The 72,089-nt window shown below is 34.4% G+C and overlaps 2 protein-coding genes and 1 long non-coding RNA gene across 4 annotated transcripts; 2 read left to right on the top strand and 1 right to left on the bottom strand.

Moving 5' to 3' along the window:
* The first annotated feature begins 34,872 nt into the window (after nt 1-34,872).
* LOC131640343 (non-specific lipid-transfer protein 6-like) lies at nt 34,873-35,551 on the top strand. The gene is made up of 2 exons (XM_058910751.1): nt 34,873-35,276; nt 35,378-35,551. The coding sequence occupies exons 1-2, from the start codon at nt 34,933-34,935 to the stop codon at nt 35,388-35,390; spliced, it is 357 nt and encodes a 118-aa protein (XP_058766734.1). The 5' UTR covers nt 34,873-34,932; the 3' UTR covers nt 35,391-35,551.
* Nucleotides 35,552-50,894: 15,343 nt separating this feature from the next.
* LOC131640340 (MACPF domain-containing protein CAD1-like) lies at nt 50,895-55,577 on the bottom strand. Its single transcript, XM_058910747.1, has 7 exons — nt 54,839-55,577; nt 53,653-53,891; nt 53,203-53,398; nt 53,015-53,092; nt 52,754-52,937; nt 51,904-52,067; nt 50,895-51,763 (listed from the first exon to the last, which is right to left on the bottom strand). Exons 1-7 carry the CDS (start codon nt 55,094-55,096, stop codon nt 51,119-51,121), a joined length of 1,764 nt encoding a protein of 587 aa, XP_058766730.1. The 5' UTR covers nt 55,097-55,577; the 3' UTR covers nt 50,895-51,118.
* Nucleotides 55,578-69,056: 13,479 nt separating this feature from the next.
* Nucleotides 69,057-71,706, top strand: LOC131640345 (uncharacterized). 2 transcript variants are annotated; one of them, XR_009295225.1, is made up of 4 exons: nt 69,057-69,225; nt 69,618-69,661; nt 69,844-69,907; nt 70,028-71,706. It is a non-coding gene; the product is annotated as an uncharacterized LOC131640345 (long non-coding RNA). The 2 variants fall into 2 exon arrangements; XR_009295224.1 differs by having other exon boundaries at nt 69,844-71,705.
* Nucleotides 71,707-72,089: the final 383 nt, after the last annotated feature.

Genomic DNA, 72,089 nt, shown 5'->3' with positions numbered 1-72,089 from the left:
CATAATCACTGCATTAAAAACTAAATAAACAAAATCAATTACATCAATGCCCAGAAAAAATAAAATATTTACACTGTACATATATCCCCGCCATGTTATTGAATGAATGTCTCACAATTTTTGTGTAGAAACTCTTGAATGTTACTCACTGTCAATTTTTGTGGCCAATCATTCATTTAAAAATGAGTGAAAATGTATATGTTATTCAAAGTAAATGATATTGCAGTTATAAAGGGCAGGAGTTATTAACTTTTAAATTTTTCCCATGAATACTTGTGGAAGTTATTGACAACACTATTATTTTTAAATTGTATTTTTTATGTATTAAAAAAAGAAGATAAAGGGATTTTAGAAAGTAAATTAGGTCAGCCCAAAAAGATGCATCCCCTTTATATATTGTTATAGAAGAACATTAATTTAATATTTAACATAAGAATACTTTTGTCTTTTTCAAAATTAAATACACTTCTCTCTCTTCTATTTCTCTTCTTTTTTTCTCGAATCAAACAATATTATAAATCTACTCTATTTCTCACTTTACATCTCTCTTCTCACAGTCTTTCTCATCTTATTCTCTCTTCTCAATTTCTTTCGGAACCAAACATACTCTAAAAAAAAATTGTTTTTGAGACCAATTTAACAATGCAAAAGGCTAATTTTATTATATATATATATATATATATATATATATATATATATATATATATATATATATATATATATATATATATATATATATATATATATATCAGCAACATGGTGATGTATTGGTATAAGCATCAATGTCGTACATGACCTACCTTCAAATGGAAGAAAAAATAAAATAAAAAGTACCTTCAAATAAAAGAAAGTAAAAAATAAAAAACTTGTTAGGCTGGAAGAAAAAACATATTTTTGCTGATTACTATCGTGAAAAGAAAAACCATTCATTCAGACACATGCTTTGTATAATAATTGGTAGTCGATGTGCAGTGATGAGTTAAAACATTGCTGAGATATGAATCAATATATTGAATATATATTTATATCTTTTCATTAATTGAAGAAGAAACTCCAAAGATTATAATATCATATATGTTTCAAACATTTCTTTACAGTGTTGAAGATCTAGTAACACATTCACTGTAGCACTAACGTTATTTATGACCATTTCTTTAGTATTTATTTCATAAATGTTTTGAGCAGGAAGTGAAATAGAGAGATAACTATGAATATAATTTTGAGATTTTGTATATGCAAATAAATGTGTCTTTCCTCTGCATTTGAGTAAACTGAAAATTTAATTTCGTGAATTTAATTTCATATGTTCCTCAAAACTTAAATAACATCTTCTTAGTGCATAAGCATGTTCAGAAAATGACAAACTGTAAATTGTTACGCCGCATAATTTGATAGAGTATTGCGTATGAGAAAAAATATATAATAAGAAAGTCAAAATAACAATGTTTACAGTTTAAGAAGAGAACGAAGAATTATTGCAGTGTTGATGAGAAGGTTGCGTCCACATACTCACATTAAAGTTGAAACTTGAAACCTCCTTCACATAATACATATTTTAAGAAACAAAACTATAATTAGGATTTTATATTTTTTTCTTCTTAACCTGAGGATGAGAAAGAATGAAATCCAATAGAGAATTGATTGTTTCTAACCAAGTATTTGAGAACAACTTCTTCAAATTGGTGTGACTATGTATCAATCGTTTTTTTCATCCAAATTTCTTTTACAAAATATTGTTTTATAGACGACGATGGTTGTCGAAAAAACTGCACATTAGAGTTAATGGCGTTCAAATTTTCCAAAGGGTGAATTGTATTTGATATTTAACAAAAGACAGTTGGAGTTGTACAGTTAGCATTTAATGGTATGTGGTGGTTACATCAATCCATAACCACTCAAGTTTTTAACTTGTATTTTGTTATTTATTAAAGAAAAAAAGAAAATAGAGGGTATTTTTGGAAAAAATAAAGGTCAGCCCAAAAACCCCTATCCTCTTTATATATAGTTATAGATCTTAAAAAGTTGTATGTGTTACATGTCCTATGATATGAGCATATTTTTGTTGAAAATGTGACATCCTAATTGTGTGAATGTTTTAAATTAATCTAATTTTATTTATAATTACGCTGGGAAAAATAAGGGTGTTACACTTTAGGTCACTAGATAACAAAGATAGGAATCTAGCTTTTCGAAAAAGAAGAGCGCAAACTAGTCGACCAACTCAGAAGTATTGTCGAATTGTTTGCTTGGGACCCCTACAACATCCTAGGCATAGATACCATAATGGTGGGTCATCACCTCTCTGTCGACCACACTGTGAGACCAGTGTCTCAAAGAAAGCAAAAATTTATAGAGGAGAAGAAAGACTCATTCGACAGAGATGTGAATAAGTCAACAAGCATTGGCTTCATCATTGAAATAAAATACCCAACCTGGCTGGTAAACATTGTCTTGGTAAAGAAATCATCAAACAAGTGGTGTGTAACACCCTAAATCTACCTCACAATTTAATAAGAAATCAAGGTGCAAAATCTCAAAGACAACAACACATTTGAGGTGCACATTTTCAACTTAAACAAAATCTCATGCAAGCTCATTAATAAAGATACATAACACAATCAACGGAGGAATCATAATCCAATAGTCATTCAAAATCAAAACAACTGTTAAACATCGCAGCCGAATTCACAAAACTTATAGACTTCAAGTTATAACATCATGGCCAACATGCAAAAAACAAATCTCCATAAAACAACATCAATTCAAATCATGACATATCAACATAAGAAAAGACAAGCAAACATCCCCCGAGTGTTACGTATCAAAGCATAAACACCGACTCGATCTACTAAATGTGACGGCTACTCCTCGTCGTTACCTACACGTTACCAACAAAGGGTAACATTCAAACAGAAGGGGTGAGATATCAAACAGTATAAAAGAATGTATGATAATATTCATAGCAAGGAAAAGACCATACACCGTTCATTACTTCTCATCACAAAACCACTTTTAAACGACAACAAGGTTATTAACCAATTATGACAAAATAATTGAATTCACAAGTATGTTATCAACACGTCAAAACAAACATCTCATCATCTCAACAATTCAAATGCAATTCATATGCGACTCAAATTATGTAAATGCATGTGGTACCATTTGGAGTAAAACTCCCATCGTCTCAAAAGTTGTCATTGGGCACATCGTTGCTTTTTGCCATTTTCAGGTCATCGTCGCTTTTTGCCAATCTCAGATCATTGTCTCTTTATGCAATGATGTGACTCAATGATGCAACATCCACACAAATACAACATTCACAGCATGTCATAACAACTAAACATCATCAATTTAATATTGAAATTCAACGACAACAACACAATCATCACTATTCATAGTAATGCATCATTTCGCTATCATGTCGCTATGTTATATCACCATTCAACAATATCTCGCTTCACAACATCAATCACAATATCAAACGATACATTTCAAGAAAAAATTTCAAAAGGTTTTCAAAGGTTTTTCAAACCATTTTCATTAGATAGATATTGATAAAAACTTCACGGAGGTTCAAACCGAACTTGAAAAGGAGTTACGGATCAAAAGATACATCAAATAGAAGTTTTAAAAAGTTTTCAACAGCAAGATTCGCTTAGCAGACTCAAGCGCTCTTTGCAGAACTAAAAACATAAGCAAACCATTTTTCGCGTCTCCGCTTAGCGGACCAGCTCAGCTTAGCGAGCTCGGGAATTTTCAAATTTGTTCTCAGGTGTTGCTTAGCGTTCCAAGGTCCGCTTAGCAGACGCGCAATTATGCAGAAAAACAACAGCGATAACAGATATGCATAACCACCCTTCCATCACCCAAAACCATTCTCCAACAGCAATTAAAGACACATACAATCAATATCTAACATGATTCATTAACAATCTTCATCAAAAACATGATTTCAAGCACAATTTCATGAAAATCCAACATAAACCCTAAGATTCTAAAACATAAAACTAAGCCTACTACTCATACAATCAAAACCCACCATAAACATCATCATACACTACCTTATCATGAAAGAATCTCACCCTTACCTTGAGTTTGGATTGAAGACAACTCTATCTTCAATTGGGAACCTTAACCTAGCTTCTCCTCTTCTCTTCTCTTTTTCTCTTCTTTCTCCAAATGAGGTTCTAACTTTCTATTCTCTAAATTCTCTTGTTTTACTAAACCTTACTAACTTGTCATATTGCTAATGGGCTCTAATTAGCACCTCTCAATTACTAATTCTATCTTAGGCTCAATAACTAATAGACTTACTAACTCATGTTACTTACTAATAATTCCTAATAAAATAACACAAAACCAAGTAATCACATAATCAACACGTAAATAGCACAATCATCAATTAATTCACATAGCACACTATAACATAAAATACTTAAAACAAAAATGGTCGTTACATGGTGAATCTGCATGGATTTCACCGATCTCTCATACATCCTATCCTAAGGACCTTATACCATTCGAGATATTAATCTCCTGATTGGTGGGTCATCGGGCTACATGACCCTAAGTTTCTTGGATACCTACTCGCGATACAACCATATTAAGATGGATCCACTTGATGCACCCAAGATTGCATTCATGTCAAACCATAACAACTACTATTATAACTCCATGTTGTTTGGCCTAAAACATGTAGGTTCCACCTACCAGTGATTCATGAATGCACTATTCTCCTAACAGATATGGTGAAACTTGGAAATCTATGTTGATGTCATGATAGTAAAAAACCTTAGAAGCACATAGTCATGTAGTTGATTTAAAAGACATCATTGGATTGGTTAGGAAATATAACATGTGCCTCGCCCCAACAAGTGCTCCTTTAGGTGAAGGCAGGAAAGTTCCTGGCTTCATGTTAACCAACATAGGCATTAAAGAAAACTCGAATAAGTATCAATCCTTCATCGACATGAAAGTGCTCATCAACTTCAAAGGGGTCAAGCATTTAACGTGGAATGCGAAGAGGAATTATCAAGAATTAAAACCTTTCTCTCATCATCGTTTATCACGACTCGCCCAAGAGTTGGGTTTCAATTGCTCCTCTATTTTTCAGTCACAGGTCAGGTGATGATTTTAGTACTCATCCAAGAGGAATACAAAGCATATGTCCCATGTATTTCATAAGCAAATTGTATAAAGGAATTGACGCCTCATTATTAGAAGATCAAGAAATTAGCTTTTATCGTTATAACTACAACGAGGAAGCTCCTACCCTATTTCTAAGGCCATAAAGTATTTATAAAAACCAACTACCTTGTCAGGCATGTCCTAAAGCAACTAGAAATAGATGGAAGAATGGTGTCTTAGGATGTATAATTTGTCACAGAATGGCATCCAAAATGTTCCTAGAGGAAGCATCAAATCATAAGTCTTGGAATATTTTTATGTAGAGTTCAACCATCCAGTGTAGAAGAAGGTGCTCCTAGATAGTATTAGAAGGATCGTGAAACTTATTGATGAAGCATTCCTTAAAATTTGAATTCAGGGCTAGCAACAACCAAGCCAAGTATGAGATCCTCATAGTCGGTGTGGTCTTCGCCTTAGAAATGGGTTCATCAAGATTAAAGGTGAAGAGTGATTCCTAACTTGTAGTTGATCAAGTCGTAGAAGAGTACCATACAATTGAGCCTTAACTCATAAAATATCTCCCTATGGTGGAGGATTTATCAATATGTTTTGAGTCCATAAAAAAAAAGTATATACCCAGGGAGCGAAATTCCAAAGCAGGCCACAAAATACACCCTTTTGACAGGAAAAATCAATAAGATGGTAAAAGATTCTCGTATGCTATGATGCCTAGGGGAGCACAAAACCTCTTTAGACCTTGCCGATGTTCATCAAGGAGCACACACTAGCCACATAAGTGGTCGGGTCCTCGCCCACAAACTACTGAGAATCATCTAGTAATTTCCTCACATAATGAAAGAAAATATGATTTTCATTACGATATTTGACATATTCCAAAGAAATGGCGATGTGCACAACTCTACGACCGAGCTCCTTCACTTAATGACATGCTCATGACGATACTCTCAATTTAACCGTGAAGTGAACGAGATAGGGTTGAGGTGCATTGTCGATCTAATCGACAAAAATAAAAGATGTCTCCCTAATCACGGAGTTTGCCATCGCGTAGAGGAGGGCTAGAAGATACAACTCTAAGGTAATGCTGTAACACCCCATTTCTACCCGGCAATTATAATGCAGAAAATATCAGAGTTTCAAAATTTCTCAACAAACAAATGAGGCGTCACATATTTACTTTAAAAAAATCACATAATCGCATTTAGCGGATACATAGCACTTTATTTAATCAATCAAACAATTACTCAACATATAATACCATACAAAATAGAATAACTTCTTTTATTAGAACATGGTGGGATCATAGTTCTAAATCTTTAAATCAATAACATCATATTCAGCTAAGATAAAAAATTAAGCAACAACATCATACACATCATAAATCACCCCCCCCCCCCGAGTGCTACGTATCAGAGCGACAACCGACTCGATTAACGGCAACTAAATCTTCATACTCGAACACATGCATGTTACCAATATAAAGGCCACGGCGAACAAGAGAAAAGGGTGAGATATCAAATCATATAAGTGAGCGCATGATAAATTGTATATTAGGATCCATGCATATATAGTTATCACATCGCAAGTATTAATATTGCTATACACTTCATGCTTTCACTAATTCACAAATCTCACATACTTTACATCTCACAACAAGTCACCACAATTCATATTCACATCAATTACATATAAATCCCATTCATTTACTTTGAAAGCTAATTCATGATGCATCACCAGTATAAGTATCAATTATAGTCCCAAAACATCACCGAATATAAATCATACATTTGGTTACGAAACACCACATATAATTCACACACCTAGTCACCAAATATCTCATACGAGGTAATTCACGTCACCATAATATTTCATCTTCACTTAGTCACAAAATCATCCTCACAAATATATACAACGTCACGTGTTCACCAAAATTGTAACAAATATACAATTCGCATAACATTAAGATCATTATAATTATTATCACGTTTTGGCACATCGGCACAATTACTCAATTTCACATATTAACCAAATCATCACAACAATCATCATATTTCGGCATATCACGAAAACTATATAACTTCACATATTAATCAAATCATCGCATCAATCATCATATTTCGGCATATCACGGCAAACATATAATTTCACATATTAACCAAATCATCATATAAACAACGGAGCAATCCCAATAATTCACATAATCAACCGTCGATGTCAATAATAAATGATCAAAAGATATCCACAACAATTCATAAGATATAATCACAACTCGATACATGTTAATTAGACACAATTCAATTACTTATCGTTTATCCAATTCATTCGGTTAAATACCCAAGATATCGTAATTCATCGATAAACCGAATAGTTAATCTAAGTTCACATTTATCCCAATTAAATAGGTTTATTGAAAATTAATTCAACCATAAATTTAATCGACCGATCAATATCACAATTTCGACAAAATAACACCACCACGGTAATGTACTAATTATACTTAGCTACCACGTCAATTTTCATCAAATTCCGGACAACTATTATACCGCTTAATTCGGCTATTTCGATCAAACGGGACTATTTTGCATTTCATTAGTCCTATTCTACTATTTCTAATATATACTATTTCATTTTTACTTTATTAAACTATTATATTTGTTCCTTAAAAACCAACATAAAACACATGGAAACAGCATAGGCAATATCATGGAACAGTAAGAAAAGTAAGAAAACAGTATACAGTATAAAAAATTGCAACGAAACATACAAAAAGGATAATATCTATAAACATGTTTATTTACATCCAAGATAGTGACAACTGTCAGTTAGGCATCGCAGTTCCGTTCGCCGTCCGTCTCAAGTGGCAATGTGTCGTCCGTCAATTCAATTCCACAAGCGTATCAGATTTATTCAAACTCAAACAGCAACGTTAAAATTACAAAATTCATAGGTTTTCCTTTCCAGCATTAATTTATCACAGCAACATAAATTCATATATTTTAGTAGCAACATCTCAACTTTCAGCAAGAATTAACACAAACAATCATAATAACTTAAATCCCAAATTCCCACATCAAGGTTTCATAGGCCCCATTATAGGAAGAGAACCCCACCGTTACCTTAATCAATTTGAAGCAACTTGTTGGGTCTCCGATTTGGCACCATGGATGGAAGTTTCTAAGCTTTATTCATCTTCTCCAAGACTTGTCTCCTTCTCTTCACAACTTGATTTCCCCAAAATGACAACACTACTCTTCTATCTCTAAAACCCTAATTTTATTATTTCAATTGGGCTTAGTTAACAATTCCTCTTCACAACTAATTTTAGGCCCAATTAGTCTAATAACTCAAAATGACCAATATATCACTTTTAATAATAGTCCAACAATATAATAAATTCCGACTTGTAAATAATATTATTCTTCGACCATCCGATTAAAATCTGACTTTTACTTAATAATAAATTCAAATACACTTCTTAAAAAAACACTGACAATCCAAGTTCGACCATATCCAATCCTTAAACCCTTCGATAATTTAATTAACCAATTTAATTAAATTCGGGGCGTTACAACTCTTCCCCACTTAGAATATTTTCGTCCTCGAAAATTCGCCCAACACAACCATCCTTAACATCATATCCTCATCCAACTTTCTCTTTCTCAAGTTGCACTTGACAACACTCCGACTATCACTCTTCCGATATATCCGTGCCTCAACACAACTTGAATCCAAAACTCATACGTCAAACTCTCAATTATCCTTGCAACATAATCGTTACTAACTTGCCGACCATTTCATTAAAAATGTACCAACAACTTTTTTCGTCATTACTACCAACAATTTGAGGTAATACAACACCACGAATATTCCGGTAACTTCGCACAAACAACGAAACAATTGCGATAATCACTCAGTCACAAAAATCCAATAATGGTTCCATAACGGCACTTTCATATTACTATTCTTACATGATTCGCAATAATCTACGACCCAATGCAGAATCCTGGCTCATCGCACTTATTCCAACAGTCTATCAATTCAAACATCAAGATAATTCCACTTCACAGACTTCTGACATATAGTCCTTCACCTCTTACAGGTCGTATAATCAACAGTGTCACATAATACTTCTGCTGCAAAACTCTGATAATTTTTCTTTAAGTCACTGTCCTTGTTAAAATTCCGTCAACTATATGGTTCACAAATTTTCAGTCCAACGTAGACTTTCCTTAATACTCATCCTCACATCGTTGTTTCACTGGTTACTTCAAAATCTTTCACCTAGCGATATTCGCTTGCACCAAAACTCACTACTTCGAGCTGTTCATTTCGTACAACTCTTACTCAACCACTCCTCTCATCAAGTTATACAAACTGGTGAGCGACTACGTTCGAGATACAAAATCAATACTCTTTCCCCACTATTAAGATAGCAAGAAAAAGCTATAACATCCAATACGATTTTCGCCTACCATTAACAATGGATTAAGGGTGATCAGTTCCCCAATTTGTCAATTAGTATTCGACAACCATAGTGGAGTATAAACCGTTGTTACTTCATAATAGCGTCATTTCTGAATTTTCATTCAAATCCATTAAAACGTCATAATCCAATAATTCACTTTGGGTTTTTACAACTCCCACGACTTCCTACTCATTATATGTCATCGATGGGACACTGACGTCCAAACATATTACAAAATCCGCTTCATGGTCACTTAACATCACACATTCGTCAAACGTCTTTCCATCTCCAAAATTAATTCTATACTCGTACATCATAATTCATCTCATTATCTTTCCGACGCTTCAAACGGAGCTCAAATCGGTTATCCGGACCTCAAGTTATGAATTCTTAAAGTTTCACAATGATTCTGAAATTCCTGCGACTCATTTACGGAGATCCCACTCCAAAACTCACCTTCCTTCGACTTACGCATGTTCCAAACATCCCCTAGCATAATTCACCATCTTTAAATTCTTTATAACTTGAGAGGTGCATTCTTTAATCGAAATTACAGTCTTGATATCACCGACACAATAATTCTTTTCACAAGCTACGCGCATCCTTGAGTTTCAAACTCGGACTCGCGATTCACATCACTTCACGCGTCGACTACATCCGACAATCACTTATGCAAGTCCAACATAAAATCCACTGCAACTTCATTACTCTATCACTTTTCAAACATCAGCAACTCACGCAAAGGTTACTCACACCGACAACTTCACAATCCTCAACCGTGCTGAACATTGCAACTCTCTAAATGCTGATTCCCAAACTCATTCTTAACTTCACGTCACCTTCGAATCCGGGTAACATCCAAAACGCTCATCAACACTTGCATCATCACTTATCGACGGCATACCAGACTATCTCTTATAACAAAAACTCTTCAAGAAGCAAGGCTTCTCCCCCGCTTAACATCAAACCAATTCCTGAAATCAAAACAAACAAGTACCGACAATGTTCACACACTCGTCGCATACCCAGGGATAGACAACAATTAGACAACATTGGCCAGACAGACCGACTAGCTCTGATACCACTAATGTAACACCCCATTTCTACCCAGCAATTATAATGCGGAAAATATCAGAGTTTCAAAATTTCTCCACAAACAAATGAGGCATCACATATTCACTTAAAAATAAATCACATAATCGCATTTAGCGGATACATAGCACTTTCTTTAATCAATCAAACAATTACTCAACATATAATACCAAACAAAATAGAATAACTTCTTTTATTAGAACATGGCGGGATCATAGTTCTAAATCTTTAAATCAATAACATCATATTCAGCTAAGATAAAACAATAAGCAACAACATCATACACATCATAACTCACCCCCCGAGTGCTATGTATCAGAGCGACAACCGACTCGATTAACGGCAACTAAATCTTCATACTCGAACACATGCGCGTTACCAATATAAAGGCCACTGCGAACAAGAGAAAAGGGTGAGATATCAAATCATATAAGTGAGCGCATGATAAATTGTATATTAGGATCCATGCATATATAGTTATCACATCGCAAGTATTAATATTGCTATACACTTCATGCTTTCACTAATTCACAAATCTCACATACTTTACATCTCACAACAAGTCACCACAATTCATATTCACATTAGTTACACATAAATTCCATTCATTTACTTTGCAAGCTAATTCATGATACATCACCAGTATAAGTCTCAATTATAGTCCTAAAACATCACCGAATATAAATCATACATTTAGTCGCAAAACACCACATATAATTCACACACCTAGTCACCAATATCTCATATAAGTCACATAAGACATGTTCAGTTTACCGCATTCATAAGTATTGATATCCTCATATTATTCACAAAATCATCAATTCACATTTTCGCATACATCCATCATTTAACAAGTCACGAAATACAACCATGTTATAGTCACAAAACGTCACAAATATGAATGACATAAGACACATGGGACATGACTCATGTATATGCATGTGGTACCAATCTAAGCTTCATCCCCCGTCACCAATTTCCCGAAACAGAGGCACAAGGCATAAGCCTTTCGTCATTAGTTTTCCAGTCCAGGCCGTCACAGAGTATGCATATGAAATGTGACTCGACAAACAAAACAACACAACTTACTCATCACAATCACATATCGTCACGAGGCATAAGCCTATGTCACAATCAATTACCTTGTATACGAGGTAATTCACGTCACCATAATATTTCATCTTCACTTAGTCACAAAATCATCCTCACAAATATATACAACGTCACGTATTCACCAAAATTGTAACAAATATACAATTCGCATAACATTAAGATCATTACAATTATTATCACGTTTTGGCACATCGGCACAATAACTCAATTTCACATACTAACCAAATCATCACAACAATCATCATATTTCGGCATATCACGACAACTATATAACTTCACATATTAATCAAATCATCGCATCAATCATCATATTTCGGCATATCACGGCAAACATATAATTTCACATATTAACCAAATCATCATATAAACAACGGAGCAATCCCAATAATTCACATAATCAACAGTCGATGTCATTAATAAATGATCACAAAGATATCCATAACAATTCATAAGATATAATCACAATTCGATACCGGTTAATTAGACACAATTTAATTACTTATCGATTATCCAATTCATTCGGTTAAATTCCCAAGATATCGTAATTCACCGATAAACTGAATAGTTAATCTAAGTTCACATTTATCCCAATTAAATAGGTTTATTGAAAATTAATTCAACCATAAATTTAATCAACCGATTAATATCACAATTTCGACAAAATAACACCACCACGGTAATGTACTAATTATACTTAGCTATCACGTATTAACCAAATCATATAATTTCACATATTAACCAAATCATCATATAAACAACGGAGCAATCCCAATAATTCACATAATCAACAGTCGATGTCATTAATAAATGATCACAAAGATATCCATAACAATTCATAAGATATAATCACAATTCGATACCGGTTAATTAGACACAATTCAATTACTTATCGATTATCCAATTCATTCGGTTAAATTCCCAAGATATCGTAATTCACCGATAAACTGAATAGTTAATCTAAGTTCACATTTATCCCAAATAAATAGGTTTATTGAAAATTAATTCAACCATAAATTTAATCAACCGATTAATATCACAATTTCGACAAAATAACACCACCACGGTAATGTACTAATTATACTTAGCTATCACGTCAATTTTCATCAAATTCCGGACAACTAATTATACCGCTTAATTCGGCTATTTCGATCAAACGGGACTATTTTGCATTTCATTAGTCCTATTCTACTATTTCTAATATATACTATTTCTTTTTCACTTTATTAAACTATTATATTTGTTCCTTAAAAACCAACATAAAACACATGGAAACAACATAGGAGATATCATGGAACAGTAAGGAAAGTAAGAAAGCAGTATGCAGTATAGAAAATTGCAACGAAACATACAAAAAGGATAATATCTATAAACATGTTTATATACATCCAAGGTACTGACAACTGTCACTTAGGCATGGCATTGCCGTTCTCCGTCCGTCTCCAGTGGCAATGTGTCGTCCCTCAATTCAATTCCACAAGAGTATCAGATTTATTCAAACTCAAACAACAACGGAGAAATTACAAAATTCATAGGTTTTCACTTTCCAGCATTGGTTTAACACAGCAACATAAATTCATATATTTCAGTAGCAACATCTCAACTTTCAGCAAGAATTAACACAAACCATTGTAATAACTTAAATCCCGAATGCCCACATACAAGGTTTCATAGGCCCCATTATAGGAAGAGAACCCCACCCTTACCTTAATCAATTTGAAGCAACTTGTTGGGTCTCTGATTTGGCACCATGGATGGAAGTTTCTAAGCTTTGTTCATCTTTTCCAAGACTTGTCTCCTTCTCTTCACAACTTGATTTCCCCAAAATGACACTACTCTTCTCTCTCTAAAACCCTATTTAATTATTTCAATTGGGCTTTGTTAACAATTCCTCTTCACAACCAAATTTAGGCCCAATAAGTCTAATAACTCAAAATGACCAATATATCCCTTTTAATAATATTCCAACAATATAATAAATTCCGACTTGTAAATAATATTATTCTTCGACCATCTGATTAAAATCTGACTTTTACTTAATAAATTCAAATACGCTTCTTAAAATAACACTGACAATCCAAGTTCGACCATATCCAATCCTTAAACCCTTCGATAATTTAATTAACCAATTTAATTGAATTCGGGGTGTTACAAATGCCAAGGGGAATGCAGAAAGGAAACTTGTTGTTAAGACAAATTGTTGTGCTTTCTCAGTAGGGAAAATTGAGGCACAGTTGGGAAAAGACGTATCACATATTCCAAAAGCTACCATATGGAGCATATAAGCTGGAGGAATTGGATGGACGACTCATCTCCAAGACTTAGAATTCCACCTTAAATTTCTTATTTAATTTAGTTATTTTCAAGTAGTTAGAAAGGCGTGTTTCCTATTTATGTATGAATTTATGAATATTTATGACTAAGAGGAATATTTTGGTTTTGCTGTTAAGTATGCTGGATTTCCATAGGAAGATCGTTGCCACGTCTTAAGGCAATACATGAATGTTGGACTTCCAAAGGAAGATCCTTGTCGCCTCCTAAGGAAATATATGAATACTATACTTCCATAGAAGGATACTTGTCGCCTCCTAAAGCAATACATGAATGTTGGACTTCCATAGAGAGATCATTAATGCCTTCTATGGAAAAATATGAATTCTAGACTTCCGCATGAAGATTATTGACACCTCCTAAAGAAATACATGAATGTAGGAAATCCATAGGAAGATCCTTGGTGCCTCTTAAGACATTACACAAATTTTGGACTTCCACCTGAATATCTTAGTCACTCTCATGGGAAATACGAAAGGGTTATATGTGGGGGGATCACCTCATCTAAGAACCTTTCCTGAGGGATTTGACTTAGAGTCTCTTCAGACATGCTCATCTAAACCCTTCACCTAAGGGTCTCGACTAAGAGTCTAATTAGACAATTTTGTCTTAGCGCCTCACCTGGGAGCTAAGAGTCTCATTAAAGAGTCTGATCTAAATGCCTCATTGGAGGGACTCGACTACGAATTTCATCAGATAGGCTCGTATAAACGCCTAACATTAGGGACTAAGAATTTCATCAGATAGGCTCATTTAAATCCCTAACATGAGGGACTAAGAATATCACTGGATAGGCTAATCCAAGCACCTCTCTTAAGGGAATTGACTCAGAATCTCATCAGACAATATCATATGAGTGCATTGTGAAGGATAGAAAAACACTTAGAAAGGGGGGGGGGGGGGTTGAATAAGTGTGACTTTAAAAACTCTTAAGATAAAAACAATTGCACAATGATTTTTATCCTGGTTCGTTGTTAACGAAACTACTCCAGTCCACCCCCTTCGAGTGATTTACCTCACCTGAGGATTTAATACACTAATCAACCTTGATTACAATGGTTTTCCACTTAGATACCTTCTAAGTCTTCTAGAGTATTCTGATCACACCTTGATCACTCTAGGAACCTTTTACAAATTAATGTAAACAAATTCTTACAAGAGTATTACAATGCTTCTTAATAAGCTATAATCACAACTGTGATATTTATCTTAAGTTTTAAGCTTAAATCTCACTAAGATATTACAACAGTAATGAAGTGAGGTTGGAGATGAAGTTTGAGAGCTTTTGAATTTGACAGCGTTTCTGTATTTTTGCGCAAGAGTTTTGTATTCAGCTTCTCATCAGAACTTCCATTTATAGGCGTTTTAAGAAGATGACCGTTGGGAGCATTTAATGTGTTGCGTGATCTGTACAGCATTGCATTTTATGTTTCACTCTTTTGTCAACTACCTCGAGCCTTGCTTTTCCTGCATTAACTGACTTTGCCTTTAATAGCTTCTAACGTTCCTTTTGTCAGTCAGCGTAGCCTTCCATCTTGTACTTGCTTCTGATCTGATCTTTGTAGATACAACGTTTGAATTAATCAGAGTCAAACAGCTTGGTGCAGAGCATCTTCTTGTTTCTGACTTTGAAGTGCTTCTAGCGTGATACCATAAGAACTTCAGTGCTTCTGCTTCTAATCTCAAGTTCTTCTGATGCTTCAATAGACCATGTTCTGATTCTGCTTGATCATCTTCTGATGTCTTGCGAGAGCATGTTCTGATGTTGCATATTGAACCTTCTGAGTCAGTGCTTCTTAGAGCTGAATTGTGCATACTTATCATATATTTCCTGAAATGGAAAATGCATAGGATTAAAGTACCACATTGTCTTATACAAAATTCATATACATTGTTATCATCAAAACTAAGAATATTGATCAAACAATTCTTGTTCTAACAATTTCCCCCTTTTTGATGATGACAAAAACATATATAATTGATATGAATTTGCAATCAGAATATCAGATGACCAAAGACAATTACATAGTTATAGCATAAGCATATAAACATAGTGTGTGAATATGTCTCCCCCTGAGATTAACAATCTCCCCTTGAGATTAACAATCTCCCCCTGAAATAAATACTGGAAGAATTTATAAATAAAAGACTTCCTTGAGTATTTTCCATTTCAGTTGAGACGTTCACATTTGCCTAGAACTTCAGAACATTCAGAGCTTCTGCTTCTTGCTTCCATAGGACAGCTTCAGAGCTTTGAATTTCTTCTTGAATCATTGCATGCTTGATTGTATCAGAACATTCTTGAATGTACCAGAGCATCATCAGAGCATCTTTACATCCTGAAATGTTTCAGAACAAACTAGACGAAAAAAGTCAGAGCATGAATGAATCAGAACATTCTTTTAAGAAAGAACATATATCAGAGCAATGCTAAACAATATCAGAGCACACTTTGATAAGTTCTTAAAAGAAATATGTATCAGAACATATAAGGAATAAGAATGTGTTAGAGCATATTCTGCCACGAGAATATCAGAACATTCTTCCTTCTTGCTTCTGATCTTGAAGCTTCACAACACTAAGCTTGCTTCAATTCCAAGAACATGTTTCTTTATAGAATTGCTTTTCCCATGTATTTGCTTCTCATGTTGAGCTTTTTCAGAATATCTTCAGTCCTGCAAAAATCTCAAAGACATAGAACTTGCAAATATTGTTAGGAATGTTGAGACTTACTCCCAACAACTGATATAATAAATCAAATCAATTATCACATTTTCTCCCCCTTTTTGTCATAACATCAAAAAGCATTTAAAAGATTCAGATGAAAAACAAACAATATGAGAGAAGATAATATTTCATTTGATTCAGCAAAATATCAGAAGACTACGACTAGCCTAGCCTAGAGACTATCTTGGCCAGAAGGTTTTGAATCTCAGAAGTGCTTGCAGACTGCGTCTTCATGAATGAACGAAACTCATTGTGAGTATCTTCATGCTTCTCCAACCGAGAAGCTAGAGCATCTTGATTCTTTTGAAGAGCCTTCATGGTGTTCACCAGGAGAGAGGATTCAGCAGAAGAAGATTCACAACCATCATTCAGAGGAATAGCATGCTCAACAGCAGCATCTAACATGAGAACATCATCTTGATTTTCCTGAACAGGAAGTTTCTCAGCCGGATGATTCTCAGCACTTTGTTTCTCAGCATCAGCTTCTGACATAGAAGCATCTTCTGCATATTCTGGAGCAGGGATATCAGAATCTCTATTCTCAAGAGCCTGGATGATTGCAGCCAGATTCCTTGGAGGTGTAGGAGCAACAACTTCTGATGGATATTCAACAGTAGGATATACCATATCTGGTGCTTTCTTGGAGGGATTCTCCCTTAGCCAGTTGAATAAAGACTGAAAGTCTCCAGTCAAAATAAGAAATTGAGGCTTCCATACAACCATTGTTAGGCATGGTTCATCTTCCAGCTCATCTACAAACTTCTTCTCCTCAAGAGATCTCCAATTTTTTATTGGATGATAGTACTTACCATCGTCAAGCTCCAAGCAGTAACCAGAAGACCCAGATGCCTCAGCAACACATCTCTTCTGGATGTTCATAACATCAAGCTGAAAATCCTTCTTAAAGATTCTCCAAAAGTTTCGAATAGCAGCTATCGCACGCTCGCGAAAAATGAACAGAGTCGCCACCAATATATTTATCCCATAAGGGAAAGGAATATCAGAAAACCTAACAAAGAATAAGAACGGGGTCTTGCGACCAGAGAATCAAGGTACGGGAGTCAATTACGCAAGGGGAAGGTATTAGCACCCCTCGCGCCCATCGTACTCGATGGTATCCATCTATGTTTGTTTCTATCTAAAGGGTGTGTACAATGTCTATGTCTATATGCGAATGAATGCAAAATGTAGGGAAAAGAAAGAATTATACTCGCACGGGCCCTACCCCGCTGCCTACGTATCCTTTTCAGGAATCAGAGTTACCGTAGCTCGGCTCACGATTTTCCGTTTTTTTTAGTTGGGCGGAGTTAACGCTCGCGCTCTTGCATAAGGGGACAGCCTAGGATGCAATAGAGCGGAGATAACAATGCCCTTAAGAAAGGAGAGAAGAGAGAGAGAGAGTTTGAGTGTTTCGAGGAAATCCCTAAGGCAAGGGGAACTCGAGTTACTCTTTGGTTTGTGTCTTTTAGAATTTGGGAACTTACGCCCGAATGGTTCCCTAAAGCAAGGGAGATCCAAGCACTCGAATGATTCTCTAAAGCAAGGGGGATTCAAGCTTCCATTCCCTTTTTAATGATTTTCACTTTTTTATTAATGTTTTTTAAGTGTTTTCTTTGTATTTTTTAAAGGGATTTTATTTTGATATTTTTAGATGTTTTATGTTGTAAAAGAAAAAGAAAAAGAGAAAGTGGGGGACTAGCCTAATCTCTAAGCCTAATTATTGTTGTTTATGCAAAGGGAGTCTAAATCTAAAGTTATGATGGGATAGACTAAATTCTAAAAGGAGCATTAAATGATATTACCAAAATAGGCCAAAAATGTGGCCAAAATTAAGCAACAAAAACCATATGACAATTACGCAAAAATGACATAGAAGTGGTACGAAACAATTCAAGCATTAATGCAAAATTAAACTAAAACTACTATCTTTATGGGTTTTTAATGTCAACAATTACCTAAAAATCTAACAAATTTTAATGGTGACTATTTATTCTTTTATAAAAAAAACTAACAAAGAAAATTGATTTTTATATGTCATTTTTACTCCCTAAAATCTAACAAAAGTAAGTGATTTTTATCATGTTTTTATTATCTAAAAAATAGAACAAAACTATGTCAAAAATACTAAATTCTAAGAAGAAAAATATGGGCTTAGGGGGGTGTAAATGGAATATGGTGGCATGATTCAGTAAACTGGCGCAGGGCCCATGACAGAACTTGGCCCATCAGAGTGTTTTTTGTTCAGTTTTTCAGCCAAAAATAGCATGCAGCATGGGCCATGGAGGGGTAGATACAACAACTTCGTGATAAGGCCCAAAAGCTTGTTTATCTAGATTTTTCTGTAATTCTATTATCAGTTTTTTTTTTATCATTTCAGATTTAATTAGAAATAAGAAAATTTAAGAAGAACAAGCAAAAGGGATTTAGGGTTTCGTTTTTGGCCATGGGAGTTACTCGAATTCTCCTTCTCCCTCTTTCTGCCTCAACGCAAACGGCGCCGGAGAAGTCACGCGCCGCCGCCGCCGTGATTCCCATAACCGGCCACCTCCATCCCCTCTCTCGATTCCAATTCTCCGAACTCATTCCTCTATCTCTGTCTCAGACCCTCTCATCTCTCCGATTCAATCAATTCTCGTTCCGATGTTGACGCAGGCAGATTCACACAAAATTAAACACAAGGAAGGAACAAATATAGACAGAGTTTGAGGCTTACTTGGTCAAAGAAGCTTCGATGGCGATTCGAAGACGTCGGTGGCGAGAAAATACGCGCTAATGGAGAGAAAATACCAGAGGCAATCAACTCCGCTTCAGGTGACTTTCCTTCGCGATCCTTCTTCTCCTTCTTCTTTTATCTTCTTTTTGTGTTTGCGTGTTGTTATTTGCTGTGCGTTGAGAGCTGTTGTGTGAGTTACACTGAGGTGGTAGGGACGAACAAGAGTGGTTTAGCACACCTTCATTCAGAGTTCAATGGAGGAACTCTGAAGGAGGCTTGTGGTTGTGCTCTAATGGTGGTGAGGGTGGAAGACGAGTGTGAATGTGATGGTTATGGAGAAAATGGCGTGAAGAGATGAAGGGGAAGTTAGAATGAGAGAGTGAAGGTTCTGAATTCAGAGGAGAGAAATGGTGGAGTGAAGTGTGTATGTGATTATGGCGTGAAGTTTGAATTATGGAGGGAGGTTGATTTATATAGAGTTCATGAGAGGATGTGAGCCATTGGATTGGAGGGCAGTTTGTTAGGGATTGGAGGGTGAAGATTGAGAGTTGGTTTAGAGGGAGAGGAAGTTAGTTATGAATTCTGTTTTGGTTGTTAGAAATCTGTTACAACTATGGTTAGTTGGTTATGATAGTTAATTGGAAGTTAGAAGTAGTTATAGGTTTAGTTAGGTTTTTGTGAAGTCAGTTATATGGATAACTGATTCAGTTTTGGTTGTTAGGAGCTGTTATGACAGTTTGAGAGTTAGGAACTGGTAAATGTAGGGCTGTTAGCAAAAGAAGTTATAGTTTGTTATTTCAGTTATGTTAGTTTGGTGATTAGAGATTGGAAAAGGTTAGTTATAAAAGTTGGTTAGTTAGTTATGTAATGGGTGAAAGCTGTTAGGGATTGTTTAAAGGCTGTTATGCTAGTTAGCTACATGTCGGGTGGAGGTTATGTCAGTTTAGAAAACAGTTGGGAATTTGGTTTTCTGTTGGGAATTAGTTGAGAGTGGTTATGAAATTCTGAAACTGATAGTTTAGAGACAGTTAGTAGGTTATGGAATCGGTTAGGACAGTTGGAACTGAATTAGTTATAGAGGTTTAGAAAATAGGTTGAAAAGAGGTTATGGTTAGAAACTGTTAGAAAAGAGTTAGGAGGTTTGGTGGCAGTTAGCAGTTTGTTAGAAGTCTGTTAGGTTTAAAAGTTTGTTATGAATTGATTTTGGTTGTTTGTTAAAGGGATTAGTTTGGAATGGTAGTTATGGGGTTTGTTAAACTATATTGGCTTTTAATATGTAACTGTGGGTTTGTGCAGATTATGGAATGAAGATAATAGGCTGCAGGGGCTGTTAACTTGGTGAAACTGTTGTTGCTTTCATCTCTGGTCTGAACTGCAAGGCACGAACCGAAACAGGGGCCAATCCCTCTTGAATAAACTGCCTCTTGTTTGAAACTGATGCATTGTTTCAATTCTCTTTTCTTTTTCCCTTTTGTTGAATTCTGAATAGCATGAACATGAGTGTGTTGATTTGGTTTATGTGGTTATGAAGTTTTGGTTTGGAAACAGTAGGTAACTTAAAGATTGACAACAATTTAGAATTGAATGGCTGTATGTATGCTGAACCGTATGTGTATTGTAATGAATGATTCTTTGTTGTTATGGCTCTGTTTTGTGAGTTTGTTTGGAACTTATTTTGGTATGAATGTATGTAGTGCTGCAAATAGAAGTGGATATGAATATGTGTGTGGATTGCATTTGGTTTTAGATTGATATGGATTGTATTGTTGCAGGTCTGGTGCAGTTGGTTCAATAGCCATCAAAACGTAAGTTTGCTTGATTAAGTGGTAACACAATGGAGGTGAAGTGGAATTGGCTTGAAGGATGAAGAAGGAAGTTTAGGCTTACGGTCTAGCTAGGAAGTATATATTTTTTGATGTAATTTTTTGTAATGAATTATGACTCATGTAGTAGAATAGGACCTTTGGATATGGTGTGGAAAACAAATATTGTAATGGGGTATGGATTGGATATTTTTGTAATGGATATTGAATTTTTTATGTAAGTTTGTAATGAATAATGATGTTGAATGAAACTTGAAAGGGTGTTGATGCTCTTGTAACTCTTGTGACCTCGATGATCCCTTTTCAATACGCAAAGCATTTCCCCTCTTTTGCTAGCCTTTGACCGATACCTTGCATCTTAAGAAAGTTTGGTTCACTCTTCTGTTGTTGCATTTGTAATTCGATCCCCCCCATAACAATAAAGCTTTGAAGGAATCCTTGAAGAAGATAATAATTGAGCATAGGAGAATGCCTTAACACGAAGTCCAGTGAACTCAAAATGAAACAACAATCTCAGACACCAAGCATAAGTAACTCTAATCTCTTGATACCCACGGGAATATAGACCTTAATCCTTCGAACTTGGTACATCTTGAGACATAGTACCTCTGTATCCTTTGAATGAATGCGAGAGCCTCAAAGCAATATAGGAACCCTAATTCTTCAAGATCCTTGATCCCAATACCAGATTTATTTATTAATGATGCATGATGTGTTAAATGACCTAGTGGAGGTATGCAGATGAAATGCGAAGCTAAAGCCAGTTAGAAATTAAAGGGTAGGACAAATTTGGGGTATGACAGCAGCATGATCCAACTTGGAGTCATGAGCAACTCTCAAAGTTTCCATCCTTGTTCTTAACTTAAGCATGAAAAGGTCAAAACAGACATCAATAGATGGTTCAGGAGGGTTAAAGGTGAATCGATAATCAGGGTACAGAAGGCAGTAGGGTTTGGATTTTCTGGAAGGTAAAGAATGGGTTAAAGAAGGTGTAGAATTTGTGGTGAAGGAGGATGAAGATGAAATTTCAGAAGGTGTTGGGGGAATGGCATTTAGTGGTTCAGGGTTCAGAATATGTGTAGAAGGAGGTGGTTAAAAACTGTTTGGAATGGTGAAAGAATTTTGAGGTTCAGAAGGAGGAGGCTTTTTCTGAGAGGAACAAGCAGCAGTATCTGCACGAAAAGCTTTCTTGATGCGCTTCTCACGGTATTCATCAGATTGTACTTTGAGAGGATCATAGGGTAGCTTTGGCTTCTTAGCTGGCTTAGGTCCTACTTCTGAGGCCTTTCTCTTTAATCTCTTTTCTTTCTTCTTCTGTTCTTTCTTCTTCAACTCAGCCAGAGATGGAAGAGTTCTTCCTCTTATCCACGCAGGATCAACAAAAGATTGAGCTTTGACACAAGACTTCAAATAACGCTTCACTGATTTTTCAAGCTCTTCTTTGAACAATTGAGAGAAGCTCTCAACAGGGGTTCTTCTAGTCAGAATATCTGGAAATATTCTTGGAATAGAAGTTACCTTCTCAATCAGAAGCATCCTTTGTAAATCAAAAGCATTCAGAATGTGTCCTTGAATGACAGTTAAGAACTTGGGCGTACCAACAGCTCTCAGAAGATCCAACAAGTCACTTTCTATCAGAATATCTGAAATAATTCTAGCAAGAGGAATGGTGTTCTTCTTGAAATCTGGATACTTCTTGCGTTCTTCATCTCTTGATTCTTCAATATTTGTCTTCAAATGTTGAAAAAGAATGTTTGAGAGATTAACCTTAGTACCTTTTCCAATGCAGAAAAGTACATACTTCTGATCCTGATTTACATACGTAGAGGCAAGAGATGGCTTTCTATGATAAAGAGATCCCAGAATAATCTCATCCCAAACTCTGTAGGAAGGCTTCAACGAAGTAGTTTGATGAGATGCAGATCCAAAAGAAGTAGACAATTCTTTATCAACTTTTTCCCAATCAACTCTACCAGGAAGAGCACCTGTGATTCCTTCAGAGTCATCAAGACTATAAAGCTTCCTTATCATCTTCTCAGTCACAACAACTTCATGCCCTAATACGAAGGAGATGATATCAGTTGGAGTAACTGTTGCATGAGTCCAGAAATCCATCACCAAGAGGGGATAAACTGGTCCAACCAATCTTTCAAAGTAGTTTGACCACCCTTGTACCAGCATTACAGCCTTGGTTTTGAAATCATGTTCCAACAGATTTTCAAAATCCACCATAGTTTCGCAAAGAACTTCCAGTTCCTCATTAGGAATAAAACAAGTCTTCAGGGAATGATAACCATATTTGTGTTGAACAAGATGTGCTGAAGAAATTTTTTGTTGTGTACTTGAGGAAGAAAGCATGAATTCACTCTGAGATTCGGTTTAGAAATTAGGGTTTATGCAACAATGAGAAGGAGAGATGAATGAAAGAGACAATGAATGAAGAAAGATAATGTAAAGAGATGAATTGTTATGGAGATGAGTTTATATAGAGACGGATTTGAAATGAAATGCAATATGCGTTTGAATGAACATGATTATAGAAAAACATAGAATCAAATGCATTTAATGAGAAATGACGTTAGGAGAGATAATGTAATATTTGAAATGATTTGCACAGTTACCTAGGGCGACGTCTCCTCAACTGTACGCGTGCTTGTCCAAATATAGTGAACACGTGTTCAACATCTGGAAAGCTGGTGACAGCTGTTTTGCTTTAAAAGAGATTCTGAATCAACTTAGATAATGAAACGTTAGTAATAACAAAATCAGAATTTCTAATTGATCAACATCAGAACTTCTTATAAGAAGATAAAACAAAAACATTTCAGAACTAATCCATACGTCAGAACTTCTCATCTTCTCATTCTGGGCATAAATCCATACTGATATTCTTCAGAATGAACTTAAACCTATCTTCAGCAAGGGGTTTTGTAAAGATATCAGCCCATTGATGGTCTGTATCAACAAAGTTCAAAGATAGAACACCCTTCTGAATATAGTCCCTAATGAAATGATGTTTGATCTCAATATGTTTAGCTTTGGAATGTAAGATTGGATTCTTAGATAAACATATAGCAGAATTATTATCACAGAAGATGGGATTGTTACTCTCATATATATGATAATCTTCTAGCTGATTTTTCATCCAGAGCATGTGTGTACTACAACCAGCAGCAGCAACATATTTTGCTTCTGTAGTAGAGAGGGCAATGTTAGCTTGCTTCCTACTGTACCAGGAGATCAGATGACTTCCAAGGAATTGAGAACTTCTAGAAGTACTCTTTCTTTCAATTCTATCTCCAGCGTAATCAGCATCACAGTATCCTACTAAGTTGTACTCTTTAGATCTTCTGTAGACTAAACCAACATTATTAGTACCTTTCAGATACCTCAGAATTCTCTTAACAGCTGTTAAGTGAGATTCTCTAGGATCTGATTGGAATCTTGCGCACAGACAAACACTGAATAAAATATCAGGTCTAGAAGCAGTGAGATATAGAAGAGATCCAATCATACCTCTGTACAACTTCTGATCTACCTTCTTACTTACCTCATCCTTACCTAAGATACACGTTGGATGCATAGGAGTTTTTGCTTCTTTGCTTTCAGAAAGATTAAACTTCTTCAGAAGTTCTTTCACATACTTGGTTTGGTGAACATACGTTCCTTCTGATGTTTGATTGATCTGGATCCCAAGGAAATACTTGAGTTCTCCCATCATGCTCATTTCAAACTCAGCCTGCATAGACTTAGCAAACTCCTTTCCAAGTGTAGCATTAGATGTTCCAAATATAATATCATCAACATAAATTTGGCAAATTATAAGATCCTTTTTAAAGGTTTTACAAAAGAGAGTAGTATCCACTTTTCCTCTAGTGAAACCGTTATCCAGAAGGAAAGAACTTAATCTTTCATACCAAGCTCTAGGAGCTTGCTTCAAACCGTATAATGATTTCTTTAGTTTTAAAACATGATTTGGAGACTTAGAGTCTTCAAAACCAGGAGGTTGGTGGACATAGACTTCCTCATCTATATAACAATTTAAGAAGGAACTCTTAACATCCATCTGATACAGAGTGATGTTATGCTGAGTGGCAAATGAAATTAATAAGCGAATAGATTCTAACCTGACCACTGGTGCAAAGGTTTCTATATAGTCAATACCTTCTTGCTGACTATAGCCCTGAGCCACCAGTCTGGCTTTGTTTCTTACAACTTCTCCTTTTTCGCTTAGCTTGTTTCTGAAGACCCACTTTGTACCAATGATGTTAAATCCTTTTGGTCTAGGAACAAGATCCCACACATCATTCCTTGTAAACTGATTTAGTTCTTCTTGCATCGAAATTATCCAGTCTGCATCTTCTAGAGCTTGATCAACTGAAATTGGCTCGATCAGAGAAATAAGACCTAATTGACACTCTGCATTGTTCTTAAGGAATGCTCCTGTTCTGATAGGATCATCATTCTTTCCGAGAATGACATCTTCTGAGTGAGCAGAATTGAGTCTATAAGATCTTCTGACAGTCGGCTCTTTAGAAATTTTGAGATTCTCTAAAGAAGCAGCAACTTGATCTTCTGATCCTTTGCTTCTGGTTTCTCCAGCTTCTGATACTTTGCTTCTTGGTTCCTCACTTACTGAAATTGAGATATCTATATCTGCAAAATTCTCAAACTGCTTTGGCTTTTCAAGACCAAGCTTATCATCAAATCTGATATTGATTGATTCTTCAACAATCAATGTTTTAGTGTTATATACTTTGTAGCCTTTAGTGCGTTCAGAATATCCAAGAAGGAAACACTTATGTGCCTTAGAATCAAACTTACCTAGATGATCTTTAGTATTCAGAATAAAACAAACACATCCAAAAGGATGAAAGTATGAAATGTTGGGATTTCTCTTCTTCCACAATTCATAAGGAGTCTTATTAAGAATAGGTCTAATAGAGATTCTATTCTGAATATAGCATGCAGTGTTTATTGCTTCTGCCCAGAAATGCTTAGCCATATTGGTTTCGTTGATCATGGTTTTTGCCATTTCTTGTAGAGTCCTATTCTTTCGCTCTACAACTCCATTTTTCTATGGAGTTATAGGGCAAGAGAAATCATGGGCAATACCATTTTCTTTGAAGTACTCCTCAAAGAATCTGTTCTCAAATTCGCCACCATGATCACTTCTGACCTTTATGATTTTACACTCTTTCTCAGATTGAATCTGAGTGCAGAATTCAAAGAACACTAAATGGGACGCATCCTTGTGTTTTAAGAACTTTACCCATGTCCAGCGACTATAATCATCTACGATGACTAATCCATATTTCTTCCCTCTAACAGATGCTGTTTTGACTTGGCCAAACAGATCAATGTGCAGAAGTTCTAGCGGCCTAGAGGAAGAAACAACATTCTTAGACTTAAATGCAGGTTTGGAGAACTTTCCCTTCTGACATGCTTCGCAAAGAGCATCTGATTTGTATTTCAGATTTGGGAGACCTCTGACCAGATTTAGTTTGTTAATCTGAGAAATATTTCTCAATCTAGCATGGCCTAATCTTCTGTGCCAGAGCCATTGCTCTTCGCTAACAGACATAAGACAAGTTACCTTCTGATTCTTAAGATCTTGAAGATCAATCTTATAAATGTTGTTCTTTCTCTTGCCTGTAAATAGGATTGAGACATCCTTCTGATTTACAACCTTACAAGACTTTTGATCAAAGATTATGTCATAACCATTGTCACTTAATTGACTTATGAACAACAAGTTATGAGCTAATCCATCTACCAGAAGAACATTAGTTATAGAAGGAGAGTTACCAGTACTAATGGTTCCTGAGCCAATTATCTTGCCCTTTGATCTCCTCCAAACTTAACTTCTCCAACAGATTTAAGCACCAGGTCTTGGAACAAAGACCTTCTTCCCGTCATGTGTCGAGAGCACCCAGAGTCCAGGTACCATGACATGCTTTCCTTTGTCTTCTCTGCAGCAAAGGATATATGCAACGGGAATAATCTTTTCCTTAGGTACCCACATTTTCTTGGGTCCTTTCTTGTTAGTTCTCCTCAAGTTCTGATTGAACTTGGGTTTAGCATTATAATTAACAGGAGGTACAGCATGATATTCCTTAGGTTGAGCCACATGATATTTTCTAGGTTGTGTCACATGCTTCTTAGTGTGTGTAATGTGAAAGCTTTTAGCATGTGATGTGAGCCTAATATCATGGGAGTGGCCATACTTGAACTGGTCATACAATGGCTTGTATGTGATTTTCATATCATCTACAGGTTCAAGTTTGTATGGGGTGCCACCCTCATATCCTATGCCAACTCTCTTGTTTCCACTAACATCATATATCATAGAGGCAAGTTGACTTCTTCCAATACCTCTAGATAAGAACTTCCTAAAGCTCAAGTCATATTCTTTAAGAATATGGTTCATACTAGGAATAGAATTTTCTGAGTCAGAAGGAGATCCAACATTTTTGGATAATTTTAAAACTTTTTCCTTCAGTTCAGAATTTTCTACTTCCAGCTTCTTAGTTTCAGAATCAAATAGCTTTTTCAGCTTTTTGTATTTGATACTAAGATGAGCCTTGAGTTCTAGAAGTTCTGTTAAACTGGAAACTAACTCTTCTCTAGATAGTTCAGAAAATACCTCTTCAGAATTTGATTCCGATGCAGATTCTGATCCATCATCAACTGTGGCCATCAACGCAATGTTTGCCTGCTCACCTTTAGAGTCTAATTCTGATGAATCTGAATCATCCCAAGTTGCCATAAGACCTTTCTTCTTATGAAACTTCTTCTTGGGCTTCTCCTTCTGAAGTTTTGGACACTCATTCTTGTAGTGACCAGGCTCATTGCATTCATAGCATGTGACCTTTATCTTGTCATATCTTCTGCTTCCAGAAGATTCTCCTTTTTCAAGCTTCTTAGAACTTTTGAAGTTCTTGAACTTCCTATGCTTGCTCTTCCAGAGTTGGTTTACCCTTCTGGAGATCATGGACAGTTCATCTTCTTCTTCTGATTCTGATTCCTCAGAATCTTCTTCTTCAGCCTGAAAAGCGTTAGTGCATTTTTTATAATTAGATTTTAATGCAATAGACTTACCTTTCTTCTGAGGTTCATTAGCATCTAGCTCAATTTCATGAATCCTCAGAGCACTGATCAACTCTTCAAGAGAGACTTCATTCAGGTTCTTGGCAATTTTAAATGCAGTCACCATTGGACCCCATCTTCTTGGCAAGCTTCTGAAGATCTTCTTGACGTGATCAGCCTTTGTGTATCCCTTGTCAAGAACTCTTAATCCAGCAGTTAGAGTTTGAAATCTTGAGAACATTTTTTCAATGTTTTCATCATCCTCCATCTTGAAGGCTTCATATTTCTAGATTAAAGCAAGAGCCTTGGTCTCCTTGACTTGGGCATTTCCTTCATGAGTCATTTTCAATGATTCATATATGTCATAGGCAGTTTCTCTGTTTGATATCTTCTCATATTCAGCACGAGAAATAGCATTCAGCAGAATAGTCCTACACTTGTGATGATTTTTGAATTCTTTCTTTTGATCATCACTCATTTCTTGTCTTGTCAGCTTTACTCCTCTAGCTTTCACTGGATGTTTGTAACCATCCACCAGAAGATCCAATAAGTCAACATCTAATCCAAGAAAGTAACTTTCGAGTTTATCTTTCCAATATTCAAAGTTTTCACCATCGAATACTGGTGGTCTAGTGTAGCCATTGTTACCATTTCCATTGTGTTGCTCAGCAGAGCCAGATGTAGATGTAGGTGATGGAGTTTCAACCATCTTGACTTAGCGTTTTTCTCTTCCTGAATCTTTTCTGAACACGGTTATGTGCTTGCACCTTAGAACCGGCGCTCTAATGCCAATTGAAGGATAGAAAAACACTTAGAAAGTGGGGGGGGGTGGGGGTTTGAATAAGTGAGACTTTAAAAACTCTTAAGATAAAAACAATTGCAAAATGATTTTTATCCTGGTTCGTTGTTAACGAAACTACTCCAGTCCACCCCCTTAGAGTGATTTACCTCACCTGAGGATTTAATCCACTAATCAACCTTGATTACAATGGTTTTCCACTTAGATACCTTCTAAGTCTTCTAGAGTATTCTGATCACACCTTGATCACTCTAGGAACCTTTTAAAAATTAATGTAAGCAAATTCTTACAAGAGTATTACAATGCTTCTTAATAAGCTATAATCACAACTGTGATATTTCTCTTAAGTTCTAAGCTTAAATCTCACTAAGATATTACAACAGTAATGAAGTGAGGTTGGAGATGAAGTTTGAGAGCTTTTGAATTTGACAGCGTTTCTGTATTTTTGCGCAAGAGTGTTGTATTCAACTTCTCATCAGAACTTCTATTTACAGGCGTTTTGAGAAGATGACCGTTGGGAGCATTTAATGTGTTGCGTGATCCGTACAGCATTGCATTTAATGTTTCACTCTTTTGTCAACTACCTCGAGCCTTGCTTTTCCTGCTTTAACTGACTTTGCCTTTAATAGCTTCTAACGTTCCTTTTGTCAGTCAGCGTAGCCTGCCATCTTGTACTTGCTTCTGATCTGATCTTTGTAGATACAACGTTTGAATTAATCAGAGTCAAACAGCTTGGTGCAGAGCATCTTCTTGTCTTCTGACTTTGAAGTACTTCTAGCGTGATACCATAAGAACTTCAGTGCTTCTGCTTCTGATCTCAAGTTCTTTTGATGCTTCAATAGACCATGTTCTGATTCTGCTTGATCATCTTCTGATGTCTTGCGAAAGCATGTTCTGATGTTGCATACTGAACCTTCTGAATCAGTGTTTCTTAGCGCTGAATTGTGCATACTTATCATATATTTCCTGAAATGGAAAATGCATAGGATTAGAGTACCACATTGTCTTACACAAAATTCATATACATTGTTATCATCAAGACTAAGAATATTGATCAGAACAATTCTTGTTCTAACACATTGCCTATAGGCCTAGGCTCCCCCTACATAAAGTCAATTTAACCATTTGTCCTTTACCAAGCCCTTGTGCTTCAAGGACTGTGTAAGTATATATTTGTAAAGATTAATAAGGAGCGACATGATGGTTTTGCCTGCATCTTGGAGAGTCTAGGAAATAGTCTCCCTAGGAAATAGGCGTGTCAATAGTCCACTCCCCATTAGTTTCTATTTTTGAGAAATCCTGACCCATAAGCCTCGATAAATACTATGATTAGAGGGTGGAAAAAGGACACTTATATTCACAGAGAATACCCCTAAAAACAAAGCTTTTCACACTCATGAGTATGTTCTAACCTCTCAAAATATTAAAGCCTCTGCAATCCCTGCCAGCTTAGGGTTGATACGCATATGTACTTTGTTTAAGAAGTACAAAACTATAATCCATATCAAATATCGAAAACACTTGTGAGTATGTTAATGTTACACTGTGTAATTAAATAGACCAATTGATGGTTGTCTCATCTACCGATATACAATAATGGTGGCTAGTGCTAAATATTATTGTATATTAATCCGCAGATGAATGTGTTCATGTCAACAACATGCCACTTCAAAACAAAGATTATGTGAAAACCATATTATCTATATTTAATCTGTAGCTACCGCAAGATCGGTCAAGTTTGGCGTTATTATAATCATATTTGTGCATGCAATATGATCAGATTTGATTTGTCTAAGAATATTTGATAAAATTGCTATAGACATGGTTGAACCCAATAAAAAAACTACTAAATCTTTTCTATAATCATATATGTGTTTAATTGATGTTTTAAAATTATATTGATGAATTATTGTTCTTGTTAAGTTTAATTTAAGAGAATAGTTATGTTGAATATTTATTTGCTAAGTTCACACTACCTTTAGATTCTAACATAAAAAATATACTTCAAATCATTGAATTTGAACAATATATTTTGCAATTTGAGGGATGTTTGAGGGTTCTTTTTATTTTTGAAACAGCAAAAATATATTACCAATACCCAAAGGCATGAGACATGCCAATATTCCATACAGTATAATAGGTAGGATATCATGCAGAAAATGCAGCCACAAACCAGCTGATCAGAACAGACATCACAACCATAAAACACCATGTAACAGCATTAAATCACAGCAGTTATGTAACACCCTGGATTTCCGCTTACCCCGAAGGGCTTCCGGCCTACCAAGCATGTCACCAGCTTAATCAATAATCCCCCCTAGGTCCGCTTATCGGCTGCCTAGGAAATATTGTTTTTGCCTCCCGCAGGAATCGAACCATGTACCTAGGGGTTAAGTACATATTCATAGCAATTCCTGCTACCACTTGAGCTAGTAGCTCAATTGGTAGTAGGAATTGCTATGAATACGTACTTAACCCCTAGGTACGTGGTTCGATTCCTGCGGAAGGCAAAAACAATATTTCCTGGGCAGCCGATAAGCGGACCTAGGGGGGATTATTGATTAAGCCAGTAACATGCTCGGTTGGCCGACACGGTTGATGCGTGCAGCGGATATCGGGTGTTACAAGTTACACATAAAAAATTGAAGGATCACAACTAAAATACAAAAACACTAAAACAGACTTGCTCCAATAGGCTAGGCATCTCAAAATTTGTTGGAAGGTCATAGATTCTGATACACTACACGCACCCCGCTGCCGACACCAAAACGCCGAGACTCACGGCCAACATAGAGCTCGAATTGCTAAACAACCTACCAAACTTACTACTGAATCCAAACAGATATAATGCTGCCACAATCAAACAAAGGAGCATCCCTTGCTCTATGCTGCCACACAAGCTATAGAAAGGACTCCGACACTGATGTTGAACAACTCACTACGACTGGTTCGCAGAGAAAAACCTCCAAAAACAACTAGGATACCCCAAATCAAACCACCTAGATCTGAACGACGTTGCATTGATTCTCGACGCGACATAGCAAACCAAGTTAATTGATGAATCAGCTGCACTAGCCCCGAAACACTGCACTCACCTTGGCGCCAAACGCGGTGAAACATGGAAATCTCCAAATCGATCGACTTCGAGACCTCAAAGTCTAGGCTTGAACGACATCGCAAAAATTTTCGCCGGTAGTTGAGAAAAACCAAGTGCGCACAAGAACAACCTCCACACCTAGATAGGAATCAGCAGCTCCAGCCCTATACCTGTGCTACAAACACAACAACAGACGCATTCAAAAAGCTCCAAATCAAACACCATCGACCAACAAACCTCCACCAGGAGCTGAATCTCCAATGTCATAAGCCACAATCTAACACCGCCACCTGAGTTCTAAATTTCGATAGCCAAACGAGGAGAGGAAGACGAAGCAAACTCCAACTTATTCCCTTGTACTACGAGACAACCATACAGCCCAAAAGAAACAAAGGCCAAGGAGGTTGTTCTGCACCCATCATATTCATGTTATGGCTCTGTACAACCTAAGAAGACCCTAGGATTTACATACCACTGAGCTAAGTTCACTTTCATGTTTATTGATTTTGTGGACAACCATATGCGAGAATGTTCTTTTACATCCTCGAGTAACTTTCCAGAGTCTATCTCCTTGTTGCAGAACATTTTGTCATTCCTAGCTTTTCATATGTTCCATACGCACACGAACCAAACCACACTGAATTTGGACACCATTTCCTTTCCGCCTCCAAGCAGCCCTTCAAACTGATTGAAATGCGTTGTTCCTTATCTATGTAGTGTCGAGCATATCCTGAACCATTTGCACACATCCTGCCACAGACCTGAAGCAAAGCTACACTCGAAAAATAGACGAGATAATGATTCTTTACACCCAAATCTCCCGGCAGAATTGAGCGAATCACTCCCAATTACACCCCTTTTAAGAAGATTGTCCTTCGTAGATAATCTATTTTGAAACAACCTCCAGGCTAGGCTAGCAACTTTCAAAGGGATATATTTATTCCAAGCCTTAGACCATAAGGGGTTAGGTTGGTTAGGAACACTTTCGAGCATATCCCGATAGGTTTCTTTAACAGAGAAGAAACTAGAATTTTCCCATTCACCTATATCGATACCACTCACATCGATCTACCACTTTGACACTCTATTCCTCATTACTCCACTAAGGCCATCTAGCCTACCATTTTTTTTATCAAGGCATCGTACCACATACCGCTCCTTTCCGATTTAATTCTCCACTTCCATTTACCTAAAAGAGCCTTATTGAAAACTTTCAGATTTCTAACACCCAATCCCCCTTCATCTAAAGGCCTGCATACCTTATCCCATTGAATCCAATTGATTCTCCTCTCGTTCTCGCTCCTGCCCCACAAAAACTCTTTAAAAATATATTCGAGTTTAGAAATAATACCTGCCGGAGCCTTGAAGAATGAGAGATAGTACACCGGTAGCGCAGTAAGGACTGATTTTAATATCACTACTCTACCACCAAATGAAAGAAAATGATTCCTCCATCCATACAGTCTTGATTTAACCACTTCTATCACAGGGTACCATGTTTCTATTCTCTTTGAATTGGCCCCAATTGGGAGACCAAGATATTTGAATGGGGTAGAGCCCAATTGGCAGTTCATGATCTGTGATGCTTCTTCCAGCCACCTTTGCTGAATGTTAATTCCCACTATTTTGCTCTTGTTAAAGTTCACCTTTAGCCCAGACATTACTTCGAACAACAAGAGATTTTCCTTAGTTATACGAATATTTGACCAACTCTTTTCCCCTATTATTAGAGTGTCATCCGCATATTGTAAGTGAGTAAATCGTTCGTCTCCTTTCTCGAATTTGAATCCTCTGTATTTGCCGCTATCCACCGCCTTTATCATTAGCATGTTAAATCCTTCAGCAACAATAAGGAAGAGAAATGGTGAAATAAGGTCTCCTTGTCTTAACCCTCACTCCATTCTCACTTCCTTAGTCGGGCTGCCGTTAACGAGCACTGACACTGATGATGTTTTAAGGCACTCAACAATCCACCTCCTCCACTTATCATGGAACCCCATCTTTCCCATCACGTGATCAAGAAATTTCCAATCCACCGAGTCATAGGCTTTTTCGAAGTCAACTTTAAACATTAATAATTCTTTTTTTCCTTCTTTTAGTCTCATCCACCAATTCATTAGCAATCAATATCCCGTCTAGAATCTGTCTACCTGCTATAAAAGCCGTCTGATGCTCTGATATAACCATGCCGATCACTTTTTTAATTCTGTTAGTAAGAACCTTAGAAATCACCTTCTAGAGGGTTCTAATGAGAGAATTCATATACGACAGGGTACTACAGTTATTATCATGAAATCTAACTGTGTACCATGTCATCATTAAATAAAAACAAAGGATAGTGAGACAAGTGTCCAATAATTATATAGAATGGACCATACATCATTAATTCAACCCACAACTACCACCGAATTATGATGCACATTCACCGAAATTTCATCATCACACCTTATCTTATTTTCTATATAAACTCACACGCATTACCATATTACACTCACCAATCAAACAAACCAAGAAAAAAAATTCAAAAGAAGTAAAACAAAAATGGCAAGAAGCATGAAGCTAGCATGTGTTGCTTTGGTGATGTGCATGGTTGTTATTGCGCCTACGGCAGAAGCTGCAGTCTCATGTGGAACTGTAACTGCTGATCTTGGTCCATGCCTTACTTATCTTACAGGTGGTCCTGGCCCTTCACCACAATGTTGTGGAGGAGTGAAGAAGCTTCTTGCTGCCGCCACCACCGTGCCTGATAAACAGGCTGCCTGTAACTGCTTGAAATCAGCTGCCGGTTCCATTTCAAAATTGAATACTAACAATGCTGCTGCTCTCCCAGGCAAATGTGGTGTTAGCATTCCTTACAAGATCAGTACCTCCACCAACTGTAACACGTATGTCTCTTATTATAACTTTCACTCTCACTCTTATTTTTGTGTTGGATTCTTTTGAAGTATTAGTTACTGACTAGTTTTTTTATTTGTTATATTGACAGCATTAAGTTCTGAAGATGATGGTGCGGTTTCAAGATTATCAGATGGAAACTTGTCACTAGTATATGAAAGTTTACTATTAAGAATAATATCTAAATGAGAGTGATATAGGATCATCTTGCATGTAGTCCTATCCTCTTGTACTAGATCTATATACTGTGTTTACTGTTTCTTACTGTGTTATTGTATCAATCTACATGGTGACATATTTTAATTTGAGTTTCTGATTTAAAAAAAAATATTTATCATGATATCACCTCAAAAATTAGTAATAGTTAACATATTTTATTCTTTTACTCAAATAAACATAAAGATTATAAATACTAAGTACACTCCCCTAATCCCTTACTCTTAATTAATTGAAATTTTTTATTATTATCAATAGTATATATTTAAGAAATTAATTAAAGGATCATTTTAAATCAATCACGTATATTTAAGAAATTAATTAAAGAATTATGCTAATGAGTTATGAGTGCAGGGTACTCTTTAGAAATATTAAATAAAGTTAATATTATTTATAAAAGTTAATTATTTTTTAATTTTTTATGCATTAAATATACACATTGGTTTGTGGCGGTAATATTGTAGCTTTGATTATGACAATTGTTAAATATGGTGATGACATATGTCAAGAGATTTTGATTGTGACGAATATTTTCGATGATTCCTAATGATGCACAATCAAAGAAGAAATGTCTTAAGCCTCATCATTCAAAGATAATAAATTCATACAAAAGAACTTAAATATTTGAAACTATAATCTTCAAGACTTGAAGTTGTGATCTCGAAGCTTGAAGAGTTAAAAGTGTAAAAGTGTGAAAACTCGTCTGATCTTGCACTTTGGATTTTTCCTAGTTCTTATAAATTTAATTGTAAAAGGAATAAGAGTAAATCTTAAGGTGTTAAGACAATGCAAACAGTACACACAATGTTTTCAAGCATCTCCTCTTTTGTTAAATTATCTCAAAACCAATTTGAGAAAGTTTTCAATTAATTGGAAGCTTGTTTAATCATTATGAAAGGTATTATAAATTGTCTAATTGATTAAGAGATCATTTTAAATGATTAAGATCAAAAGTGAAACGTCTCCTAATTGATTGAGAAGGTTAATAATTGCTTAAGTGACGTAGAATTTCAATCTTTCCTATTTTTGCTTAGTTTATTGATCAATGCATATATTTAATTAATTAACTCATTAAAATGATTCATGAAATGTTTTATTTTTTAGCCAAATTATTTTCCTATATAAAGGAGGTTTCTCCTTATTTCAAAACTCACCAGTTTTATGAATATATATCTTATATCATTTATTTCTCTCATTCTTTTATAAATTTTCTTTTTCACTAAAATTACCTTTAGTGCCAAGAGAGTGAAAAGTTCCTTCTAAGAGTTGTTGTTTGGTGATGTGATGGAAGTATCCATTCAAGAGTATTGTCATCTTGTGATATGTTTGTATTGAATTTGAAGGTTGCAAGTTAAACCTGGAAAAAAAGTTTGAGTTTATTGAGTTGAGCTTGTATAAAAACTCAAGTTGGTGTTGTAAGGTTTTTGGGTTGATCGTGTACAAAAGTTCAATTTGTTGTGAAATGTTGTTTGGTTTGGCCCTATGAAAATATTAAGGAGAAACTCTTGGGGACTGAATAGGCCAAGTGGTTTATGTAACACCTCGGTTTTGAATTATTATTTTATTTGATTATTTGTGATTTATCTGTATTTCGATTTAATTTAATTATTATGTGCGATAATTAAATAAATATGGGTGATGGGGGAATGTGACCTAGAGGTGAAAGTGTGGAGATTAATTAGAGACTAACAGAGCTTGATTAAAATTATTAGGTTTTATTTTAATAATTAATTAATAGTAGATTATTTATTATTTAATTGAAATGAGAAAATAAAGGTATATGGTAGAATATATGGTTATTAGATTAAATATTAAATAAAATAGAAATTTAAGGAAAATGGCAAAGTTAGAATATTGAGAGTAAGTGAGAATAGAATAGGGAAAACCAAATTATGAATTTTGTTATCATAAAAATATGAGTTGAGAGAATTAGAGTTTTCTATCGGTATGTGAAAACAAGAGAAAAAAGCTAGAGTTTAGAAGAGGGGGCTAGAGGATGAAAGTGAAGAAGCAATCAAAAACTAGGAGAAAATCAATCACTACTAGGAAAATCAGGTAAGGGGAGAACTATCTAAATAACGGGTGTAATGCATGAGGGATATAATTGAGGACTCCATAATCTTCAATAGGGCATTGAGTTTTGATTTAATTTTATAAATTGGTATGAATTTGATGATATGTAATGTGATTGTTGATGAAATTTGTGTATTTAACCGATGCCAATTTCTGTTTTGATGTGTTAATATGTTTTCACCATTGTTGGAGTTTTGGGAGCTTTTGGGGTAAATGAAAAAGTATGAAAATACTTGATTTTGTTGATGGGAATTTGTGATAAATTGCGTATTTGTGGTTTTAATCATTGGATAAATTGCTGCATGAAATACATATTATTGCTGCTTTCTGGATAATTATGTGGAAGTACATAATCATTGTTGTTTATAGTTCGAAGGGGATTATAAGCATGTTGTTGTTGTTGCATCAATTGTGTGTCATGCATCATCATGTCGTTGTTGATGAAAGAGGAAAGTTGCAATCCGAACAGGGTTGATTGGTGACTTGTCTGGAATCTGGGCAAGGTGGACCCGATTCTTGAGTGAATCAATTGTTGATGATATGGTACCACATGCATATGAGTCTTGTTGATGTCGTGAGTCTCGTTGCATAATTTAAATAATGAATATGTGATTGTTTTGAGTATGTTGATCGATTGGGTATGAAAATGAAGTTGTGTGAATGTTATATTATATGTGTAGATGTATGTAATTCTACCTTACAACTTATGTCATTTATCTTATTGATGTAAATTCTCACCACATTTGCTTTGATGTTGTCCACCATGGGCATCTTGCAGATACTTAGAAATAAAGTTGTTTCTGTGAGTGGGAAATAGCTCTTGGAGTTATTTTCATTAGTTTATCGCAGTTTTAGTAATAAAGCTCTGATTTTGTAACACTAGGGAGCGAACAATGTTTCTTTTATTATTATGTATTGTTAAATGAGAGTTAGACGTTATACTCTCGATGATTGAATTGATTGTTAGTGTTGGAGATTTTTTTCATATTTCCTTTATGTAGCGGTGAAGTTGGTAAGACAAAAGCCATGGGAAAGACTTAGCTCATTTGTTTTAAACAGAGTCGCCACTGTGCTTTATTGTTTCCAAAAGGAATGGGAGAAAGAGCGAATAAAACCCACAGAAGTTTTTAAAATCAAAACTAATAAACTTATCAGAGATTTGGGTAAGGGGGTTTGTTATACAAGGGGAAGGTTTTAAGCACCCCTCATATTCATGGTACTCCATGGGAACCTCTTTGAAAATATTATTGTTTTTGTGTACATGTATTTTGAAAATCATATGTGAACTTGTTTAAAAAGAGTGTGGGGATGGGAAAAGAAGTTTTTTTTAAGTGAGCTCGATAAGACATCGCATCTTAGGCCTACATACCCCTTTAACAACAAGAAAGTCAGAGCTTTTGTAGTTCCTCTTAAAAAGGAAAAAAGGGGCCAAAGTGGCCAAAATCTTTTTGGGTGTGAGCTTTAAAATACTCACAAGTTTTTTTAAAAGAGGTTTAAGCTTTAAAATGATTAACAAGTTTAAAAGGGTTAAGCTTTAACAATACTTAACAATTTTAAAATAAGAAGGGACCAAGCTTTAACAATACAAGGTCAATGGGTTAGGAGAAGTTTCATCGGGAATAATTCTTCTCTTAACACCAAGGTTTTAAAACTAAGAGACCTAGCTTTAAAAATACAAATGCTAATGGACTAAGAGTAGTTTCACCGGGAATAATTCTCCTCTTAGTATCAAGGTTTAAAAAACAAAAGGGTTTGGTTGAGCTTTAACAATACAAAACCATAAGACAAGTGAAAAGCTTTACAATACTTTAACACAAAAATAAAAGAGATTGTAAAAGAGTTTAAGTACCTTGACAATTTTAGTCAATACCATTCACATTCCTTTGGATTTTCAACAAACAACTTAAGCAAACAATCAATGGATACCTCAAGTGTGTGCGTGTGTGTGTGTGTGTGTGTGAGATAACATGTGTCACAAAAGGAAAAACAAGTAAGTATGATAATCATCAATGATAATGAACAAGGATATTTTTATATTTGGATGGATTCATATATGAATGAATGATGGATGATGAATGTTTAACTTATGCACAATGGTTAGATAAACAGAGTATGATGATAACAAGTACAAAACACATGGATAGAAAATCAACAAGTATATGTACAAAAGATAATGGTTAAGATAAACATATAAGTACAAAAGCATGGATTAAAATCAACAAGTATGTACAAGATAACAAGTTCATGAATAACAAAGATCAACATGTTTTTGGATTAGGCTTTTAAACCTAGGTTTTTTGTATTAGGGTTTGAAATTAGGGTTTTGAAATAAACACCTAAACCTAATTGATTTTAAATGATTAAGTACCAAATCCTAAAAGAGGATTGGTCTAAGGGTACATGGGGAAGTCAATGACATTAAATCCTAACCCTAAACAAATATATACAAAAAAAGATACAAAGCTACTTTGAAGAAATATTCAAAATAAAAATGATTTTTAGTTGATTTTTTTATATAAAATGATATATTTTTCATTAATTTTTAAATGACAAAATATTAAATATTTTTGAGTTTTTTAATCATGATATAAAGATATACAAGATAAATAAACCACATAAAAAAGAAGGAGTCAAAAAGATTGATTTTCCTATTTTTTATTATTTTTTGAAGTTTAATAAAAAGTGAAATAAACTAGTTTTAAAAAAATATACTTGGCCTTGCTATGGTTTAAACTCAATGCACAAAACACACACCACTAGGCCAGGGCACCAGAAGTGATAACAAGGTGAGCCCAATTGATTATATTTCAAAACAAGTTAGAAAACTTTGAAAAATAAATGAAATAAAAAGGTCTAGGGCGAGGGAGATTCGAACCCCAGACTTGTAGCATGAGAGGACTAAGAGTGCGGTAGTGACCAAGTGAGCTAAACGATGAATTCGTTTAATGCACGCCTTCCACTAAAAATAAAAGAAACTAAGTTTTTGAAAACTGAAAATGGAGCCAAACTCCATCTTCTTCCTCGTGCCAACAACAACATTAACAACAATGGTCAATTTTCAAACTTTGTAAAATATTAACCAAATTAAACAAACTAAAGTGCTAAAATGATCAGCAAAGAGCCACAAACCTAACCATGTAATCAATAATAATTTAAACTTAATCAAACTCATGGATTTCTCAGAAATACGTATGAACCCTAAAAATTTAATTTCAAATAAAGTGCTCAAATCAAACAATCAGGCCCTAAAAGCTTAGGGATTTTGTTCCCTACATGATTCTAAGCATAATGGTATCAAGAAACATAACAAACAATGCTCTAATGAGTGTGCTCGAATCTGAGTTACATACCTCTAAAAATGGAGTTCCAATTCATACCTGGAGGTGTTTTAGAAGGGCTCTCTTGATTTGAATAGCTCCAATGACCTTCAAGGAAGCTTTCTGGGCAGTTAGAATGAACAGATCACCTCTCCTTCCCCTAGCTCGATTTCACCTACAATCAAGAAAAGTTATGGCTGGAACTATGGATTCCCAGTGTTACAGATCTGAAACAGGTGTTTGGATAGCTTCTATATGTGATATAGAAGGTATCTAACACAAAAAGCCTGAAAACACACGAGCAATTTGAAAATAGCAACTTTGGATCAAAGAGGTTCTTTAATGGAGGTTTGAAGAGTGATTTTTGGTGTGAGGCCTTTGGTGAGTGTTTAGAGATTATGAATAGCTTCCATATGATAAATATAAGCTGTTAGAAAGGCTAACTTGGTAGGTTTGTGTTTGGTTTGGATTTTGTCAAGTTAAAACCTTAAATGGACCTTTAATGGAGTGAAAATGGTGATTTTTGGTTAGAGGGGTTTTGGGAGGTTATGGAAGTGTTGGACAGCTTCTAAATTATATTTAGAAGTTGTTTGAAACCTTGGTTGACACCCGGAACTAGTGGAACTCAAAATCACTAGAAAAATGCAAAGATTGGAAAAATGAGAATTTCAAGTGATAGGTGACTTGGAGAATTATGGTGTGTTTGATGCAAGAGGCAAGGGCCTCTATTTATAGGCACAAATTAGGGTTTATGGAGGGAAATATCCCAGATTTTTAAGTTCACATGTGATACTTGTACCTCTTTACTTGTTTGTGAAGAAATGAGAAAAAAATGGATTTCCAATGGAATTTACAAGGCTAAAGCATGCTTGTGAGACTTTATTCTGCACATTAGGAGCTTGCTTGTTGTGTTTACAATGCTTTTGGTGCAGAGGAGACATGGGGGAGGCTCAAGGAGAGTGGACTTTGCAAAAGCAATGCTTTTCTATAATGGAAATGTGACCTTTATGCCATTAATGGAATGATCACTTGGATAATGGCTTAAGCACTTGGATCATAGCCCTAAAGAGTGTGTAATATTTTGATTATGGCCACTCAAACAAGTTAGAGGGGCTTTACTTTGAATATTCTTGCAGATTTGAACAAAATTCAAACTTGTTCTTCATGTTCATCTTCATTTTCAAAGTGTTCATGGAGCCTTCTTCACAAAATCATATCTCTTAGCTCAAGCCATGGATTTTCATGCTATTGATCTCTTTGGAAACCCCTTGCTACATAATTCAATCCACTTGTTAAAAGTTTTCTCAAACTCCTTTGGGATCATGGAGAAAAATAGCCATCAAGTTGAGAAAAATCTAAGTGAAAACACTTAAAAAAATTCTAAGTTTTTTTAACATAATCTTCAAAATTCCATTTCTCTCAAAATAATCATTTTTTGAAGAAATTTTCAATGTTATGAGTTGTTTGTTTGATCAAGATCTACAACTTTCATGTTTGGAGATTTTTGAGTTTGTAGGCAAAATTTGGAGTTCCCGAAATTAGGTCAAAATTCACTTAAAACCCTAATTTTGACTTTTGTTGACTTTTTGATTCTTGATAAATTTTCTTGATTTTCTTTGGCCAAATGTCTTCAATAATCATATGATGATGATTTGAATCCTTAAAATTTCATAGTTGACCATTTTTCTCAAAAGTCAATGGTTGACCCACACAGTTGACATTTTCTAAATGAACTGCAATTTTGTGATTTCCAAATGAATCAAGGTCTCCTCTTCAAATGAATGATATGAATGGACTATAATGTTTATTTGGATACCCTTGAATCATGGTTTGAGTCTTGGAGCCATGTCCTGATTAAAAGTCAACCCTCTAGTGTAATTAGGTCAAAACTCTAATTTGGGGTCTCAGGTGATCTTGAGAGTTGTTGATCTTGAATTAGGCTCTCCTTGGACTTAGATATTTATGGGAGAATCATTTGAACATAGTAGAATGTTTGAACTTCCTTTTGGGCCTCAAAAACCTAATTTGCTTAGTCTCCTCTTGATTAGTCTCTTGTCTTAGAACACAAGCAACAAACAATAGTTTTTTTTTGTATTTTTGGGTTAATAAATGATATATGCATAATGATAATGATAGTGACGATGGTCCTACTATTTTTTATATGGTGGGATCTCGGTGGCCAAAATTTGGGGTACAACAGCTGCCCCTATTTAAGTTCCTGATACCTGATGAGGGGAAGATGGAATCTTCGTCTCAACACAATAGGAGGGACTTAAATATAAAACAAAAGTACAATTTTGGACCCTGAGATCCCACATGCATGATATGATATGAATGCATATACATATTTTTTTATTTTATATGGAATGAACAACAAACAACATTTCCTTCTTTAGACTAGGAGAATGGAGACAGATCTACTGGGGATATACAATAAAGAGTCTCTGACATTTAGGGAAATGAACAATGCAACGGACTTTGGTAAATTCAGGATTCTCACAGAATGGACCAGGTACAAATATTAGTCTTCTTGACACAAAGGAAAGGTTACGGATTCAGACACAACATAACACCAAGCTATGGATTCTCACACAACAAGGTTAAAAGGGGTTCTGGATTCTTTCAGAACGAAAGAGGTCAATTACGGATTCTCTTGTAACGACAAAGATATGTTATGGGTTCACACACAATACATATCCAAGCTATGGGTTCACACATAACAAGGTCAATCTTCTCCATAGGCTGCTTTCACATGTTGGGGAAAGAAATCAATGGGCTTTCTCAATAAACTGTCTCATACGCTGGGGAGACTCACCATTCATAAAGGAAAGAACCATCTTTAATATGAACTGCCTCGACGCTGGAGAGACCGACCATTCATAATAATATTCAACATGAACTATCTCGACACTAGAGAGACCAACCATTCATAATAATTTTCAACATGAATTGTCCCGACGCTGGAGAGACCAACCATTCATAATAAATTCAACATGAACTGTCTCGACGCTGGAGAGACCAACCATCCATAATAATTTTCAATTTCTCCGTAGAGACTGTCATCTTCTTTTGAGAAGGAAATCGGGGACATACACGCTACTCAAATAAAGAGACCATTACTTGTTGTCATGTAATAATAGCAATTGTTGGGGATATAGATCCAACTCTCCGGGTAACTATGAATCGGTCCCAAGTCTTCAGTTTGTGCAAAATAAATGCACTCCGGGATCCAGGATTCGTTGATCCAAACAATTACATATGTTGGAGACGAAACTCAATCCAAGGCGAAGTTGGAAAGAGACACCAAACAAGACACTTCCGAATGAGGAATAAGCTCAAAATGGGGATTCATTCTATCTATAGATAGATGAATAAGATGAAGTTTTGTATGTTGTTTGTTTTTTCGCTGCTAATTTTCTAAATGTCTTTGATTTGTTGAAGGGTTTTCGCTGGTGAAACCTTAAATTATCGTGTAATCCTTTATATATATACATGTGTGTGTGTGTGTGTGTGTGTTTCGGGGTTTAAGGTATTACACTTTTGACCAAACCACAATAATTCTCTAGTGTGTTCTTTTATCTCTTTCATTCTCAATTATTTATTTTATTTTGCTACTCCTTCTTTGATCTCTTCTATCTTGAAAAGTAAATGTGTTCTAAAATAAAAGTTTTTATAAACCAATTTTTTGCAAATCCTAATATTACACTTGATCTACATACATGTTCACACAAAGAGAAAGAGTTATTCCTGTTAGAACAAGAATTGATTCTGCATTCAATCCTTAAGTTTCGCTGAAAACAATACATATATTTGTATGAAATAATTTGTACTCTAATAGTTTCTTGAGTGTGCAGATTCACTATTTTGGTGGTTTGGATTGTTGTCCAAATAATCATCAGAATCAGTGTCACCACACATTAGAAGAATTATTCATCTCAATTCTGAAGAGACGTCAGTAGTTCTGAAGAATGTCAAACAACTCATCAGAAAAGGATCTACAAATGTTCTAAAGCAAAGTGAATATTCATATACAAGAATTAAATTCATAAACGCTTACTATTTCCAGTTCAAAAATCAGAATGCGCCATTCTGATAGGGTGCTGCTCTTGACTCTGAAGATTTCTTTGTGTTTTTGAAGGATTCTCTCTCTTGGAACGTCTGCGTCACTTGATCTCCTCAACGCATGCTCTACTTCAGATAAGAAGTACATTACAACTGAAGGACGATCAGAAACTTGAAAAAGAAGTAACATGGTACAAAAGTACATTACCTTTTTTATTTTTGCATAAAGGTTTGTCAGAAGCTCTATCATGGTATGATAGGCTCTCTTCTTTATTTAATTTCTTCTCGACCAAATATTTTATTCAGTGTCTGCTTATGTGCAAGTTTTCAATCAGATCCTAGGGAAACTCATTTAACAGTTGTTAATAGAATCCTAAAATATTTGAAAGGAACAACTAACCTTGGCTTGATGTATAAGAAAATATCAGAATACAAGCTACTAGGATTCTGTAATGAAGATTATGCAGGAGATAGAATTGAATGCAAAAGTTCCTATGCAAAAGGCCCAACATATAGCACCCCCTTTTTACTTACCACACCACTTGGCCCATTAACCTTCGTTCACAATCTTCCAATAATCCGATTTAATTAATTTCCAAATAATTAATTTAAATTCAAATTAAATTAATTTATGAAATTATGGGGTGTTACATTTTCCAAAGAAATTGAAATTGTATGTATCGATGCAAGCTAACATGAGTCGACTCATACTGTATCCAAATTGTTTTTCCAGAAAGAGTGAAGTAGCATGTGTCCGATGCAAGAACATATGTGTCGATACATGCAGTTTGAAAATGGTTTTTCCAGAAGCATGTAAACAGCATGTGTCGATGCAAGATCCCATGTGTTGATACATGCTTGAAAATTTTATCACATGTGTTGACGCAAGTTGTTACGTGTCGACTCATACTGAAGTGAAAAATGCTTTTATGATTTCAAACATATTATGAGTTGACACATGATGTTTTGGGTCGACTTGACCTTCAGTATTTTGAGAGTTTTCATTATAGCCAATTTATAGCATGAACTTATATGGCAAAATATGATGCAAACATAGAGATCAATCGAGATAACATTCATGGACGTTTTTATCACACATATTTGTTATCTCTCAAAAACACCTAAGGGAGTAGATCACTCACAATGACCATCAAGACTTGGAAGTGAGAGTGTTTACAAATTACATGTTCCATAATCATGCAACCACATAGTTGAAGGGCATCAAAATTCATTTGTGTGGATCAGAAAGATTCATACCTCGTCAATGGGTTATGTTTAAGAGTTTGGAGAGAAAGGGAGGAGAGGGTTTTGAAAAATAGAAGAATTGAGTGGAAAGAATTGAATGATTTTAATTGGGAGGGTTTTAGAGTGTTTGCTTTTATTCATAACACCAAAAACCCTCTAACGTAGGGGAACTCAAAATTTGTATTGAAGGAGGGCTTTTGGGGATTTTGGAGGACTTACATAAATTTTCAAAATATCTTTTGTTGTTATAGTATTCGAAAAATTAAAAATATATTAATAACATACACTTTTTATCATTCTATACAATATCATTTTTATAAAAAATGTCAAATATTTTCCTATATTTTTTTAAATATTCATTTTCGAAAGTCTTTCCCTCCCCACCCAATTATTAATCCCTACTAGTAAGAGACCCGTGCTGCCGCACGGGTATTCGAATATTTGATGTTGTTTATTTTGAATAATATGAATAATATGCGTAAATGTCTGAGCAATTTTCAAAAATGATTATGTAAATTATTTATACATGAAAAAAAATATTAATTTTATTAATATTTATTAATGATTATATAAATTAAAATAAGAATTGTATTGATAGTGACCCGTGAAATAAATAAATTATTAATTTTATTGAAATTTAAGCTTAAATGCACTTTTGTGTAAATGATAAATTATTTGTTAGATTGAAGCACTAAATTACATGGTTTGATAAAAATTAAATGAATAAAATAAATTTATTCTATATAAATTTAGACTATAAAAAATGCAAAAATATCTATTCTAAATTAGTGACAACTTTATTTCAAAATAAATAATAAAATGAAAATAAGAAATAAAGTACATAAATAATAATTTTTATATGTATATTTTATTAATTATATATTCAGTTAATATGTAGCCAATTTTAAATTTAATAATTGGTTAAAACAAATCGAATTAGTGAACTTACAAACAATTTTGTTCATTATTATCACTTGTAGACTACATTTGAATATAGTATATTGCAAATTTGCAATGCAATAATCATTATATCAATCAACTCACTTCCAAAAATATATTTTAATATCCTTTCATGATTACCATTGTTAAAAATGATTATTATTTCAAAAACAGAATATTTATTATTAATAGTTAATACATTGAACAATGATTACCATTGTGAAACTGCCGCGAATATGAAACTGAATTTCTAAAAAAACATTGAACATCAATAGTTAATAATTTGTCAACACTAAAATGAGCTTTTTCATGTAATCTTCAATGTCATGTTCTCCATCCTACTTGGTGAGTATTTTCCAGATCCCTTGCTTCAATTATGCATTGTATACAATGTGAGTTTATCTGCAGCAAACGAAAAATAATGGCAATAAGAGCATCAAACCAATAAATAATAATAATAACATTAGCAACCAGTAGAGGTGGAAATAGGTCAGGCCGGCCTACAGGGGCCTATAGCCTAGCCTACTTAAGGCCAGACCAGGCCAGGCCTATTTGATAAAAAGGTCAGGCTTAGGCTTTTTTAAAAGCCTATTTAATAAAATAGGTCAGGCCTAGGCTATTAAAAAAGCCTATAAAGCCTTATAGGCCGACCTATATTTTCATATATATTAAAATTAGTCTAAATAGGTTGGCCTATACATGCATATATATTAGAAAAAATGTTAAATAGATTGGTCTATATATGCATATATATTAGAAAAAATACTAAATAGGTCGGTCTAAATGTTCATATATATGCGACCTATAAGGCTTCTTAAGTAATATGAATTAATTGAAAACATTAATAAGAAAGAGGCTTTTAAATAGGCTTTCAGGCCAGGCCAGGCTTTTAAAAAGGTCAGGTCAGGTTGAAAAAACGAGCCTATAGTAGGCCATAGGCCAGGCTCAGGCCTTGTAAGTTTATCGTAGGCTAGGCCCAGGCCTTATAAAGCCTAGCCTAGCCTAACCTATTCCCACCCCTAGCAACCAGTACCAATAAACCCATATCAAAACCATTATAACACAAGCAAAAAATAATAGTAATGAACAATCAGTAGCAATAAACCCATATCAGTGATCAAAATCTGCAAAAGAAATCAACAATTTGAGCCCTTCCTTGCAGACTTGCAGCTGTTAAACCTTTTCCGAACTGCTCTAGCAAAGTGTGTTGCTTCAAGCAAGCAAATACATCAACTCAGCAGCAAAACAATAACAATATATAAACATAAAAGGAAATTTGACGTAGTATAAACAAAAGCAGTGATCTCATCCGAGAAGAAATCTTGTGATAACCGTCATCCAAAAACTCGTACTAATGTCAAATAGTGTGTTGAAATCGACACTGAAATCAAGTTAACATTAGTGATTTTCAACACATTCATATGCTATAGAAAATGTCTAATTCATCGATATATACATATAAACTTACATTGAGAAAATGCCGATAACCATAACAGGTTTTCGACCATATCGATCAAAAACCATTCCCTAACAGGTGATTAATAACTGTTGTATCCATAAAAACATGTGGTTCTAATGCCACCGACTCACTACGCAAGAAGAACACCATCGAAACCATAATGTACTTCAGTGATTCTCTAAAACAAATATATCAAACATTTTATTATATAGGTTGTGTGCATGTACAAAATTGAAATAAAGTAACATAAAATTCAAAGATTTAGTGATACAGAAGATAACAGAGGCTATTCTTGACTATACAAACATTTTTGTTTTAAATTTTCCTGTAGGGAAGCTGTAACTTGTCCAAGTTCTAAAAATCCCAACAAATAGTCACATTTTCTTCCATTTAAACACTAACTCGGAAACTCAATTTGGAAGACTCGACTTTTTTCAGCTATCGCAAAGAATGAAATATGATTTCAAACTTTGAACAAAGTAATGTACTCAGGCATGGAGTAGTGTAAAATAACAAACCATTGATATAACCTTCTCCACATCCTCTTTATTTCTTCCCGTAAAACGGCCTTTCAAAGATTCTAATGCATCTCTTAGCCTTTTCAAAAGGACATGTCCCTCCAAAGATGGTAACTCTCATAGCTTTGCTTGCATTCCATGAAAAAAATCACCAAAATTTAATGGAAAAAATAAGACTCTATTGAATGCAAAATAAAAAAAAGAAAGAAACTCATGAAATGTGACAAACTCTAATTCAACTAAGATTGTCCCGACGACAGACAAGTCATACCGATCGAATATGTATTTGAGTGGCTATTTTTATCATGGGAAGGAAAATAATCAATAAGATAAGCTTGTCTAATTCAACTTAGCAGCTGCAGACAAGTTCTTGTCAAATTTACTGACAAATGTGAAAAGATACGTATAAAATTGTATAAAGATATGTAAAAAGATAATCATCATAGGCAGTATCTCTTCCACAAATGTATAAAATTGTGTAATACCTTTCATAGTGAGCTCATCCATAAGGTTAATGACATATGGTTTGCTAAGAAACCTTTCTTTGAAGTCCTTCACAGTAACATGATATGTTGCTGAAAACATCAGGATTTGACAGTTTATTGGAAGAAAATGAATCAGCTGCTGAACCAAGGCTGGAACTCTGGGGAGAGAAGCTTATCATCCTGAGAACATACATAAAGCTAACAGCTTGCATTAGCTCCACCTACATACGCACAAAACACAAATTTAAAAAAAAAAATCATCCCACAGAGGGGAAATGATTAAAAAGAAAAAGGTGAGGTGCAAAATGGAACCTTTTCCTTGTCTTTCTTGGAAATGAGAGTTGTCTGGCGATAAAACTCTTGCTTCTGAGCATACTGCAAAATGCAATGAGAGGGTTACAGAATTGAAATTCTAATTTAATCTTCTGAAAGGGGAAGATGAAGCAGGAAAGCTACTTGCCTCACGAACAACCTCTTCAGTTCGGCGTTCACGATTAGCATGGGTTTGTTCGGCAATCCACTTGCGGCGTTGGTTAGGGTAAGAAAGAGGATGCCACGGTTTTTGTTTGAGGAAATTGTGACTTCACGCAGTGCTGGATTTGGTCTTATAATCAACCTCTCCTCCACCCTTGTCATCAAATCTCTTGCTCAACCTTAGACCACCTCCTTCCTCACCTTCCATCTTCTCTTTCTCCACACCAGAAACTGCTAGGGTTTGAAGGGAGAAACAGGCAGAGTGGATTGATTCTGCTAGGGTTTGAAAGGAAAAGGAAGGAGAAAAAAGAAAACCCGTGAGAGAGATGAGAGAGAAGAACAGAGGTAGGGTTTTGGGAATAGAGAAAATGCAGAGAGAGAAAAGGTTTATGCAAGTACAACAATTGTAAAAATTGACCAATGAGAACCCAATATTTGGCATGTTCTTTTTTTATTTTGTTAATTACATGATTAACCTTTTGTATGGGTAAAGAAATTATAAGGGAAGGGCAAAATGGACAGTTTGGACAATTTTTTAGTATTGGGTAGATAGTAGATTTGCATTTTATGTAAAGTATTTTGAAACTTGAACCTACACTTTTAATAAATAAAAGTTTTAATAGGAACTTGAAAGTTTGTAATTTTGCATTAATAAATAAAAGTTTTAATAGGAACTTGAAAGTTTGTAATTTTGCAGAACTAAAATCATATTTAATTCAAAAACTAAAAAGTTGTATTGTGACTATAGCACACACTAAGTTGCATAAAAACATGTAAATAGATGCACAAATGGTTAAGGAAAACTCCCAAGAGTATATCAGAAAAGAAATAAAATGTCTTTTTGTATTCTCAATACTATAACAATATAAACATTACTTTAACTTAGCATGGTTGGAAAATGGTTCTAAGTAACACCTATGAGATATCAACATCACCATATAAAAGTTTCCTATTCAACTCATTTCATCAAATTGCAAAATGGTTTTCACATTAACCACAAGAGAAATCTAAACTATACTTATCTAAAACATTGCTCTGGTTTATTCAGTAATTAAGCAATGAGTATTTCAATCGCAAAACGATTTTCCCTTTTTCGACACCGAGCTTTCCGCCCGTGACTAACCAATGACCGGGAGGATCTTCCGGTCCTTTGCTCATTTCGGACAAATCGACATACTTCGCTAACTTGTTTGTTGTGGCGTTGTTGTTGTTTTCTCTCAAGCCTGAGCTTGTTGTGTTGGCCGCATTGGAAGAGTTTCCGGTGGTCGCAGATTTTTGCGGCTTGTTTGGTACGTGATCCCAGAGTGATCTTCGGATGGTGCAACCGGGTAGCCTTGAATATAAGAGCTTTATGTAAAGGACGTTCCGTGATCCGAAATCCCATACTCCAAGCTGAGCTCCTGTGACTATGCAGACGCCGGAGAAGTCTCCGATGAAGGTTTCGGGATTCTCGATAGGCGCGGTGCTGACATGAGAAAAATTCTTCCACTTAACCGGTTCAAACCACCGGCTATCTTGTTCCTCGGGTCCCTGCCACTTCGGAGCACCGATAGCTACATGGCTGTCCCAATATGGCTGAAGGATCTTTGGAAGGGATACCAAGTGTTGAATATGCACACTCAGCCGATTCTGTTTGCTTCCTTCGAGACAAAGACGTAAGCCGGTTACTGGTCTTCGTCCAACTGTAATCTGCATTCAACGAGAACCATCATACGTCAGCTTAAATTTATTGCATGTGTGACACGTTTCATTTGAACTTAGAAATTCTCCGATTATTAGCGAGATAAAATGTTTCAAAAGAAAGGAAAATGCGACAAATGATCAGATACCTGTTCTTGACTGACATAAAGCTTTTGGCCCATTATGCTGAACTGTAAAGACGGGCAAACAGGTTCCTTCCGTTGTTGACCGGCGATCCTGTCATGTAAAGGAGCCCAAACACGAGGAATCTGAAACTCTAGGAAGTATCGAAGTTCTTCAATTGGAGGTTTATCTGAGCACAATATTCAATATAAAGAAATGTGAAATTGATATTAGATCACATTCCTAGAAGAAAAAATACAAGCCTTGTTTGGATCAATGTCGTCAGGCATGAGATCTTAACTCTTAAGTAGGATCGATCGGCTTGTGAAAGATCCTAAAATTTGGATCGTTAGCACGAGACATAAGATCCTACCGAAGGGAAAAATGGTAATTTCGTATATATTTCTACGCAATTATCATTCAGGCCAAAAATAAATAGGCCTAACATGTTTTTTCTTTTACGATTTTGCTTGAAAAAGCTCAATCTTGACCACACCGGCGACGAAAACTATCTCTCTCTTATCATAACATTCTCAAGCATCCTTGGCACATAAGATCTTATGAGATCTTAAAATCAAGCACTCGATCTTGACTACACTGGTTTGAATAAATAACTTAAGGCCCTAATGTATAAGCTATTTCTATAACAAAAGATAAATTAATAAAGCCAAACCATTTTTATTTAAGCTAAAAGATGTTCTTATTATAGCTATCATAGATAGCTTATGAATATAAGCTCAAAAACAGCTTCTATATGCTCTGCAAACAGTCTATCGTCACAAATATTTAGACCATATAGATAACTTCAAATAAGTCAATCCATATAGGCTTTAAATGAGCCTTAAATCATCTGACATAAAGGATAAGTTGACTTACATTCAAGATAAAGACCAATTGTACGGGTCAAATGCTCCTTGGCCGGTATATCATCAAGGAGATCTGTTATAGGACAGAAAGCCATCTCTATTATATCTGGAGAGGATTTAACGGTTGTTAACCATACACGGTGGTTTTGTTCCAAATCATCACCTCCTCTTCTTCTAAATATGACTGTGACATCCTGAACAATAAGTATTCGTCGGTGTTAAGAGGGGGGAAAATTGTTATAAATAAATTGAGATAAAATATTTTTCATACTTCTTTCCCGGTAGAATATGTTGCAGTTGTAGGTTGAGGGTAAATCCCTTGACTATTGAATGAAAACGGTTCAACGCCCTGCAAATAATGAAATCGATATAACCAAGTGTTATATATCATGCTATATAGAATCTGAATACTGTGAATTTATGCGAGAAAAGTGGAATTTTGAATTTTGGTGAACTAGCCTTATCCTTGGATTTTGTTTGACCTGAACTTGTGTGGCTATTGATGTCAGAGAATCTTTGATTTCCGATATCCTGAATATAGTTTTTTATCTCCAACTTTGAAAAAGGAGAAGTATGGTGTTGCTTGACGTATATAACATCTTTACCGCCGATAGTTATTGACGTAATGACATGTGTCCCAAAAGTTTCAATGAAGCTGTCAAAAACGTAATAAAAAAAGTCAGGGACCATCTAAAGGTGTTGATTTCAAATTAAAGGTGTCTTATGTCTGACACGTGTCTATCAGGACACTGACGCAACGCAATCACGAGGTTACACTTAATCACCTCCACTTTCAAATAATTACGATGTCAACATACCAGTGTCGAAGTGATGTTTATTATCCATGTCTATGTCACTGCTTCATAGGTTGTTACAATAATATGTTGATAACTTGTAAACATAAATTACCTTGCCAAGGAAGGTGGATCCCAATTGACCGGGATAGCCCTTTTGACATTTTCTTGCAACTTTAAGTTCGATTTTGGAAGCTGAACCTTTGCAAGGGGAATGTAAAACCCGTCTGAAGACAAGGTTTTTGTAGCTGCAGCATCAACATGCTTTGAACCAGTAAAGCTAAATGCCGAATTGAAGCTCCCAAGAGGATTGCTCCCGGGTATATCTGCCTTATGATTAAAATAATCTACCATCTGCAATCAAATTACAAATGAGCAATCACATGTTTGAGAAACTATGAAGAAACAAAAAAATTCTAGCACCTAGCTTTCATAAGCTCTTTCATATAACTTCTTCGTTACTATTGTCAATCGCAGCTAATCACAAAAAACTGCGCTTTGATCATATTCTACTACGCAGCATTGTTATAGCACTGCTATAGCCTCTATTCGACAACACACAAAATGGCAAAGGATATCTAACTTAAGGTAGCTCCTCTCTCAATTACCATACAAAACAAATATTATATGTTCCGAGTCAGCTAGAGGCCCAATCATCAATTCAAAATCATAAGCTATTGGAGACACGAAGCACACGCGACCTCCAGGACCGTATTCGATCCAAACCACAGATTGTCTTTCGCTTTAGGATGTCATCCAACGGTTCCTTGCATACTACTCCGAAAAGTAAGGGGATCTCTAACCGCTCCTCATATATAAGGGAACTTACGCAAGACTTGAGGTTTGTTCTAACTATAATTTACTCACATACTACTTTTCACTCAGAAACTGACTTGATCGTTGGAGTGTTAACTTTGTAGGTAAGTCCCACTCCACCGTACCAGAAACTTACTCCACTGCATCAAGATATCATTACACATTTCTGGTTCCACCACGGAACATTATACAAAGAGAGAAACAAATCCATCCTTAGAATCATCAAGATATCATTACACATTTCTGGTTCCACCACGGAACATTATATAAAGAGAGAAACAAATTCATCCTAAGGAATATCATTTTGGGTTTTTCAACATATCCAATTGAACAACCAATTTCATTCACCAACACTATTTTTTTCCTTCACCAGACAAAAAGAGACTAACCCTCTACACTAATCCAAGCAACTAAACAAAATTATTCCACAAAATTTCCTAAACACAAAACAACAAAACAACAAAAACTTCAATCATCAATTTTACCTCTTGAAAACTGCAGACACCAGAACTCTGCCTTCCCATAGATTCATAAAAGACTCTAATATCCCTTGAAACATTAGGAACAACAACATCATCATACAAACACAAATCCCTCTGATACTGTTCATCAATCTCAACCACCCTAGAACCTGAAACCCCTTTACAATAAAGCAACCTAGTATCAAAATTAACATCAAAACCCCTTCCTAATGCCTGCAAAGCGTTAGTAGCAGTGTGCAAAGCTGCTACATGCTCATCCATATCTCATCAAAAAACAAAACCCCTTCAATAAAAAAAAAAAAAACTTCCTTTATGCAATCAGAGAGAAACCCAGATGATTATCTCATCAATCGAAGGAAATCACAACGACCCAGATGATTAAATCCTACGAAACCTTCAAAAAATTGAAGCTTTTAGCTATGTGAGCATGTGAGTTGTTAAACAAAGTTGACCCAGATGAAAAAAATGATGACTTTTGAGGAGAAAACTATGTGATGTTTGGTATGAGTCAATTGATGGAAGTTGAAATGGGATCTCGGAGAGATTAAGGTTATTATTCAAAACCGGGCGTTTTTGTTTTGGCTTTCAATGTTGTCTGTCTCAGTAATTTCCTATCTCTTAGATGTTTTTTTCTCTCTCTGTAAAACAAAAACCAAACCTTAACATCATCGAACAGTGTATAATAGAGGGGTATTGTGATTTCTACTATGGGAGACTTCTTGTGAGTGTGGTGGGGTTCAATAATGAATTGTTTGCTTAGTTTGTCTAAAGAAGCTTTGACTTTAGGTTTTGATTAGTTTTCATCCAAAACGTTTGCGAGTAATTATTTTGTCTATATCTTGACTCTTCGGTCTTGGTTATGCATATAGGTATTTGGAGATCGGTTTAGTTCGGTTTTTAGAGAATACAATATCTAAACCGATTAAAATTAAATGAATTTGTATGAATTAAATTTGTAAAATTTTGCGATAAAGTCTGAATCGAATTGAAAAATAATAGATTAGTTTGAGTTGGATTTATCGGTAAAAAAATATAAAAATATATTTAAAAAATGTTTTATTTACATAAATAAATTTTTCATAATAATATAAAAATATATAGTATTGATAGTGTTCAATTATAAATATTACATTAGCAATTTTTTTCTAATAGATTCGAAAATATTTATTAAAAAAATATCTAACACAAAAGCTTTTGAATGTGTTTCATAGCTCTATGCTCAGTTACCATATTAAACTAACAATTTTTTAATAACAAATTAAAATAACATAGTTTATCCACATACGACATTTCACTTTTTTCCTTTTGAAGTTGAATGTTTGATAGTAATTTTCATGATAGTTAATTATCGTTGGTTTGGATTGAGTTTGCAGGTAGAAAATTGAAAATCCGATACCTGAACTAATTGTCATTGGTTTACAATGGTTTGGTTCAGTTATTGCCCGAACTGAAAAAATGTCCAACCCAAATACTATGGTTTGGTTCGAATTCTGATTTGGTTCAGATTTACCCGAACCAATGAACATCCCTAGTTATGCATTCAAATTTTTATTTTTTTAATTGAATATATGCATTAAAGGATTTTTTTATATAGCGGGAAAAGAAAAAGAAAAAAAATAAATCAGTAAATTATATAGAAAATAAAGTCCCACTAGTATTGGCAAGTAGGAGAGTGATGATCTTAACACAAGATTTCATAAAAGACTGGAATGTCGCATCATTATCAGCTTTATGTTTTCTTAGTTAGTCAGCACAAGCATTCTCATCTCTAAGAGTATGAAATATTTAAACTCGTCATTCCTTAGGGAGAAGTTCTTTAATATTGTGAAGAATCGTGGCACAATGAGGTTAAGCATTAATAGGCTTCGAGATAAGCTTGATAGTAGAGTTAGAATCAGAATAACACATTAGGTCTTTGATACCAAGTTCCTAGCTCATACGCAGACCATGATATAGCGCCATCAGCTCAGCATGAAGGATGTTGGAATAACTAATATTACCCGCAAAATTGTGAAACCAAGCACCATCAGCATTTTGACGCTACTGGGACATTGGAATTACCGAGGCTATTACCATTAACATTCAAAATTATATTACTATATTTGTGCGCATTCCATGTGATCCTTCTCGTTAGATGAGACATATTATGCTTGAGAAAATATATGAAAATACAATTATTCACAAAGGAAAAACTATCAAATGGTATAAAAGTATATGAAAATACAATTATTCACAAAGTATACGTATTTATACACAAAACGGGGAATTATTCAAACGGTATTAACAAAAGTATCGATAAGTGCCACTATTTACATACACAAAATAAGTACATTTTGGCACTTATCAAACTCTCCCCAACTTGAAACTTTGTTTGTCCTCAAACAATGTCAAATAAATCAAAGAATTGAAAGTAATAAACCAAAGAATTGTGAATCAACAAGTTTTGAAAACCAAAAACAAATGTATGGTTTAATACAAAAACGTATAAACAAAGTAAATACTTACCACTATCCTACAACGACAACATGTAAACGAAACGAATCCTAAGCACAAAAAGCATAAAAAACATTCTAACACAATACATGCTCACATCATGAATCACACCTAGCAAAAATTCATCAATGGATGAAGAACACACAAAGGTGAAGGACTTTTAACACTCATCCAACAATCATGCAAACAAAAGATTAAATTATGCATTCATCCAAAAATCACATTGAAGATACAAAAGCAAGAATCACAAGGACTTTTCAAGGTTGTAATGTGGCTTGGTTAACAAACAAGGGATATGTCCTAAGGCTAATCAAAACAAAAACTTTCCTAAACCTAAGGGAGTGATCAATCCACCAAAGTCCTAAGCAACAAAATCTCGATTAAACTTCTTCCTTAACCACAAGTTTCTCAAACCAATCACAATACTTATTAGCACAATTATTAGCTTCTCTTTTCTTTTTGTTTTTCAAAACTTTTTCATTTTTTTTCTTTCTTTTTCTTTTCTTTTCACATTTTTTTTCTTTTCAATTTCATAGCAACAACCAAATAAGTGCACAATCATTTTTCTCGCCAACTTGAATTCAACCACATCATCATGTGAATACTCCCTACTTTCTAAGGCAAGGTAAGAATTCATACCAAAAATCATGGTTGAGGGTTCAAGAAAACAAAAAATCAATCATCCATGCAAAAATGAGAACTAAACACTCAAAGATAAGCATTTAGCAAAAACAACATGGACATTGACAAAAAGGCTCAAAAGGGTTAACAAATGATCACACACTCACAAGGTGAATTGACTATTTGGTTTTGGTAGTTGTGCTCAAAATGAAACAAAATGCCTTGATCCTTTTCATGCTTTCATAAAATCAACATAATCAAAAGATTAAGCATAATAAAATCCAGTTAAAACAAAGATTGTGGCCTCCAGCATATGTGAATAATGGAAAGCTTCCTCACATTTATGGTTTGGGAACTAAAGTGATTCAATCAACAAGCAAGTAATGCAAAAGAATGAATGGTATGGTAATTGTACAAATGAAAAGTTTCCTAAACATGATATGCTATAGAAAGCGATAAGTGAGTACCTTGAATTATACACTTTAAAAACAATTGTTAGAACAAGATTTGTTCTGATCAATATTCTTAGTTTTGATGATAACAAGGATATAAATTTTGTGTGAGATAATATGGTACTCTAATACATTGCAATTTCTCTTTCAGGAAATATATAAAGAGTATGCACAAATCAGCGCTCAGAAGCTTTGTCTCAGAAGGTTCAGCATGCAACATCAGAACATGGTCTGGCAAGACATCAGAAGATGGTCAAGGCAGAATCAGAACATGGGTCTATGGAAGCATCAGAAGAACTTGAGATCAGAAGCAGAAGCACTGAAGTTCTCATGGTATCACGCTCAGAAGCACTTCAAGGTCAGAAGACAAGAAGATGCTATGCACCAAGCTGTTTGACTCTGATGATATTCAAATATTATATACACAAACATCAGATCAGAAGAAAGTACAGGTGACAGGCTACGCTGACTGACAAAAGGAACGTTGGAAGCTATTAAAGGCAACGTCAGTAGACACAGCGTGAACAAGGCTCGAGGTAGTTGACAAAAGCGTGAAACATTAAATGCAATGCTGTACGGAATACGCAAAGCATTAAATGCTCCCAACGGTCATCTTCTCAAACGCCTATATAAATGAAGTTCTGATGAGAAGCAAGGTTACCAATTTCTTGACGATTTGCTAACAATAAACTGCTGAAACGCTATTCAAATTCAAAGCTCAGAAACTTCATCTTCATCAAAGCTCACTACATTGCTGTTGTAATATATTAGTGAGATTAAGCTTAAACGTTAAGAGAAATATCACTGTTGTGATTATAGCTTTTCAGAAGCATTGTAAAACTCTTATTTGATTACATTAATTTGTAAGTAACTAGAGTGATCAAGTGTTGATCAGGATACTCTAGGAAGTCTTAGCTTGTGTCTAAGCAGTTGTAATTAGAGTGATCACATGGTGGTCAGGATACTCTAAGAAAGTCTTAGCTTGTGTCTAAGCATTTGTTCCTAGAGTGATCAGGTTGTGATCAGGATACTCTAGAAGACTTAGTCGTGGGCTAAGTGGAAAACCATTGTAATCTGTTGCGATTAGTGGATTAAATCCTCAGGTGAGGTAAATCACTCAGTGGGGGTGGATTGGAGTAGTTTAGTTAACAACGAACCAGGATAAAAATAACTCTGCAATTTGTTTTTATCGTTTAAGTTTTTAAGACTACACTTATTCAAACCCCCCCTTTCTAAGTGTTTTTCTATCCTTCAACAATATCCTACCATACATCCGCAAGTTGAAACACTCAAGCTTTGGAAAATCACCTCAAAAATCTTCGAATCACCGAACAAAATTTGAGTACAAACAACCAACAAAAGAATTAGAAAAATAAAACTAATATATACTATTAATTAGCCTTGGTGAGAGTGGGAAAAAAGAATGAACTAAGTGGAATAGGAACCCCACTGGTACAAAGCAAGAAAACAAAATTTTACTGTCATCGCTTAGCGGAGCTAGGCTCGCTTAGCGGATGACAGAAAAGCCTGAAAAATCAAAACAGAAACAACTGTTCCAATTTTCCTCCACTTCACCTAAATACTTCTTAATCCTAATTATAAACAGCATTTACAACTGTTGGGGTGCCTCCCAACAAGCTCTTGTTTTACGTCGTTAGCTCGACGCCTTTATTGTTTCAGTGTTTGGAAAGTAGCTTCCTTCCGTCATGCCATGGTGACGTCTCACCGCACAAGCCTAAAGAAAGTGTCCTAACCAAAGCACTCAACAAACGTTATAGGTACAAATATATACAAAAACTTCACAAACATAAAAACGAAAGTATACAACTATATACACAAAGAAACACATATGCACAAGTATGGAACACAAACAACTATTATCATGCAAAAAGGAAAAATTTGTGAATGTAAACAAGTAAACATATACAAGTGAAAATATACAAGTGAAACTATACAATATATACGATATATATACAAAGCTCAAGACCATATAAACTATTGCGATGCAATTCAACAACCATCCCCGGCAACGACGCCATTTTGTTGAATGCAGTATAGGGCAAGCAAAAAAAAGATTTGGAAATATTAATTCAGGAATTATCGTCCACAGAGATGGAGAGATGCCATTCAATAGTTTCTATGGTTTCGAGCTCGGGATTGAATGAGCAAAAAGTAAACAAAGATATAGACAGTAAAAGAATAAACACATTCTTAGAAGAGAAATAACTTATCAGGAATGTAAATATATTCACTCTTCACAAACATACAATTACCAACATACTCAACCTACGATACTCATCTATGTCATCACGTATCTCTCACATAAGCGTCCATCTCTGGAGCACAAACGAGATCATCTCACAACTAAGGTTATTTCTAACGCGAAGTCGCGAGAACATCCGTATTCTCGCGTCGGCAATCTCTCGCGCGTTGCTCAAACACGAAAGCATTAAGTACAGATACCCACAGTGAATGCTAGCTCTAAATCTATCTCTAGAGTTCAGAACCAACAGAGTATCATCCTAGATAAAGATTCAAGAAGTTTATCTCTAAAGCAACCCAAATCCCCAGCATAGAGCAAAAATCCAGAACAACATCAACACAGATTTGTAAAGCAAGTTAAACATAACATGATAATCGGTAAATATACATAAGATTCAAGTAAATATACAAACAAAACCCAACCAAAGAGAAATACACAAAGAAGAAGAGAAATGAACCGAAAATCTCCCGGTTTGTCAGCTCCGTTCGACGCTCAATCCACCCCCCAATCATCCAAATGCAACCTCCGAAGTTGTTTTCTAAGCTAATCTACCCTAAGAATGAAGGTTTGATGATTTGGAAACAATTACCCCAAAACATAACCTAAAAATTATGTTTTTGGCCCCTTTTAACGAGTTTCTGTCTCAACAGGTCCGCTTAGCGGCGTGATCCCGCTTAGCGGCTGACAGCAAAAGTGAATTTTTGTTTTCGCCGTAACTTGAGAACCGTAACTCCGAATTGTGCCCGGTTTGAAGCGTTGGAAAGCTTATTCAATGCTACATATAATAATGAATGAATGGAGACCAAATTGATGGTTTTGATCATCCTTATTTTGAGTCTTTGGAAGTCCGCTTGATGGTGGCTAAGCGGGCTTGCACCAAAACTGCGAAATCGAAGCCGTGCCTTTGACACTTTATTCCTCAAGGCTCCAATAAGCATGAATACCTATAAAAACAAAGGAAAAACTATCAAATGGTATAAAAGTATATGAAAATACAATTATTCACAAAGTATACGTATTTATACACAAAACAGGGAATTATTCAAACGGTATTAACAAAAGTATCGATAAGTGCCACTATTTACATACACAAAAATAAATACATTTTGGCACTTATCAGTGACCTCTTGCTAATCATTTTAGGACTTTAATTTGTTCAATTTGATTAAGATTTGATAACATTTGAATTTGGCGCGATGGTTGTTTTGATGTTGTTCTTCGTGGTCCAATGAAGAAGATGAAGTGAAAATCTGAGTTTTGAAACCTTGTTTATTTTATTTTTAATGGTGTCCATTGCTTAACGACTTGATCGTAATAGCTCACTTGGTAACCAGCACGCCTTTAGTCCTTTCATGTCCATAGGGTCTGGGGTTCGAATCCCCCTCGCCCCAGACCTTTTGTTCCTTTTTTATTTTTAACATTTCCAACTTGTTTTAATATGTATTGAAATGGGATGGGCCTAATGATCAGAACACACGCTTGGCTCAGTGGTCATGTTTTGAGCCAATGAAGTGAATGTCCTGAGTTCTAACCCTCTTCCAAAACATTTTTTTAACACTTGTTTTATTCCTTTTTTATCAATTTTTGAAAAATCATAACAAATTGAAAAATTAATCTTTTTAACTTTTTCTTTTTTTTTGTATGATTATTTATGTTCTCTATTTTAATGTCATAAATTAAAAATCCAAAAATATTTATTTTTATATTATTTAAAAATTAAATCAAAAACATGTCTTTTATGTTAAGAAAATCAATTAAAAAATGTCTTTTATAGAACTTCATGAATGTCTTGTAAATATTTGTTTAGGGTTAGAGTAGGATGTCCTTGACTTCTTCATGTACCCTTAGACCATTTCTCTTAAAGAAATTGGTATTTAACAATTAAAATCAATTAGGTTTAGGTGTTTATGTGAAAACCCTAATTTGAAACCCTAATTCAAAAAAACGTAGGTTTAAAACCCTAACCCAAAAAGAAAAAGAAAAATGTTGATCTTTGTTTATTCATGATTAATTAAGTTTAATATCTTGTACATACTTGTTGATTTAATCCTTGTTTTGTACTTAATTGTTATTTTAACCATTATCTTGTTAATTTCTCTTATGTGTTGTTTATCTAACCCCATGTTTATTCATCATATCAATCATTCATCATTCATACATGAGTTTGAATCCAAGGGTTTAGATACATCCATCCCTCTTATTTGTTGATTATCATACTCACTTGTTTGTTCTTATGTCACATGATATCCCACACACACACATGAAATTGAGAGAATAAAGACCTTGATGAGGTAAGAGGTAGAGTTTTAGGAAATATACCATTGACAACTCTTTGTGAAACTTTTGTAGAAATATGAAGGGAGGAGGCACGACAAGGTATTATGATGGGCAAGACACCACGAAGCTCTAAATCCGAAGGCTCAGCTTTGGCTACTAGAAACCTTGACGAGGGAAAAAGGTTAGACAAAGTTCCTTCGTGTGACCACTGTAAGCGTGAATGGCATACGTGTGAAACCTGTTGGAAGCTCAAAGGGAAACCTCCTAACTGGAAGAACAAAGGTGGTCATGCATTTCAGGCTAATAATTCTGATCAAGGGCAGTAAATATCTTCACTTCAGCTTCCATTCACTACGGAACAACTAGACATACTATACAAACTCCTCGAGTTTCCAACTCCTTCTTGCTCTATAGCAACAAAAGGTAATCTTGCATTTATTAGTGTCAGTCCCCGTCATACTTGGATAGTAGATTCAGGTGCCTCTGATCACATGACAAGTGAATCTATTTTTTTCTCTTCATATAGTCCATGTGCAAGTAATCAAAAAATAAAAATTGCAGATGCCTCTTTTTCAGCCATTGCAAGTAAAGGGTCAGTTGTGTTGTCTCCGATGTTAACTCTGAAAAATGTCCTTCATGTTCCAAATTTATCATGTAATTTAATGTCTGTAAGTAAAGTAGCCCAAGATATAAATTGTCAAACTAATTTTTTCCGGTCTCACTGTTTCTTTCAGAATTTGAACTTAGGGAAGATGATTGGCAGTGCTAAGGAGAGTGGAGGACTCTAATACCTTAACATTGGATCTGCATCACAACTACCTTCAAAAACAGTAAGATCCTGTTTTGAGTCTTTTTCTGTTTTGAATAATAAAGATGACAACATTATGACATGGCATTTAAGATTAGGTCATCCTAGTTTTCGTTACTTAAAACACTTGTATCCTAAGTTATTTCATAATAAGAACTTTTCTTCGTTTAAATGTGAAGCATGTGAGTTTGCAAAACATCATCGTTCTCAATTTTCAATACAACCTTATAAACCTTCAAAACCTTTTTCTATTATTCACAGTGATGTTTGGGTCCCTAACCGTACAAGTACATTTCTCTCAAAAAATGGTTTATCACATTTATAGATGACCATACAAGAGTATGTTGGGTGTAGTTGTTAAAGGGGAAATCAGATGTTTGTTAGGCTGTAAATAATTTTTTTACAATGGTGCAAAATCAATTTCAAACAAATATCCAAGTCTTTAGAAGTGATAATGACAAAGAATATTTTAACACTATCCGGGATGATTTTTTTCTAAATAATGGGTTTGTACATCAAAGTTCATGTCCTAATACTCCTCAACAAAACGGAGTCGCCGAAAGAAAAAATAGACATTTATTGGAGGTTGCTAGAGCTATACTTTTCTCAAATAAAGTACCAAAATATTTGTGGGGCGAAGCTGTTTTAACACTGCATATTTAATCAACAGAATACCCTCCAAAATTCTCAGTTTTCAAACTCCAATTAATACTTTCAAAGAATGTTTTCCTAGTAACTGATCTGACATTAAAAATCTTTGGTTGCACAGCTTTTGTTCATGAACCACATGCTATAAAGTGTGTTTTTGTTGGATACTCCCCAACCCAAAAAGGATATAAAATTTTGATCCAAAAACCAAAAAAATGTTTGTCACTATGGATATTATATTCTTTGAAAATAAACCTTTTTTTGATGACACTCATCAAGGGGGGATATAAATGAAGACTTGTTTCAAATTGAGAACATGAGTTTTTTAAATAATTTATGTTTGCCCATATCACAAAGTTCTGAGACTTATACTTCTGCACCAACAGAAAATGACCATGATTCTTTATATATATAATCCTATTCCTATTATGAGTAAGGATCCTTGTGAATCCGAGCCTACATTTTCTCATGTAGAAAACAATGAAATTCTTGAAAACGATGATAGTGATGATCTAATTTAAATGCCACAGAATAATGAGTCACTTCAGGAAAACATATTTGAATTAGGAAACAGGATTTGGAAATGGAAGGTTTTTTTTAAAAAGCACCACAAAGGAATGGATGAGTCCACATCTCCACACTGTCAGGAATCTAAACTGGGGAATGATCAACCTCATAAGAATAGGAAAGGTAAGTCCATCTCTGTTTCTGAAAGTCATATTTTGTATCCTGATATAGATGATCGTGTTTCCATTGGAAACCCTGTTAGATCTTGTACTAAACACCCCATATCCAATTTTATATCATATTCAAATTTGTCTTCATCTCTGTCTGCCTTCACCTCAAAATTGTCTAGTGTAGAAATTCCAAAAAATGTACAGGTTGCTCTAGAAATTCCAAAATGGAGGGAAGCTATACTTGAGGAGATGAAAGCTCCAGAAAAGAAGAAAACTTGGAGTGTTATGACACCACCGAATGGAAAGAAGACAGTTGGATGCAAATGGGTGTTTATTGTGAAGTATAATTCATATGGGTCAATTGAAAGGTACTAGGCTCGCTTGGTGGCTAAAGGCTTAACTCAGACCTATGGTATAGACTACTCAGAGACATTTGCTCCTGTTGCAAAACTGAACACTATAAGAATTATTTTATCTCTTGCTGCTAACCTGGATTGGCCCCTACATCAATTAGATGTTAAGAATGCCTTTCTTGATGGCGATCTAGAAGAAGAAGTATACATGGACATTCCTTCTGGTTTTGAAAACAAATTTGAATCAAATGTATGCAAATTAAATAAGTCTTTGTATGGATTAAAACAGTCCCCTAGAGCTTGGTTTGAAAAATTCACCCAGTCCATGAAGAAACAATGGTACATTCAAGGACAGGCTGATCACACCTTGTTCACGAAGTTCTCCCACGATGGGAAATTGGTTGCCCTGATTGTATATGTTGATGATATTTTCCTTACTATAGACGATACAGTTGAAATGGCAAGAATAAAAGAGAAATTAGCAGTAGACTTTGAAATCAAGGACTTATGACCCATGGGATATTTTCTTGGTATGGAGGTTGCTCGGTCAAAGAATGGTATTGTGGTTTCACAGCAGAAATACATTCTAGACTTATTGAAAGAAACAGGAACGAGTGAATGTCGTCCTGCAGATACCCTATGAACCCTATTGTTAAACTTTGGGGAGAAGGTAGTGTTCCTGTTGATACTGGAAGATATCACAGATTCATTGGAAAATTGATTTATTTTTCACACACCCGACCTGATATTTCTTTCTCAGTTAGTGTAGTAAGTCAATTTATGCATTCTCCTTACGAGGAACATCTTGAGGCAGTCTACAGGATACTGAGATATTTGAAGGGAAAGCCTGATAAAGACTTACATTTCAAGAAAACTAGTGAAAGAAATGTGTCTATCTTCACTTATGGTGATTAGGCAGGCTCAGTCACAGATAAAAGATCAACCTCTAGATATTGTACATATGTTTGGGGTAATCTTGTGACATGGAGGAGCAAGAAACAAGGAGTTGTAGCAAGAAGTAGTGCATAAGCTGAGTTTAGAGCTATGTCTCAAAGGTATTTGTGAAGGGTTATGGATCCTTAGAATCCTAGAAGAACTTAAGATGAAAATTGAGCTTCCATTAAAATTATACTCTGATAGTAAAACTGCCATTAGCATAGCTCATAACCCAGTTCAACATGACAGAACCAAACATATTGAGATTGATCGACACTTCATAAAAGAGAAGTTAGATGCTGGAATCATATGTCTCCTTTTTGTGACTTCAAATAAGCAAACTGTGGATATCCTTACTAAAAGTTTGGCAAGACCAACCTGAGCATTTGATTGACAAGTTGGGCATGATAGATATCTATGCACCAACTTTAGGGGGGGTTGGAATATCTTATTTCCTTATTTGTATTATTTTTCGTTTATTTTCTTTTATTTTCCTTTACTCTATATTAAGGAGAGAATTAATATCATTATTGTATTACCACTATATATACCAGCCTAGAGCTGAGAAATAAAATATAACAGCTTTTTACCATTCCTTTCAATAGGAACTTTAGTTGATTCAAGCGCAATAGCAGCGAAGAAGCTAGAGGGTCTTAACAAAGACTCTACTTATGAGAAATAGTGCAGTGAAGTAGTTTCTTTTAGTTGTAGTATTACTATTACTATTATAGGCATTTGAAACTCTTGAAAGATATCAGGTCTTATGTTTAATTTTTTTAGGTGGGGATTAAGGGATTATTATTACTAAACTTAGAATGTGTTGGATTTAAAATATTTTGAAAGTGTCAATACACACACGAGAATTCATGATATTTTTTATAAGAAAAATTAAAATTATTTACTCAATAATGTCAATAAATTTTTTTAATTATAAATCTTTTTTTACCAATTTATAAACTTTAAAACATGTTACAAAATAATTTTTAAAAAATATAATTGTTTTACAAATGTTACAAAATAATTTTAAAAAAATATAATTGTTTTACAAGGATATATATATATATATATATATATATATATATATATATATATATATATATATATATATATATATATATATATATATATATATATATATATATATATATATATATATATGAGGAGGGTTATATTGACTCCAAGAGTAAGTGTTCAACATTTACTCCAAATCATAACCATTGATTATCATTAATCCAACGGTTTTAATTAAAGTTTTATATAATAAAATATTTCCAAAAATAATTAGATTAAATGATCAATTAAAACCGTTAGATTAATGAAAATCAATGGTTATGATTTGGAGTAAGTGTTGAACACTTACTCTTGGAGTCAATATAACCCTCCTCTATATATATATAGGGGACGACTCAGGTGAGAACACTTGGTTATTATGAGAAATGAGAACAATGAATCACGGCCATTAAATTTTGATTTTGTTGATTTTAATGGACTGGATTGGTTTCTCTTTCTAGAATCTTTAATATTTATTTTAAATCAACATAGAAAGAGAAACCAATCCAGTCCGTTAAAATCAACAAAATCAAAATTTAATGGCCGTGATTCATTGTTCTCATTTCTCATAATAACCAAGTGTTCTCACCTGAGTCGTCCCCATATATATATATATATATATATATATATATATATATATATATATATATATATATATATATATATATATATATATATATAGAGAGGAGGGTTATATTGACTCCAAGAGTAAGTGTTCAACACTTACTCCAAATCATAACCATTGATTATCATTAATCCAACGGTTTTAATTAAAGTTTTATATAAAAAAATATTTCCAAAAATAATTAGATTAAATGATCAATTAAAACCGTTAGATTAATGAAAATCAATGGTTATGATTTGGAGTAAGTGTTGAACACTTACTCTTGGAGTCAATATAACCCTCCTCATATATATATATATATATATATATATATATATATATATATATATATATATATATATATATATATATATATATATATATACTCAATAGTATCAATGTTTTTTTAATTATTGAAATTTTTTTTTACCAATTTATTAATTTTAAAATATTTTACAAAATAATTTAGAAATAATATAGTTATTTTACAAGCGTGTGAGTATTTATATATACACACTATCTGATATCCTGTGTGAACCAAACACATGATAGGATAAGTCTTATCATGTCTGTATCATATCCTATCTTTATCCTGCTTGATATCCTATCATGTCTCTATCATATCCTGCGCACCAAACAGACCCTTAATAGATAATGCATTTCAAATACTACCTTATAATTTCATAGTGCATTTGGAAAACACCCACGCTAGTTTTAAAAAAAACACTCGTTGATTACCATTTGTAAGACCTTTTAATTTGAAATATTTTAAAAGTGCTTTAGTTAGTGACTTTCTTTGACATAGAAGTGTTATAGATAATGCATTTCAAATCTACTATCTATCATATACTAATCAATTGACCAAACTGTCTATTTTGCCCTTCCCACCCAAAAACATTATACTACAAAAAGGACTTTTTAGTAATTAACAAATTAAGCCTTAACTTTTTCAACTTTTTTGAACTTATGCACCAATTGTCAAACTCTGATTGGTCCAAATTAAAAAACTTATCTCATCTTTTCCCTTTTCTTTTCCATCGTTGAAACCCATTTCTCTCTCTTCTTCCTCATTTTCCTTCTTTTCATCAACTCTCTCTGTCTTCTCTCTCTTTCCCCTCAAACCCTATGTCCGCCGCCGCCCCTTTCTCTCCTGTATCTACGACTACTACCAACGTAAAAACCATTTTTCGTACGCCTGCTCATTCAATGTATATCACCACTTTAAATTTGACAAATTCTAACAATTTCTTTACATGTTTTGTGTTTTATTCTGAATAATATTTGTGGGTTGTGTTCTAAGTGTTTATTCAAATGAAATCAGATCAAAGTTTATCTCTTTTTCATATATGTTATTTTCTTTATTTTTCTCATCATAGTGGTTTCGGCGACGATCTACAATGGCTTCTCCTTTTTCTTTTTTGTTTTTCGTTTTGTTTTTGTTTTCCAATGGCTGTTGTTTGGATTTTTTAATTTTGAATTTGACTGGATATGTTTTGTGTGAGGAGTTATTAGGTATGGTAGAAATGATTTTCAGGTCAAATGGTGTTGGTAATTATTTGTAGAACATATTTTGATGCATTTCATGTTTAGTTATTTTCAGATCTGGCAATATATGATACCTCAGAGATGAAACGCATTCGGCTGGTAAGACTTTGTGCTTCTGTACTGATTCACAGCCTCAAGCCATCTTTTTACTTCAATCTCATAATAGTTATCTTCATATGACATGTTATACTGATCTTGCAAAGCCTGATGCATCACATCAAATTTGTCTTTTTTAAATCAAATTCATTTGACGTTGAACAATTTTCAATGATATGTAACAGGTGCTGTTTGTTTGATAAAACTCGAGACTTCTGTGACTGTTGCAGGGTGTAATGGTGATTCTGGGTATTCAACTGAATGCGGTGTCTGTTGTAAACCTGATTATGTCAATATGGATTGCTGTGGAATTTTGTGTGCATATAGCCCATGCATTCATGGTTAGTTTAATCATCTGTTTTGTTTCAGGTGTCTGCCATGGAAATTACTTTAGCTTGTGGAAATTACTTTAGTCCCCCTATTAAAAAAATGCATGTTTACTTTAGCTGGTGTTTGAGGTAATTTTATACAACTTCAACTAATTCTTGTAATTTCTAATTTATTTCCATTCATTTCTAAACTAAAACTATATCATCTCTTGCTCTAACTTTTGCTTATGTACTTGTGGGAATTAATTAGACTTGGTACTGTAAGAGATAAAGGTGTGGAATTTATTTTGTCATTAGAGGAGCTTCTAATAATTGTGCAGAAAATTAGCTTTCCTTTGGATGCAATAAACAAAGAAATAAGTCAAAATTATGTTGTTTAAACAGAGTTAGCATGAAGAATCTAGAAGTATAAAGAAAAATGCATTTAATTATGATGAATTGTTGAGTTTTGAATGATAAAACCAAGTTATTTAGATGTGTATAATCATATTTTGTTCTTAATTCGACTTTACACATCCAAAAGATACTTGGAAGATGTTTTTGCCCTTAGATGGGGCATTCCTTTTCGGCGCATCTGCCGTGGTGTTGGGAGGACAACCCAAGCTCCGTCATTCCAATGGGCAAGGATGCTGGTCTACGAAGTTTGCTAAATTTATTTTTTATTTGCTTAAGAATGCTAAGAGCAATGGGAGCAATACTAAATTATGTCTTTTATATTTTAAGTTTGATATTGACTTTCATATTGTAGTTTGATATTTTTAACCAACTTTTAATCACATTGTTCTATTAATTTTCTAATTCCAATTAAAAGGTTTGGATGCGGATGTACTCTTTGTTTCTCATATGCAGGTCAATCAAGCTCGAATGCAAAGACGTCGTACTTACAGGGCTCATGGAAGCACTCTTTGTTTCTCATATCCAAATGACATCTATGTCCTCGGGGATGTTGTGTTTGAGAGGGTGTTTAATGTTGTATATTCAGCCTTGCTGGTGTATTTGATTTTGCCAGGTGTTGCTGTATTGTTGCAGTTTCTGGTTTCTTTTTGTTGATTGTTAGCATTTTAAAACAGTTTGTTTGGTTCTTTGACATGTCTTAGGTCTGAGTTTATATATTTTCTGTTGTTTCAAAAAAATGATTCATCCTGTTAGAAGTCATATGGTTATATAAATATATCATAAACCATTTGTTTGTTTATTATATATGGTTATATAAATATATCATACTGTTAGAATGTCAATGCTATTATATTATATATGTGTTATATATGTGATACCAGAACAACTTCATAGCTAAATTATCAATGCTATTAATCAATTACTACTTTAGCTTTTATGATAAGGTTTATTTGGGTACTGTCATGATAATGTATCAAACAAACTGTTTTAATCTGAATGAAAGATTATTATCTCTCTGTAGAAATTTGAGAAGCAGCATCCTTTGTCATAAAAATAAAAGAAGGAATACTATAGTGATAGAAAAAAAAGAAGAGAAATACTACACCACAATTTTACTTTCTTTTTCTTTTTAGATTTCTGATATGTTTCTTTTCAAATCTATTAAATCTTGAATTTTTGTGTAACAAGTATAAATACATTTCAATCAGGTGATAATGTATAAAATTCTGATGTTTTCTTCTCTTTTCAAAATTATTTTAAATATTTTACTTTGTTTATACATTTTCTCATCTATTATGAACTAACAACCTAACACTAAATTGAAATAAATGTTCCTGCATTTTTTGTGTAATTTAGCATTAATCAAAAATATATATTTTTTATTTATTTAATTTTTATTAAATCATATCAATTCTATTTGTTTAATATCACTAAAAATTGCTAATTAATATATTTTTTTAATTTTAATAGCTCACTTTATAAGTGCCTTAGTTATTATCACGGGTCATTATCATATATTTAAACATATTAGATTTATCATGTTGTTGATTTGTTACATATTTATTTTTAAATATTTTCAATTATTAGTGATTTTATAATAATAATTATATATCACCAACAACCAAACTTTATCAAATGATCTAAGATATGAATGAACTTATCTGTGTTAATCTATCTTAAACTTTTTTTGTAGATCATTTTTTTTT

The sequence above is a fragment of the Vicia villosa genome, unplaced genomic scaffold (assembly GCF_029867415.1).
Source record: "Vicia villosa cultivar HV-30 ecotype Madison, WI unplaced genomic scaffold, Vvil1.0 ctg.003067F_1_1, whole genome shotgun sequence".
NCBI classification, from domain to species: domain Eukaryota; kingdom Viridiplantae; phylum Streptophyta; class Magnoliopsida; order Fabales; family Fabaceae; genus Vicia; species Vicia villosa.
The sequence above is the reverse complement of the archived record's forward strand: the minus strand, read 5'-3'. Positions and strand labels throughout refer to the sequence as shown.

What these genes read in the sequence shown, in the direction of transcription:
- LOC131640343 (XM_058910751.1), top strand. Translation starts at nt 34,933, where the DNA reads ATGGCAAGAAGCATGAAGCTAGCATGTGTTGCTTTGGTGATGTGCATG.
- LOC131640340 (XM_058910747.1), bottom strand. Translation starts at nt 55,096, where the DNA reads ATGGATGAGCATGTAGCAGCTTTGCACACTGCTACTAACGCTTTGCAG. An exon ending in CATATTCTACCGGGAAAGAA is followed by an intron (nt 52,938 to 53,014) that starts GTATGAAAAATA and finishes CTTATTGTTCAG; the next exon opens with GATGTCACAGTCATATTTAG. An exon ending in AATTGGTCTTTATCTTGAAT is followed by an intron (nt 52,068 to 52,753) that starts GTAAGTCAACTT and finishes TATTGTGCTCAG; the next exon opens with ATAAACCTCCAATTGAAGAA.